Source organism: Eulemur rufifrons, chromosome 20, assembly GCF_041146395.1.
Source record: "Eulemur rufifrons isolate Redbay chromosome 20, OSU_ERuf_1, whole genome shotgun sequence".
In the NCBI taxonomy this organism is placed as follows: Eukaryota; Metazoa; Chordata; class Mammalia; order Primates; family Lemuridae; genus Eulemur; species Eulemur rufifrons.
The window spans coordinates 4781475-4842422 of record NC_091002.1 but is presented as its reverse complement, the minus strand read 5'-3'; the positions used below and the strand labels follow the sequence as shown (position 1 = coordinate 4842422).

At 60.2% G+C, this 60948-nt stretch overlaps 1 protein-coding gene across 4 annotated transcripts; it reads right to left on the bottom strand.

Annotated features, from left to right (window-relative positions):
- Positions 1-688: 688 nt before the first annotated feature.
- SH3TC1 (SH3 domain and tetratricopeptide repeats 1) lies at positions 689-51740 on the bottom strand. 4 transcript variants are annotated; one of them, XM_069496291.1, is made up of 18 exons: positions 51609-51740; positions 30617-30836; positions 27003-27077; positions 25071-25198; positions 23802-23907; positions 22725-22871; positions 21919-22123; positions 20780-20856; positions 19864-20059; positions 16725-16858; positions 14756-14797; positions 11357-13042; positions 8243-8423; positions 7002-7152; positions 5714-5836; positions 4874-5024; positions 3100-3296; positions 689-1074 (listed from the first exon to the last, which is right to left on the bottom strand). In XM_069496291.1, exons 2-18 carry the CDS (start codon positions 30786-30788, stop codon positions 817-819), a joined length of 4029 nt encoding a protein of 1342 aa, XP_069352392.1. In that variant the 5' UTR covers positions 30789-30836; positions 51609-51740; the 3' UTR covers positions 689-816. The 4 variants fall into 4 exon arrangements, with proteins under 4 accessions (XP_069352392.1, XP_069352393.1, XP_069352394.1 ...); XM_069496292.1 differs by lacking the exon at positions 51609-51740 and adding an exon at positions 35143-35210; XM_069496293.1 differs by lacking the exon at positions 27003-27077.
- Between the last annotated feature and the right edge of the window lie 9208 nt (positions 51741-60948).

Below are 60948 nucleotides of genomic sequence, written 5' to 3'. Positions count from 1 at the left end.
CATCCACACAGGCGGGGCCTGCACCTCACTTCCTGCAGGGCTGACCAGCAGCTGGAGGTGGGACTGCCAGGCTTGGCCCAGCCATATCTGGGACCAGAGGACATTCCACGGGGGCACCTGGGCCTCCCTCCCTGGCCTGTGGCTCTTCTGGCCCAGACAAGGGGCAGAGAGGTACAGTAGCTGCCTGGTTCCCAATGGGTGGCACATCCCTGGCAGCAGGCCGGCAGAGTGGTGTGGGTTCAGCATGCTGGGCTCTGAGGCTCGGCCTCTACTTGCTGTGTGACAGTGGGCCAGGCGCATAACCCCTCTGTGCCTCCATTTCAACAGCGAACGGGGGCAATAGCAGTCCCAACCTCCTCACAGGAGGTCTGAGGATTAAAGGCACAGGGCAGTGCCAGGCCTACAGTGAGAGCTGGGGGAGGGGTGATGCCATTCCAAGACCTGCCCAGGGAATCCCATCACCTCCCTGTGACAGCTGAGGAAACTTGAGGTTCGAGGTGAAATGACTTGCCCAAGGCCACACCGTGAAGAGCCAGCAAGGGGCACCTGCCCAGGTCTATTGGACTCACCCTCATTCTCATACCCAAGGTCAGGGTGCACAGCAGGGCGGCCCCGGGAAGGGCCTGGGCCCCACACGCTCCCCAGGAAGCAGACCAGGGAAGGCGCCTTGGCGAGTTCAGTACGTTGCTGCAAAACCCATTTATTGCGATTTGACCCCGGCTTTTGTGCCTCCATTTCCCAGAAAATGAGGCACCTGGAGACTCTAGAAGAGTCCAGGGACCCCCTTCCACAAAGCCCCCTCCCTGGAGACTGTCCTCAGGGTGGGTGGCCGGGTGCCAGCCAGGGGGCCCGCCCACAGAGCCGCGGGGGAGCCAGGTTGATCCTGCGGACGTTGAGCTCGGTGGCAAAGGTCCGCGCCTTCTGGTAGAAGAAGAGGGACTTCTCACGGTCCAGGAGGAAGTTGTGGTAGATGGTGGCCAGCCGTGTGTAGATCTTCAGCTGGGCCTTCTTGTTGCCCAGGTCCACGGCCGCCGCCAGCGCCAACTGGTAGTACCCGGCCGCGTCGAATGGGTCCTGAGGGGAGATGTCATGGTCAACCCAGATGCCACGTCTAACTCGACCCGTGGTGGGGCATGAGGGGCACAGAGCCCATGTCCCCAGAGGCCCCTCCTGGCCCTGGTCACTCCATCGTCTCCACCCGACTCTGGTTCGCCCCGTGGGCCCTGCAGCCTGGGACACTGCCGAGAGCTTAGCCGGCAGGACAGCCGTTTGCCCAGGCAGTCCAGCGGCACTTGCTGGGAGCTGTCCCCAGGAGGTGCCACACGGGTCCCGGGCTGGCTCGAAGCAGGTTCCATGAGACCCAGAGGACCACATGGGCCTGGAATCAGGGTGTTTCAGGTAGCCCCCCAGGTCTCCTCGTGTTCTGGACCTTGCTGGAGGCTCCCTTCCCACCCTGACTCCTCCTGGAAGCCTCCTGGGCTGTCCCTCTATCCCGGGCCACCCGGCCTTTGCCCAACCCCTTGCCATGGGCACTGGCTGCTTGCCCTGGGGCTGGGGTTGGTTCTGACACACTGCCCGCTGCAGCAGGGACACGGTACTGTTGGGTGAGCATGTGAGAGACCCAGCCTCCCTCTAGCCTTGTCTACCCTGATGCCACCACTTCTGGGCCCTTCCACCTGCTAGCCCCGGTGCAAAGCACCTCACAGGCATCAAATCTGGGAATCTTCCCTGAAACTTGGACAGTCTGTGACTCCCCGGACATCCACTCCTTCTCAAACGCATTTTGCCTCAAACCCACCAACTTCAGGTCAGGACGCCCCCATCCCCCACTCCTACCTCCCACCCAACCAGGCCCCTCCTCCACACTGAGGTTACCGAGGGACCTCTCTAAGCCCCATACCTGGCCCCTGCCCTCCCTTCCCTCCTTACATCTCGAGATGACTCCCCAGGGTCAAGGACAAAGTCCGAGATTCACCAGCCCTTTTCCACCCAAACGGAGCAAGGGCCCAAGGAGAGAATAAACCAGTCGTGCGGCCGTGCACTGGACACTCCCCCAGCCCCTGCTGAGCATCAGACTCTGTGCCAGGGCGTGTGGCTGATCCTGCCGCACCCCTGCTCCCAGTCCTGGGGATCCAGAGTGGACAGTGACTGTACAGGGTGGCCTATGGGAGCCCCGGGAGGCCCCAGCCTCAGCCTGGGGTGGTATGGAGGGCTTCCTGGAGGAGGGGACATCCCAACTAAACAGGAAGGAGCCAGCCAAAGTGTGCTCTGCTGTGTGTGCGTGTGTGCCCTCGTGTGGGCACGTGTGCAACAGCAAGTGAGTGGCAGGTCCAGCTGGGGCTCACCCCAAACCCGTCCTACTCCAAGCCTCGCTCTTTCCATTGACGCACACGTGTGGACTGAAGGTGGCCTCATTTTATTAACAGTGACAGTTGGCAAAGAAGCCCATGGCACCTGCCTTCTGGGTGGCACTCTAGGTCCAGTCTGGGGTGGGAAGGAGAGAGGCCACATGAGAGGCCACAGGAGGGTCTGCTCACTCAGGACACGAGGGGGGTGTGAAGTTGGAAAGACGGCGGGCCCTGAGACAGGCTGAGATGACAGCTCAGTGCAGTGAGGCCGGGGTGGGACGTGGCCTGGCGAGGAAGGAGGGAGCTTTCTACCCCTTGAGCCCAGCCTCACTTGGCCCCTGGACCTCGGCCTCTCAGCAGCGCCTCAGCCCTTTCCTTCCTCCCGTGTGGATGGATGGTGGGTGTGGCCACGGAGACATAAAGGCCCCTTCTCCGAAGCCCTGTCCCCAGCAGGTGAGAGGGTTCCTCTGGGTGGCCTGATGCCTGGCACCGGGGGATGCTGCCTGGCTTGGATTTAGTAGCTGGCCGCAGGGACCACTTCTGACCACCAGGTGTCGCCAGTGCTCGGCCAGGGCCTCAGGGCAGCACAGGCAGGAGTTGGGGTGCAGCAGGGTTGGGTATTCCAGGGCTGCCCCAGCTTCTCCTGCGTTCAAAGGCCCCTGTGAGCTCAGCCCCTGGACTGCTCAACCCGGGCCTTTGGGGTCTGGGTGCAGATCCCACTCCAAGTGTCCCCTGCCCCCTCCCCACCCACCTTGAGGTCGTAGAAGATGATGTCTCCGAGCACCAGGTACACCTTCACGTAGTACAAGGTCTCCTCGTCAAACTCCAGCGGTGAGCTGCAGAGTGACAGCGCCTTGAGGTAGAAGTGCTCAGCCAGCTCGCCGTGGCCCAGGCGGTGGTGCAGGGTGGCCAGCCGGTGGTAGGCCACGCGCTCGTTCAACCGGTCTCCTGGGGACACAGGCGGGGTGGGGGGGGCAGGTGTGAGGGCACAGGCCCATCAGGAGCATGCATGAGGACACTGGTGGTGCCCTGCCCTATCTCCGGGCACACTCAGGCCGTCACCTAGGCAGCCCCAGCCAGCCCCTGCCCACCTCTGAGACTCACTTTTCCCACCTGTAAAGGGAGCTAACAATGCCACCTGCCTCACGGTTTGTCAAAGTCATGAATTTGGACACCCCAGCTCTGTGCCTGCATGCAGCCACCTGCACATGGTGCCTTTGATCACTATTTTTAGCGAGGAGACCCCAAAAGGCATTCGGTCTGTGCACTCCCAGCGCTGGGGCTCCGGTCAACTTGCAGAGGTGGCATTTGACCATCCCGGGAGCATCAGCAGCAGAGCACCCTCCCAACCTCGAGTCGCTGTGTGTCTGAGCCCCAGGTCCTCCCCTGCACATGGGCAAGGTGGCCCAGGTCGTCCCCAGTGTCCTCCCATTCCAGGGCGGGCGCTGTGGAGCCTGCATTCAACGTATTCGAGCACTGCTGCACACCTTTGTGGCAGGACCTGGGGCACGAGGTGCTGCCCGGCCCATTCAGGGCTCCCTCTCTCTGGAGGAAGACAGACCACCCCAGTAGAACACAGTGAGGTGCCGGGACAGACAGATGCCCAGGACTGAGGGACAGGCTTCCAGAAAGGGGACTGGGATTTCATCAGCCAGAGAACAGCCGTGGTTGGCGAGGGCAGGGAAGGGACCAGCTCTCACAAAGGCACAGGTGGCCCAGCCTTGCACACTGGGACCTGTGGGACACCCAGGTATATGGAATGAAGGGCATGTTGGGTGGCCCTCATGCTCAGCAAGGGGAAGAGGCTGAGGAAGCCAAAGAGCTGGGCATGGCCTCTCCATGCAGGGAGCTCTGCACTTCACAAGAGCCGTGGACCATGCCCCCAGGGCTGAGCAGGGGAGCCTGGACGGGAGACCGGAATAGCCTGGCAACCATTTCTGCTCCCATGCTCCAGACCTGCAGGCGAGGGCCCTGGAGGGGCTGGGCCCTGGTGGAGGGGGGCCCTGGTTGGGGGGGGCCCTGGTGGGGGAGGCCCCTGGAGGGGCTGGGCCCTGGAGGGAAGCCCTGGAAAGACTGGGCCCTGGTGGGCAGAGGCCCTGGGGGGGGGGGCCCTGGAGGGGCTGGGCCCTTGTGGGGGGGGCCCTGGTGGGCAGGGGCCCTGGTTGTGGGGGGGCCCTGGAGGGGTGGGGCGCTGGTGGGGGGGCCTGGTGGGCAGGGGCCCTGGTTGTGGGGGGGCCCTGGTAGGCAGGGCCCTGGTGGGGGCGGGGCCTGGAGGCCGGGGTGCTGGTGGGGGGGGCCTGGTGGGCAGGGGCCCTGGTTGTGGGGGGGGCCCTGGTAGGCAGGGCCCTGGTGGGGGCGGGGCCTGGAGGCCGGGGCGCTGGTGGGGGGGCCTGGTGGGCAGGGGCCCTGGTTGTGGGGGGGGCCCTGGTAGGCAGGGCCCTGGAGGGGCGGGGCCTGGGGGCCGGGGCGCTGGTGGGGGGGGCCTGGTGGGCAGGGCCCTGAAGGGGGCGGGCCAGGGAGCATACCCAGGGTGATGCTGAGAGCCAGGGCCGTGTGTGCAAACTCCAGGCCCTCCTGAGGCGCCTCCAGTGCAGCCAGCAGTGCCACCAGCTTGTTGCATAGTCGCAGCTCTGCCTCCTGGTTGCCCATGGTCTCTGCCAGGGGCAGTGCCCGGTCCTGCCACAAAGGTGGGTGGGGTCAGGCTTCCTGCAGCAGCCCCATGCCCAGTGCCTTCCTCAGAGCCCCAAACACGTGCTAGAGCTTCCCACCCCACAACTACCCACTAGGCCTAGACCTTCCCCTGGAGAGAAAGGTCAGCTTAGACACCCCAAGCTGGAGCTGGAGAGTGACCCCTGGCCTGTCCAGCTATACCGTGCAGCCCCAGACCAGCCCCTCCTGTCCTGGGCCTGCCTGGGAGGATCCAGTGCTCAGCTCTGCTCTAGAAACACCGAGTTATCTGTGCCTGGGGCTGAGCCGCCCTGGCGCTGTGGGGGCAGAGGAAGGGAGAAGCCACCCTCCCTGGGGGCACATGCAGACCCGGCCTCATCCTGAGTCTCCCACTGACGTGCTGTGTGTCCTTTGACACATCCCTGTGCCTCTCTGAGCTCCGTTTTCCTCATCTGTAAGATGGGGACAGGATTTCCCGGCCAGGGTTGCTTGAGATCACGGGGTACATGTGTGAGACCAAGGCTGTGTCTGGGCCTCAAGCACCACCCACACTGCCCTGGTCAGGATGGGGTCAAGATCATGCCAGGTGAAACCACCAGGAAACTGAGCATGTGCACGGGTGGTCCTGCCTCCAGCTGTGCCTCTGCCCTCAGCACCCACCTGAGGCCCACCCGTATAGACCCATGGCAGTGGCTCACCCGGTAGAAGGACACAGCTTTCTCCCGCTCCCAGGTCCCGTTGAAGAAGATGTCTCCAGCTGCCTCGAACAGTTCCAGCCCCAGGTTGGGATCACCTGTGTACAGGGCCGCATTCTGTGCCACCTGCAAGGAGACGGAAGCTCTCCAGACCTATACCTAGCAGGCGGCCATGCCCACCAGGGTGGGAAGCCCCAGCCAGCCTCCTCTGTCCTCTCACACGCCGCAGGAGTCCCTGTGCATTGGGGCCCTTCATCATCTGCTGGCACAAGGACAATAACTGTACACACCTGGGTGCCATGTGTGGCTGAAACCCAGGGGCCCAGCAGGTGAGGCTGGTGAGAAGCTGGGACAGCTCAGCGCCACCCCAATCTGCCCACCACTGGAGGACCTCTGCATTCAGCTTGGGCGTCACTGGGGCTCCCACCACCCCCTCCCCGCCCCAGCCCCACTGCTTCCCTGCTGGGCCCTAGTGACATGTGACCTAGCCATGTCTGCCCACAAGGATGGAGCCCAAGGCTTCGGGCTTCTCTGCCATATGCAGGGGCTCCCACAGCGCCTGGCATGTAGGAGGCGCTCAACAAATACCCGCTGAGTGAATGACTGGGCGGTCTGGCCCTGACCACGACCAAGCCAGGCCCAACTGCTTGCCGATGCCTGGGGGTCTACTGCCAGCACCGCCCTCCTCCAGCAGAGGTGCTTGCCGCGCTGCGCTGCTGCTCGCCCTGCCTCCCTGTCCCCAGGCTGCCAGGAGCCCACCCTACGGGCTCCTGTATCCCCACGTCCCTGCCACAGCCCCTGCCCACGTCAGCATTGCTTACTGATGGGCTCGGTGCCCTCCTCGCCGTGAGCCCCTGACCCTAGGTACTCGGCCCCTGGCTCAGGCAGGTGCACAGCAGGTGCTCGAAAACAAAAAGCTCATAAGGCGCGTGGGCCTCTCAGTTTTTTCCAAGTCACGCTTGTTTGGGAGATCATCTAAAACAGAGCTTCTATGTAAGTGAATTTTTTAAGGAGACATGCCACATGCTGCTGAAGCAAGTCCTTCTGTGTGTCACCAGAGTGGGCGCATCATTGGCACACTTACTGAGCACGTGCTGTGTACCAGCAGGTGCCGGGCACTCCCACGCCTCTGCCCCAGGGAGCTCAGGTGGCTGTGGATGTGCCAGCCCTGGAGGGGGCTGTGAGGGAGCTGGGGGGCAGGGAGGGGGAACGGCATGCAGCAGGTGCTCAGCAGTGGCTTTGTCACGAGTGAACACACACACTGGCCCTCCCTCCCGCCTCACCCCTGCACCTGGATGTACAAGTCCACCAGCTCGTTCTGCCGCAGGATGTAGTAGATCTTCCCTGCCTGCAGCCAGGCGTGTGCCTCCTTCTCCTTCTCCTGGAGGTCGATGAATATCCCCAGACTCCGCTTGGTGTAGTCCAGGGCGGATTTGTAGGCCCTGGAACCAGATGAGGGTGTCAGGACAAGAGCTCCGAGGCAGGCCAGCCCTAGGGGACCAGCCCAAGCTCTTCCCGCTGCAGGCCTGGTGATGGGTGGACCTGGAGTACCGGCCCCCTGGTATGCGCAAATCCTGCCCTTCCCGGGCTTCTGGGAGAGCTGGGATGAACACACCTTGCACGGAAAAGATAAAGTATCTTCATCTGAGGGAAATGGTGTCATGCCAGCCACGTGGCCAGGAGGAGCATGCTACCATCTCTTTCCAACCTCCCCAGACTAGCCTGTGTCTTCTCCGGATGCACCAGGAGCCATTAGCATGGAGCAGAGGTTCAGAGAGAATCCAGGCCGCTGGTTCTCAGATGTGCAAGTGGATCAGAGGACATTCACATATAGCTCGCTGGGCTCTGTGGGGCCCGAGAACGTGCACTTCCAACAGGCTCCCCAGTGACAGGGCCGGGGACCGCACTCTGAGAAGCATGGCTCTAGCACGTGGGCCTCAAAAGCAAGGCCAAGCCTGGAGCTATCTCCCAAGTCCTTGTGGAGATGTGGCTCCCTCCCTGCTCTCTCGAGGGCATGTCACTGTAGCATGGCTGGGGCCATCGTCACCCTGCCAGGTCAGGACATTCTGTGGGCCACACGTGGGACATGGGACTCTGCAACTCTGCCTGGGGAAGCAGGTGAGACAACCACCTGGGGGGTTGTCTCCACCTTCTCTGGGCAAGGAGCCTCCAGGCACACGTGGCTATTGTGGTCACGTCAGAGGGCACAGACAAGAGCCAGACCAGCCTAGCCCAGAGCTAGGCCAGCGGGTGCAGATTCAGGGCAGGAAAGGACAGCTTACAAAAGCCACTGTGGCAGGACAAATGGCCTAGAAATGCATGCACCACCTCTGTTGGGGATGAGATGCCTGTCTGGGAGGTGTTACAAGCAGAGACGGGAGGACAGGTCAACCATCAAGGGAGGCCAAGCTGGGACTCGGGTCTTGAGCAATGCCGGGATGACCCCAGGCCTGCCCGAGGAGATGGTCTGCTGGGGCCCTGGGCCCAGCTTCCCTGTGCACCCCCAGCCCCCGCCGCAGTGCCGGCTCTCACCGCTCGGTGCCCAGGGACAGGTAGAGCTGGCTGATGGTCTCCAGGAGCTGCCCCTCCAGCACCTTATCGGCCACCCTGCGGGCCAGCGCGAGCTGGAACTCGTGGTAGATGACGCACTGGGCCTCACTGGGCATGATGGTGCTGTAGAAGTGGCACAGCCTCTGGACGGCTTGCAGCTGGCCTGCATGGGGGACACAGAACGAGGAGGTCGGCTTCGTGGCCTCATGGCAGACGCTTTCAGGGTTCGAGGCCCCTGCTGCATCCCGCCTCTCCCACTCCTCTGTGAGCCAGGGTCACTGCAGATGAGAAACTGAGCCTGGACAGCGAGGTGGCCTGCTCAAGGGCACACAGACCACGAGCACGCCAAGATGAGCCCCGTGCATGTCATGTGGCAGGTGCCCAAGAGATGACACCCACCTTCTTCACAACCCCCAGGGCTGGGGGTTCTGGCCTGGCTCAGCCCTCACACCAGGAAACCTGTTTCTGCTTCATGAAGCCCCTCTGGCCAGGACAGGGGCCACCTTCACACCGAGCTGATGAGGTCAGGTCACCAGCACCCGTGTCGCAGATGGACACCCTGAGAGTCCAAGGCCGAGTGTCGATCCTGACACCCAGCCTGTGCTGGGAATGCCCTTCAGAGCCGGCTTCTGGCATTCCAAAGCCGACACTGCCTCCACGAGACCAGGCTCCAAACTCACAGGCTTCCTGGCCTCTCCTAAAAGCAGGGCTGCAGGCAGTGCAGAGCTGCTACTGCCAAAATTATTCCTGGGGTCAGGAAGAAAATAGGAGCCTTAACAATACCACAAACCAACAAGACCCGGCAGGCATCTATAAAACGCTCCGACCAACAACAGCAGAATACACGGTCTTCCCAAGCACCCATAGAAGGTTCCCCAAGACAGACCACCTATCAGGCCACAAAACAAGTCCCAGTAAATGTAAAATGATTGAAATCATACAAAATATGTTCTTCAGCTAAACTGGAATGAAACTAGAAGTCGACAACAAAAGGCAATTTGGGAAATTCACAAATACATGCAAATTATACTACACACTTCTAAACAACTAATGAGTCAAAGAAGAGATGATAAAGGAAACTAGAAAATACTTTGAGATGAATGAAAACCAAAGTTATGGGAGGCAGCTATAGCCATGCTTAGAGGGAAATTTGTCACTGCAAATACCTGCATTAAAAGAAGGAAGAAAAATTTCAAATAAAAAATTTAAACTTCCACCTTAAGAGATTAGAAAAAGAAGAGTCAACAAACACAAAGCAAGCAAAAGGAATAAATAATCAACACTGGAATGGAAATATTAAACAATAATATAGAAAATAGAAAAACAATAAAGTCAATGAAACCAGAAGTTGGTTCTTTGAAAAGATTAACAAAATTGACAAATCTTTCACCAGACCGACCAAGGAAAAGAGGATATCAACTACTGAAATTAGCAATGAAAGAGGGAACATTATTGCCTCTTTATAGGACTAAAGGAGTTATATGAGGACACCATGGGCAATTGTACACCAACAGATCAGATAACCGAGATGAAATGGCCAAATTCCTAGAAAAACACAAACTCCCCGAGTGACTTGACAATGGCTTGGAGTAAGCACCTGGTGGCTCTGGGGTACCTCCCCAGCCCTTGGTCTCCTTGACTGCTCAACATGGGAGAGAGAAAACATAGTCTCCAGGGTCCCCTGCCTCGGTTTTCCAAGTCTGAACCCCCAGCACCCTGGGGGCACCCCCTAGGAGAAGGTGCCACTGGCTAAAGCCATGACTTGCCTGAGACCACAGGGGGTCTGTGGCACTTGGTTCCTTCTGAAAGTTCGGAGGGGACCTTTGCAGCCAGAGACCGCCCCTTTGTCACTGCCCCACCTGTTGGGGAAGGTCTGGATTGAGGCCCTCCCTTCCCGCCATGGGTAGACACATATGTCCAGGGTTCCTTCACGTGCTCATTTCCTAAAGCTCTGTTCCTTCAAGGGCCCAGAGTGTGTGCCAGGCCTGGCTTGAAAATGGGAAGATTTGGCACATTCCCTGGGGCTCTGGGCCAGGTGACAGAGGTGTCTCTGAGCAGTCTCATTGTGCCTCGATGAAGGCCTGGTGCCATTGGGCAAGGGGTGGAACTCCTGTCCCCATTCCCTCAACCCCTTCCTCTGTCCATCCCCTGCCGCCTGGATTGCTATCCATTCACTGCATGCAGCCAGAGTGAGTGTGCTGTAGCACTCAATGGCTCCCCAGTGCTCTCATGGACCCCTGGGCCAATGGAGGTTCTCCCCATCCAGCCCCCGACCCTCTCTCCCAACTCTGCCTCTCCCTGCATGGGCCTGCTCACTGCCCCGGGCCTCTGCAGGGGCTGCACTGCCAGCCCCTCACCCCCCACCTCCTTGCTGGGCTGCACCCTCAACCCTCCGGTCCCAGACTAAAGAAATGCCCTTAACCCACAAGTTGGGGCCAGGAGCTGCGCTGCTGTCACACTAATCACCCACTTTTGTGGCTTTTCTGGCTTGGATGTCAGTTTCCCACACTTGCGCTGCCCCCCCTCCCGTGAGAACCACACAAATCTCATTTGTGGGTGGAACGTGTGGTGCTCCCTGAGCAGCAAGAAGCTTTTGCATAAACTTGAACTGCTCTGTGGCCCGGGGTAACCGCCCGCCTCAGCGTGCTCTGTGAAGTGGGGATGTGTCGGGGAGGGGCGGTGCAGCCCCGTGTGCAGGGCTGTCGGGAGATCCCGAGGAGATAACAGAGTGCAAGCACTTGGCGTTCAAGGCCGGGCTCACGGAGGGCCTGGGGCTGCTCTCAGGTTGGGGGAGCCTGCAGCACTAGGGACCAGGGGGACCCACCATCCCATTAGCCAGACTTTGAGGATTCCCAGGATGGGGGACTTTCAGAGCTCAAACAACAGTCCCCAGGCAAACCACGATGCTGGCCCTGTGTGGGAACAGTCTTCCTCAAGGGCGCGCGCGAACATCTGCTGGTTTCACCTACTCAGCATTCTCTATGTTGGAGAAGCCACCATTCGCCTCTGAATCACACACCCAGGTGTGCTCTGAGCCCTGATGCAGACTCTGCAGACCCCAGGGAGGTGCGGAAGCGGTAACTGGGCAGCACCTACTCTCTAGGTGGTCCGTCTCCACGGCGACCAGAAAGGCCCACTGGTAGTAGCACTTGCCCTGCTGGGTGAGGGCCCGGCAGGTGCAGAGGTGGCCCAGCTGCAGGAGCACCTGGGTGAAGTCCCGGCCACACTCCCTGCTGGGCAGCCTGGAGAAGAGCCGGACGGCCTCCAGGAAGTAGTGCTGGGCCAGCCTGCTGGCACCCGTGTGCAGACACAGTGCCCCGAAGTTGGCCAGCACCACCGCCTGGTTCCGCAGCTGGCCCAGGCCCCTGGCCACACGCAGGGCGCGGTAGTAGCCCTCGGCCGCCTGGCGGGTCCTGCCGGTCCTCTTCAGGGCCACAGCTGCCATGTTGGCGATCACGCCCTCCTGGTCCACGCTGGCCACTGCCGCATCCAGGACGGACTCCAGGATGTCCAGAGCCACCTGGCTCTGCCCATGAAGCACGTGCAGCCAGGCAAGGGCCACCAGGTGGTCCACAACAGGGTGGACTCCGGCCACGGCATCTGCTTCCACCGCCCGCATCATGAAGACGATGGCTGGCCCGTGCTGCCCGTGGTGGCTGTGTAGCTGGGCCAGGCTGGCGTAGAGGGGGCCGCACAGTGCACACCCCGCACCCGAGTCCGGGGAGGCCAGCGCCTGTCTGAGGTAGTGGGCTGTCTGGGAGGGGAGCCTGTGGGCCGCCTGCCTCTGGCCGTGGAGCCAGGGGGCATTCCGGAGCACCAGGTCCACGCTCCTCAGCGAGCTGGCCAGTGAGCACGGTGTCTGCAGCGAGGCCACCTTGATGCAGCTGAGGGCCAGGTGGGGCAGGCACTTCCGGCTATAGACGTCCGCCAGGAGCAGGTAGCAGTCCGAGGGCCACGAGGCCTCCCGGGCCCCCAAGTCCCTGTGCAGAAGCAGCAGTCTCTCCAGGAAGGGCAGGGCCTCCTCGGGCTGCTTGAGGTGGACATGGTGCCTGGCCAGCAGGAAGCAGGCCCGGGCCTCGGCCTGCAGGCTCCGGCCACCCACGGCCCGCCGCAGCGCGTACTTGAGGAGCTCTGCCTCTGCCTCGGCGCTGCCCACGTGGCCGGGCGTCCCCAGGAGCAGGGCCGCGGCTTTGGGCACCGCCTGTGCGCTCTTCTCCTTGTTCTTCTGCTTCAGGTAAACGGTGGCCAGGTTGGTATACACGGCCACCACCAGGAAGAGGTCCCCGAAGCTGCCCCCCAGGACCCCCAGGGCTTCCTCAAAGTACACCCGGGCCTGGGACAGCTTGAGCCTCCTGGCGCACAGCCGGCCCAGGAGGAAGCAGAGCCTGGCCAGGGCCATGGGCAGGCCGGCTTTCTTGGCTGCTCCCCGGGCCTGTGCCAGGCACGCAGCCAGCTCCTCCTCGTCAGTGAAGCTGCAGAACACGCTGCTCAGCCATGGCAGAGAGGCGTCGTACAGGCCGCGGAAGCAGGCCTGGTACCCAGGGGCGTTCAGGACCAGCAGCAGTGGGCCCAGGGCCTCTGGGTCGGTCCAGTCGTCCTCGGGGTCCAGGTGGAAGGAGGGCTCCTTCATGTCTGGCGAGCTCACACCACTGGACATTGCAGGGAGACCCCAGGACGCTGGCTCCTCAGGGCAGTCCGGGCAGGTCTTGCATTGTTCTAGAATATTCTTCACCTTCTGCAGGGTCTCATGAGGCTCTGGGTTCAGGCAAGGTGGAGGCATTTCTGCAAGTCACAAAAAACACCCAGATGGGTGAGCGTCTGGACATGAGTCCTGGCTCCCCTTCCCCAGCCTCTGTCCCTGGTGCAGCACATTCCAGACGACAGCTCCCCGCTGGCTCCCAGTGAGCGCTGGCGAGTTGTGTGAACTGCCAAGCCAGGGCCTAGGACAGAGTGGGAACTCAGTAATTACGATTGCAGGGAGAGTGCAGACATGTTGGGCCCACTCTCTTACCGAATAACCTGCCTTTCCTATCCTTTGCCTTTTTGACAGCGCAGTTTTAGGAGCCCTCCTGTGCCATAGCTCAGTGATCACTCGGAGATCCCTTTCCCTCTTACAGAGAATCAAACCACCTAACCGGCCCCATCCACAGTCAGTGCTACGACTGCAAATGGATGATTTTGTCAGCATATGGGCCTCCGATCAGGTAGAGGAATCCAAGAAATCAGCCAATCAGCGATTGATCAGCATGAGCTCCAAGGCTGCCCGGCGAGACTGACGGAGCCAGCCGCAGCGAGGGCAGGGTGTTGTGTCCTTCTGCCCAGCTCCGTCGTGGGGAAATGGACCATTTCCAACAGGAAAGGCTGGGGCGGCTCCCAGAACCTGGGGCTCCACCTTCACAGGTGATTGAGAATCTGAGGCCTACGGCTCCTAAAGAGTTAACACAGGACAGGCTGCCCACACCGCCTGGCGCCACTGCTGGCTTCACTGGCTTGCTGGCTTCGGTGGGTGCAGTAGCCAGAGCCGGGTCTTAGGAGGTGAGCAAACAAGCTACGCTTCCTGTTGGAAAAACATGGCATTAAAGGGGAATTTACTGGAAAGGAAAGAATCAGAACTTAGACTTTTCTGTTTCGAGTTCACATATAAAAAATATCTTTAAACAAACTGTCTCCTTGTTAGTCTTACAGACTCAGGTCTTTACAAGCCTTGGAATAAGAAAAAAATTAAATATGGTTTAGCAGCACATGTCTGACCTGACCATCTCCTGTGCCCCACGGAGGCACCGTCCCAGCCTCCCAACAGCGGGAGACCCCTCGGCCTTTGCTGCAGGAACATTAGCAGAGTTGGAACTGTCCCTGTCCCTGGGAGGCAAATGGGGCCTGGCCTCCCAACCTCCCCTCCCGCCACACCCCAGCACGACCCAGCAGATCTGAAAGGCCCTTGGGCGTCCACACCCCAGGCTCACCCCCATGTGGACCCTGTGTGAGGGCAGAGTGGGACTGTGGAGGGGTGACGGGAAGGTCTCCCCGAACCAGCCCCTCGGGGAGGAGCAGACCCTTGAGGGACCTCAGTTGAGGGAGAGGCATCCTCTCCAACCCGAGGCTCCGCATTCAGCCACCCTCTGAGGGCAGTGTGTGGCCTTGTCTCTCTGAGGCAGAGCCGGGACAAGTGTCAGCTTCTCGAGGTCACCAGAAAGAAAGTCACAGGCATGTGTGGGCTCGGCAGAGCTAGAAACACCCCACCTTGGTTGCGGAACCAGTGGGGTCGAGCACATTCGTTGGAGGAGGCGTGGCCCCAAGGCCTCCACAGCCTCACTGGGGGGTGGCGGAAGCATTGGGCCCACCGCAGGCAACCTTCCCCAGGCCCCCAGCCCACACCCACGGGGAGTGACAGCCACACCCAACACCAAGTGGGCCCAGCTCTGCTGCCTCCGCCTGGTGTTACCCTCAAGGCCCAGACCGTGACCGAGGAAGCCCAGCTGCGTGGGCAGGACCTACCTTGTCCTTCCAGCTGCTCAAGCTCAGTTTCTTCTAATCTGTCTGCAAAGGGAGAGCAGAGAGGCAGTCACCACCTCCGGCCAGCACACTCTGGGCCCTGAGTCACATCCGGCTGGGATGGTGGCACCAGGATAGGGACATTCCTGACACCAACACTCCCGAGGGAGAGGCGTGGCTCAGGGTGCCCTTGATCAGGGGGCTGGAGAATCCCTGTCTTCCAGGGTCTCCAGGCCAGGACACAGCTGTCTGCCCCCACCCCTGCCTAGCCCCACGGGGACTCCATCGCCCTGTCCTCTGGGACAGAGCATGCACCCCTCACAGAGGGGCACCCCTGGACTTCCATTGGCTCCATCAGGGAGTGGGGCACAGGGGACGGCTCAGCTCCGAGTCTGACAGAGCTGGGATGGACGCCGCTCCACCACGGATCCCCACCCTCCTCACCCCAGGGCAGGCTCCTCCCCAGCCTCAAAGCAGGCGGACACTAACTGCTGCGTTTCCATAGAAATCAAAGGAGAAAAGGAGCCGTAACAAGATGTGTAAAGCATAAAGTGCCCTGAACTATGGTAACAGCATGGGGCCCCGGGACACCACGCAGAGTCAGGCACGCAAAGGCCCTGAGACGCCCCGCCGTGCCACGTCCCCTAATGAAGGGCCCCAACCCTGCCTCCTAAAAAAGTCAGATGGTAATCACCTTGGTTCGAGCCTTGATATCTTTTTTTTTTTTTTTTTTTTTGAGACAGAGTCTCACTCTGTTGCCCAGGCTAGAGTGAGTGCCGTGGCGTCAGCCTAGCTCACAGCAACCTCAAACTCCTGGGCTCAAGCAATCCTCTTGCCTCAGCCTCCCGAGTAGCTGGGACTACAGGCATGTGCCACCATGCCCGGCTAATTTTTTCTATATATATATTTAGCTGTCTATATAATTTCTTTCTATTTTTAGTAGAGATGGGGTCTCGCTCTTGCTCAGGCTGGTCTCGAACTCCTGAGCTCAAACGATCCGCCCACCTCAGCCTCCCAGAGTGCTAGGATTACAGGCGTGAGCCACCGCGCCCGGCCGAGCCTTGATATGTTAAGGTCAAGTTCAAGTTTGTCCATTTAGGAAGAGAAATTGGTTTGTGAGTTCTAAAAAGTTTAAATCTATCATCGGTGGAAAAAAAGATCTTGCAGTGCATGTCACGGAGCAGGTAGGGGAAAAGTGTGTGTAGAAATGTGTTTATACGTGTGTATGTATACATATATGTGTGGCTGTGCATGCATATGGATGTGTGTGTGCATGTATGTAGGCACGTGGGGGGGTGTGTATGCACACTTGTGTTTTTCTCCACCCTGCAGGATAAAGCAACGACCCCACAGTTGCGTGCCCACCGCCTACAGCGGCTGACAGGCAGGTTTGTCCAAGTGCCACAACCCCAGCCACGTTTCTCCTGCTTGTTGCTGATGACACACGGCCTCTGTCCAGGCTTTGCTCTGCAGCCCGCAGAGCCTCCTTGCACACACAGAGGGGCTGGAGGTCAGACAGGAATAGCCCTGCCTTTTGAGGCTGCAGCACTGGGCTCCCACCTGACACCCAGGCACGAGGTGACCCAGGCAAACCACACCGGAGAAAAGTCGCTCCCACAGAGGCCGCTGGAGCAAAGCACCGGGGTGCGGGCTGGCCCTGGGCAGGAGCTGGCCAAATTAGAGTCAGGCCCTGTGCTTTCCCTGCGCCTACGGAGGCCTGAGGCTGTCCGTGTGTCTCGGGCTGGCGCCTGGGGCCCGTCCTTGGGCAGCAGGAGCCTCAGGGCCACATCCCCAGGCCCCGACTCCTCACCGGCTCCGCTCCCTGTGGCCTGTCTGCAGCCCCGCGTGCCCCGAAGGCAGTGACAGCACCTGCCCGTTCACCTGCAGTGCCCAGGGTGGCAGTTGCCGTTTGCTGGTGGAGGAAGGCAGCAAAGCCGCCTGGAAGGGAAGGGAGGGGCACGGCCATACGTACCCAGGCTGTACACAGTGCAGACGTCCGTGGCCGACATTCTCCTCAGTAACTGCCTGGCGTCCTCTTCAGAAAAGCGGCCCTCGTTGCTGAAGAATGACCTTTCTTCCTCATTGAGAAAGATCACACTTTCCAATCTGGAAAAAATAAAGTGCTCTATTTAAAATAACATGTTTCCAAAGTAACATTTCATCAAGAGGACCCATTTTTACTCCCTAATTTGACAGACAGTCCCAGAACCCTGTTCTCTGCCCAGCAGTGAGGACAAGATAAAAAACAAAACAGATCCTGCCCTCGAGGAAATTGTCTTGCCAGGGGCGGACGCCCAGGAACAGGAAAGGCTGCGATGGGTCATGGTGTCCGGGGAAGGTTAGCTCCTAGGCAGCCTTCAAAGCCCCATCTCAGATGTTGCCTCCCCCAAGAAGCTGGCTGTGACAGCTGCAGGCAGAACCAACTGCTCTACACTGTAAGCTCCCGCTGCTCCTCAGACCACCTCTGCAGGTGCGTCCCACAGGGCTCAGCACAACCACGGCACACTGTGTCCCCCAGAGTCAGGGAGAGGACAACAGGAAGGGACAGAGAGAGAGAGGGAGGGGGAAGAGGCAATTTTTCCTTATAGGACTAAATTACCAGAATAATATGAAACTTCAAAATGCACCTATTAAGAAATAATATTTTTAAGTCTTAGAGTAGCTTGCAGGACATTTTACGAAATAACAGGCCTATGTTTTTTAAAAATGTCAGACAAAGAAATATTGAAAAGCTGTTTCAAATTAAGGAGACAGGACAATTGAATGTAACTCAGGGTCTGGAATTATCTTTGGCTACAAAGGGAATTATTGTGACAACTGGCAACATCTGGATAAGGTCTGTGGATAACTTGCATGGTATCGATGTTAATTTCCTGATTTTGACAATTATACTGTGGTTATGTAAGCAGATGTCCTGGTTTTAGAACCACATGCTGCATTATTTAGGGGTAAAGGAACATCATGTTTGCAACTTACTCTCAAAGGAAAAAAAATAGAAGTAAAAGAGGAAAGAATAAAGCAAATGTCACATGTTAACATTTATGCAATCTGGATAACAGCACGTGGGAATTTTGTACTCTTCTTGCAATTTCTTTATAAGTCTACACGCATGTCAAAATAAAGTAAAAGAGAAAAAGAAGAGCCACCAGCTTGTTCATTAAACAAATGGATGAAAATCCAGGGTCTGCAACAGGAAAGATACCCAGTAAACATCTGTTGACTGAATGAGGGGAGCGGTTAGGATTTCTCCAGCTGCAGACAGGACCAATGGCACCTGGCCCTGTCATCCTTCTGGGTTAAGGGAAGGCAATGGACTAATTCATTCCCATAGCTCTTCTCTGACCCACGGCAAGTTCAGTACACGTCCAGTGCACACAGCCCCCAGCAGTCTGTTGAGAAATTGTAGCCTCCCTTGGAGATGGTGGGAATAAGCTAGACCAAGGGTCCCCAAAGAGTGTTCCATGGAACACTCACCAACTTGGCGAGAAGCAAATAGGGTTGTGTGAGAAGAGGATTCTGGAGGTCAGATAACTGTGGGAAACGCATTGCAACAGGAAAAGACACCTTGCTTGTGCTGGAATCCCCGGAGAGCGCCAAGAAGGGGACGTGGACAGAGCATGAAGTGTGTGACAGAGCTCTGGGAGGAACACACTTTGGGAGGCGCTGGTCCAGCGCTGCTGTCAGCATGCTGGCTTGGCCAGCTGCTACCTGCTTCTGAGGCACAGGCGCGAGAGCTACCAAGGCGGACAGACACGCTAAACTTGGGGGACAAAAGGAGACGTTTGGCTGGACAAGGCACGACGCCAAACAGTCTCCGAGACTCGGGCTGAGAGGTGCTGGGTTGCCGCAGCACCAGACACAGAACAGGGCCACTGACGACAAGCGTCTCGTGGGTGGGAAGTGAGGCACACAGAGGGGGACAGGACCAGAGTCACACGACCCAGTAAAGGGCCTTTTCCATATACCCGTGTTCTCTGGGCTTCTTGACTGAGGTCTTGACAAGGTCAAGTCCAGGGGAACAGAACTCTGTCAAAGGATGGGCACAGCTATGCTTGCCGACCACTCTCCAAAGACTCCCCTACTGCTGCCCAGGGCTGGGGAGCAGGGACAAGGAGGTGGTCAGAGAGCCCTCCCCTTGGCATTCCTCAGTGGTGGTGGCTGGCAAGTTTTGGGTGGAGAGGGGGACAGCTCACACACGGACAGGTGTGTGGCCAGTGGAGTGTCCCTGGTGATTCTCCACTATAGGTGTGACTGGTGGCTGGTGAGAGCCCCCAGGAACACCAGAAAGTCGGGATGGAAGGGGCACCTGGGCAGGGTGCAATGTCAACCCAGACCTGTCTCAGAAGGGACAAGCCAACCTGCGCAGCACACTCAGGGCAAGCTGGTGGTGAGTGGCAGCCTTTGAAATCAGGGTCACCAGGGCCTGGGCCATGGGGGGCCTTGAAGGCTGAGTCCAGCAACTTTGAAGGGCTTTGTGGAGGAGAGTAGCTGGTGTATGGGTCCACCCGTCCACCCGGAACCTTGGAAAGTAGCCTTTTGGAAATAGGATCTTTGCAGAGGTAATTAGTTCGGTTAAGATGAGGTTGGACTGGTGCCCTTGTAAGAAGAGAAAAATGAGTCACAGACACACAGACACACAAAGGAAGACAGCCACGTGGAGGTGGAGGCAGAGATGGACATGGCCACAAGCCAAGGGATGCCCGGAGCTGCCAGGAGCTGGAATAGACAGGAGGGTCCACCTGGACCCTGCAGAGGCAGGGTGGCCCTGCTGGCACTGATTTCAGAATTCTGGCCTCCAGGACTGCGAAGCAGTACATCTCTGTCACTGTAAGCCCCAGTGTGTGGTGCTGAGTGACAGCAGCCACGGGAGATGAACACACGTGGGCAAGTGTGTGTGTCAGAGAACACGCTCCTGGAAGCATTTTGGGGGAAGGCACTGGGGACACAGGGGCAGCGGCTGGAGCTCAGCCCAGCCTGGGACTAGGCAAGAGACAAGGAGTCGCCCAGGGCACATCCAGGCTTGTGGCATGGGAAGCTGGGTGGAAGGTGCAGGGTCCCCGCAGGAGTGGTGGGGGTGGGCTCGGGAAGGGGGCGGGGCCCCAGACACTCACTCGGAAGCCGGGCCCTGCGTGCTGATGAGATGGGTCCGCACAAACCCGACCTGGCCTGAGGCCACGTGTCGGCCCACGCACCAGGGCAGGACAGGCACCTGGGCGCCGAGGATCTCAATGAGGTCGCCACCTCGGAAGGTCATCTCTTCAGGCCCCGAGCCCTGGCAGTCAGCCACCGCCAAGGCCAGGCCCACAGCTGCAGAAAGGAGGCCGCAGGGTCAGTGCAGGGGAGACCTGGGCAGGGGCCAGGGTGGGCAGATGGGGCCGCCCCCAGACACCCCAGACACATGCGGGATTCATCTTTGCCTGTTAGGAGGTTTGCGTGAAGCTTGTTCCCCACCCGTGAGCGGCCAGACACCTGCGTGGTCCTCAGAGAGGGTGCTTCTACCCCGACAGGGCGATAGTCACAAGCCTAGTCCCTACCTCCCCGCCCCCGAGCCTTCGGGTCCATTTCCCAGGTGCGCTGGCAGCTCGGCGCAGAGCAAGAAGCTGGACGGGCATCCAAGCCGCAGGGCTCCTGGCAGTGCCAGCTTCTCTTAAAGAGGACCCATGACCGGGCAAGCCCGGGCCTCACGGCCCTGCCTTCGTGCAGGTGGCAAATCCAGCTAGAGCCCAGCCCACTCTGGCCCGGGCCTTCGAGGTGTTTAATGTGGTGCCCAGAAGAGAAAGAGCCCCGACCGTCCTGTCCTGTCGCATTGTCTGCGAAGTTACACTCGGGAGCTCTGGGGGCAGTGACAGGCCGCGTGGTGCCCTGCGCACCGTGTGAGCGTGGGTCAGCCTGCGGACATGGCTGAGCTCAGGCACCACCTCACACACTGGAGAGGACTCAGGACAAGCACAGAAACCTCCAAAACGTTGGTGCCACCCCCTCGTCACCTGCCCCCCCAGGGGAAGAGAGGCCGGTGGAAGCACTCACCCATCAGCGGGGTGTTGGGTGTCGCTGGCTCACCCACGGAGTCATCGACGGGGTCCCAGTGGAGCCTGAGAGCCCACCTGGAGCCGGGAGAGGGAGGTCTTTGCTGTGGGATTTCAGATTTGGGGCAGATAACATTCTGTGCATAGACTGGAAAAGTCAGCTGTCCCCCAGCAGCCTAGGTGCACCCCACTCCTCCTCCAACATACACGCACACCTGTCCAGGTGCATGGCCTCCAGGGAGCCCCACACCCCCTGCCTAGGTGCCTCATCCTGGGGGACACCATCACCCCTGTTAACTGGGAGCCCTGTGTAGCCCCCAAACATCTGCCCTGTTGCTCCCCTCAAGGCAGCTCAGTACAACAAGGGGCGAGGGGGCGCCCCAGCCTGGGGATCTGGAGACCTCGATTCAAATCCTGGCTCTGGTGTGACCTTGCCGTGTGACCTGGACAAATTGCTCCTCTCTCTGGGCCTCGGTTCCTTTGGCTAGAAAAAATGGAAGCTGGACTAGGTGATGACAGTCCCTCCTTTCCAGGTGGCATACAACATGCTTTGTGCCCCCGTGCCTCCCAGGTCTCAGTAACGGATTGCTGAGCCACAGCCTGTTACTTCACAGACCCTACAAATCAGGAGACTGAGTTTCTGTCTTTGCTTTGGCTGCCAGGAAGCTCCAAGCCAAGTTTATGCTCCACATTCGGCAAATGAATAGGAACTTACATGTCACCTGTCCTCACATCCCCTGGCTCTACCTGCCTTTGGTTTGGTTTGTGCAGGTTTCTGTATGCCTCCCCACTGTGGGTACGCATGGATGTAGCCCCCTCAAAAACTTTTCGGAACAAGTCTGGCAAGAGCTCCATGCCACACACTCCTGTGCCGTCTGACCCCAGGATGGCCCTGCCAGGTAGATGTCGTTGCCCCGTCATGCAGGTGGCAGGCCTGAGGCCCAGAGAGCTGGACTGACTCGCCAAGACCACACAGCCGGACATCAGCAGAATGGGCCACAGCCAGGTCTATCTGGGGCTCACACCGTTCTCTGTCGCCCCCCCCCTTGGCCTACGGACAGACCAGGGCCTGGGAGTCTCCCCATGGCCCAACCACACACAGAGCCGGCAGGAAGCAGAGCAGCAATGGGCGGTACCTACTGATGAAACGGGATCAGAGGTTCCGGGGTGGCCGCCGCCACCTCCGCGCAGGACATGCTGGGGCTCGCCGAGAGGCCTGCTTCTGGGGCCACCTCTCCCTGGGGACGCCCCGAAGCCCGCCTGAGGGGCTGGGGGCCCCTCCCTGTACCCCCAGGGCCAGTCGTCACTCTCACGTGGTGGTCAGGACACAGGACAAAGAAGGGCCCTTCAAAGGGACGGAGGAGGTCATTCAGGGTGGCCTGCTCGGGGGCAGGTGTAGCTCTGCCAGGCAGGACCCACCACCCCCCCACCAGGAGACACAAGGGGAGTCCACCTGCACGAGTCCCCCACCCCCAATTTCTACACCCACAGAAACGCAAAGGGACCCAGACTGGGAGGCTGGGACCTGGGCGGGGTCCTGGCTCTGCCCTGACGTGCTCTGTGAGGCTGGCTTAGCCTCAGCTTCTGTCTCTGGGCCTCAGTTTCCCTATCTGTGCTGTGCGGGGCCAGATGTGTGATTTCCAGGGCCCTTCCTCTTGGACTGCCACCAGCGAGTCCAGTTGCAGCTGGGTGGCCCCTTCCTTTCTGTGGCCGGGGTAGGAAAGACGGCTCTGTGTCCCGTGCCCCGCAGACTGGGGTCAGCCACCAGGCCAACGCCGCAGCCAAGTCAGGAACGCGGGCTGGGGGCTGGCGCGAGACAGAACGTCTCTTCCTCCGTTTCCCAGGCGCCTGTATGTCTTTGGGGGCAGACCAGGGTCTCTCAGGGACTGGGGCACCTGATTGTCGGGACCTAGTCAAGGACGCCGTCACCCCGCACAGCAGCTCACCTTCTTGCATGAGGAGGCTCTCGTGGGTCAGCTTCAAGGCATCCTCGTCCACGTGGACTCGGATGGCCGTCTCCTCCTCCTCGCCGGGCGAGAGCAGCCAGAAGTCCTGGTCCACAAGCAGGTTTTCCAGGCAGTGATGCGTGAAGCCTGGAGGGAGGGCCAGGCCCAGTCACCAGTGGGCTCAGGGGGGCAGGGAAGCCTGTGTGGCCCCAGTGTTGGCTGAGCCCTGCACGGACCAGGCCCAGGGAGACCCCTGACCTTGCCCTTGGCGCACCCAGGGAGCTGGCCACGACCCAGCGGGCCACAGTCTGACTGTCTGGGCTCGAGTGGTCAAGCCCAGCCCCACTCCCCACCTGAGGGGGTCATGACCATTATCAAGTTATGTGACCTCTCTGTGCCTCCGTATTCTCATCGGTACTGGCGAGATTGTGAGGTCGCAGGGCCCTGCGGGCTGGCAGTGAGCTGGATGGAAAACATGCCCGGAAGAGCCCGGCTGGTGTTACCAGCTAGCGTGGGCTGTGCCCGCTTCTGTCAAGGGACGCTTGTCTCTGGGACCCGTGAGCCTTTGTCAACCACAGTCTGGCCAGCAGGCCGCGTGGCTCCCTGCCCGGGTGCATGCGGGAAACCGTTGCTCCCTCGTCCTCAAACGGAGGGCCGAGGTTCTCAAGCAGGTGCGGTCAGGCCCCGAGAATGCCTCCGAACACAACGGGATGTTTTAGGAGGAAGACACACGGGTCAAGTGAACAACAGCAGGTTTCCTGGTCGGTACTGAGGCCATCGGAGCCGGCTTTCCTCAAGGTGTGGTGACGTGAAATCACACAGGACAGAGTGACAGAGTGTGCAGGAAACTCAGCCAAGAGCATTCTCGTAACAGAGACCTGCACCCACCCACGGCCCCACCCGCCACAGAGGCCTCCCGGAGCAGGAGAACACACCACTTTTCGTCTTCACTGGAGAGGCCCTTGGGCACTAACCTACTCTAAAGCACCGATTTGAAACATAAAGTGCATTTGTGCACAAGTGTCCTCCCAGGGGAGTCCCTGTAATCGATCATGGGGTGGGGGGTCACCTCTTTACCAAGAGCGTGGTAGGTGGAGAACTTCCAGATTTCTTCGAAAGTCTTAAACATCACCACGACCCGATCCTGGTCACTGTGGATAGACAACAGCCTCGCCGATAATTCCTTAAGAGAAGGAAATAGGGATGGGAGACCTGCCCTGGGGGCTCCGGGGCATCTGGTGGTCGGAGGACAGGAGCTACGCAACAGAAACAGTTTGCAAAAGTGGCCCTGGCAGGGGACGGCACGGACAGAGTGGGTCTCTGGACAGCCCGTCAACTCCTCCCCTGCTCACAAGCCCACCGTTCCCTCCCAGAGCCCCAGTGGGCTCCAAGCCCGGCCCCACTCCCTCCACGCCCCCCTGGCCACACCACCTGCCTTACTCCCTGCACACCAACGGCCCCAGGCTCTCCTGTCACTTCCGTCCCGCTCGGGCTGTGCTCTCAGCCTGGGCGAACTGGGCTCGCCTCCCCGCACCAGGGATGCATCCGCTCAGGCTTCGGTTCTAGCTCTAGTGTCCCCTCTGCTCTGAGCTCCATCAGGTGGTGGTGATGGGGCATTAAAACAGCACCAGCGAACACGGCAGCACGGACACATGGTGACTCAGGTGGCTGGGGCTGCCACGGTCATCTCCACTTGACAGATAGGAAATCAGGCCCTGTCTCTTAGCTAGGCCTGAGCCTCCGTAAGTGGCTTGGCCAGAATTCACTCCCAGAGCCAGACCCCCTAACTGCCACACCCTGCCCGCGTCACCACGGCGGCCCATGTGAGCGGTTGCCCCGTGCCAGACACCGTGCTGGGTGCTTGGTGTGTTGGGCGCATGGTCCTCACGGGCACGAAACTCCAGGCTTCCCTGGTATGCAGCTGAGGAAGCTGGGCTCACAGAGCGGCAGGGCCAGACCAGGCTGACCCCCAGCCAGCGCCTCCCCCCACCAGCCTCCCCAGTAAGATCAGCTCCATGCCAGCCCTCTGACTCCCTGTCAAAGGGGCTTTGAAAACCCTCGCAGGAGGGGGAGCACAGAGAAAGGGACAATGCATTGGCCACCTGTGCTGGGGTCCAGGGCAGCACACAGCGCCCCCCTCGAGGCAAGCTGGTGGGGCGGCCTCCTTCTCCCCAAGCCCCTTGCCCCGAGGGCTGACGTCACAGCCCTCCCCTCCAAAGCCACTGAGCTCCCCAAGTGGCCCTGCTCTCTGCACCTTCCTCCTCTGCCTGTCCTCAGGCACCAGCCCTGCACCTCCCTCACTCTGGCTCCTTGCAGCACCCGCTGCCAGCCCACAGGGCCACTCACCCCCAGCGCACGCGCCACCACCCGGCTGTCGTTCTCCAGCAGGCGGAGCCGGGCCCGTAGGGCCTGCTGCAGGCGGGGGTCCCGCAGCCCACTCTTCCTCCGCACGGCCAGCAGCTGCAACGTCAGGTCTGGAAGGGGCAGACGAGGGCGGGCAGTTAGCCTGGCCTGGCCAGGGCTCTATGGGGCGCTGGCCTGGCTTGTTTAGCCTCCAACTCACAGACCTGCCCCCAGAGGCCTGGGCCGTGGGCTCATAGGCAGCCTGAGAGATGCAGCTTTAAATCTCAGCCATGTCCCACACCACCTGTGATGACCTGGGGCTGTCACTTGGCCCCCAGCCTCAGTGTCCCTAGCTGTGAGTGCCCATCCTACAGAGAGATGGGGAAAAGGGACTCTTGTCCCCCCAGGGCAGACCAGCACAGAGTGGCTGTTCTGTGTGTGGTCCCCAGCTCCAGATGGTCACCGCATCAGATTCTCTGGACGCAGGGCCTGGCACCTGTATTTAACAAGCCCCTTGCCCACCCCACAGTGATTTTAAGGAGGGATGCCTGGGACCATGGGGCATCCCAGAAATCTCCACGCTGCCCACCTAAACTGGCTCCTCCCCCTCTTCCCTATCTCTCAAAGGGCCCCCGCCCATGCTCAGACCACGCACCCATCCCTCCATGACGCAGCACATCGGCCCACCAGCAAATCCCACTGGCTTTGCCCTCAACCCAGTGCCTGCCCGCTTCCTGGCTAGGCCCAGCGCGTCTGGCCTGGGCAGCTGTCTGCGCCTGGCCCTCCCTGTGGTCAGTCCTCTGGTCTACATGGAGCACGAGGGCCCGTCACAACATGCTCTGACTTGTCCCATGCAGTGACCACCAGCCACATGGGGCCACCTCCCCTTGTCACCATCTGAGGATGTGATTTCCTGCCAGAATCTGTCCCGGGCACTACCCTGTCCCAGGCCTGGGCTTGTGGGGAATAAGCCCCCTGCTGCCCGAGGCCAGGACGAGTGCAGACCCGGCAGTGGCGTCCCAGGACTGCCAGCCCTCTACGGAGTGAGGAGAGGGAGGGGAGAAGGGGAAAGATGGGGGTGTGGGGGGAGAGAGAGAGAGAGACTGGCTCCCCACACCCTGGATGAGCCGGGAGCACCTGCCTCAGGCCTTCTGGGGGGGACTCTGGCGCAAACGCCCCCACCCTGTGGGGAAGCGCCGGCGCTGAGCGGCGCGGACACTTCTGGGATCCGGAATCCACGGCCCGCGAGGAAGCAGCGGCCCAGCATTTCGCAGCAGCTCACAGCCCCTGCTCCGACAGGAAGGCGGGTGTGGCACTTTCAGACACAACATAATCTGTCCCACTGCCCAGCGCCAGATCCTGTTCATCCCAAGTGACCACACGAAAGGGAAGTCGGAGGACAGGCAGGGGTCTGAGCAAAGGTTAAAGGCCAACAAGGGACACCGGGGTCTCCATGCCCCCAGAGCTGGGGTTAGAGAGTCCCCAGGGTAAGGGGCACCTGCACCTCCTGGGCCCGGAGCCTCCTGGCCCTGTTGGTGTGTGCTGTTCCCACCACCCTCGCTCCGCGGAAATCCTCCTCCTTGGAGCCCCCCACAGCCCTGGAAACCTGTGCCTGGACACCTCTCCTGAGGGCCCCTGCCCTCCCCCTGTGCCCCATGACACCCTCGTCCACCTCTTTCCACATCCCCCCAGAGCATTGCCCAGGGGCATGTTCCCCACTTGGGCAGATGGAAATGCAGAGTCCTGGGCCCTGCCTCAGCTCCGCGGAATCAGAACCTCTGGGGGCAGGGCCTGGGCATCTGCATTTATCAAGCCCCTCCCCCTACCAGGATTTTAAGGTGGGCAGTCTGGGGCCACTTTGAGAAGCCCTGGGTTAGACATTCCCAGGTGCCCAGGTTTGAACCTGAAGCGCAGTGTGGGGAGGAGGATGTTTACCTGTGGGATATGCTCCCATCTGGCCGGGGGTGCTCCCAGCAGCAGGCCCAGGGGTGCCCGGGGGAGGGGCTGCATCTGCAACACAGCAGGTTCCTACCATTAGGGGAGAGCAAGCAGCGGCTGGGCCCCTCGCAGGGCCGAACACCTGGGTCTTTCTGCAAGAAAAGAGGCGCGTCTGTTCCACACGGGCGGCCTTTGCCCTCCGCCCGGTTCTCCAGCTCACAGGGCCCAGCGCTGCGGGAGCTGTGCTTTCCCCGCAGGCTCAGAACAACGCAAAGGGATGACCTTGCCCTTCTGGAGTCTGAATGGGTCTCATGGGGCAAAATGAAGGAGTCGGGCAGTCCAGCTCCTTGCGGAGGCTCCGGGGAGACTCTGTGTCCTCGCCATTCCCAGCTTCGGGAGGCGCTGTGACCCTTGGATTGTGGCCCCAGCTTCCACCTTCAAAACCGGCTCTGACTCCTGCTTCTGGCTGTCCCTCCCGATCTCCGGCTGCCAAGGCCCGTGATTCAGACCACCCAGGGTCATCTCCCCAGCACGAGATCCTTAACTTGATCCCATCTGCTGGATGAGGAGTGCGTACAGGGCCAGGGATAGGGACCTGGACATCTCTGGGGCCCGGTGTTTTGCTGACCGCAGATGGGCTTGGCCTCGCCGCCCGTGCGAGTGGGAGCCGGGACACCAACCCCCACTGGCTGCTCAGCCTCGGCTGGTCAGCACCGCCTCTGGCCCCAGCTCCCACCCTCGCCGCCCTGCAGGGTCTGCATCTCGACCTGGGCGCCCCGTCTCTGCCCTGCGCGGCTTCCTCACCCGAGCCCCAGGATCAAGGGAGAGGCGACTTGGGAAAGCCTGTGATTGCGGCGGAGGGTGTCGAACTTCAGCACGGCCAGATGTCTTGCTCGGAGCCCTGGGCGCAGCCCGGCCACGTGGCCTTGGACCTTGCATCCTTGGACGTTTGCTACCGTCTGCATACACCCCTGCCCAGGGAGCCAGGCTGCCCTGTGTGGTCAGGGCCCATTCGCGGGCATCGCTTGCTCTGCGTCCCTGGACCAAACCCAGCAGCGGGGCTCAGAAACTCCCGTCAGATCCGAAGAAGCGAATGGCACTCAGATCCTGGCTTCTAAGCACCATCCTCCGACGCAGGAGCCAGGGCTCCTTGGAGAAATGACGGATCCTGGGGCTTGGGTAGGGAACATGCAAGATGACATCTTGTGTCCCAGAAAGTAAGGACGTGCTCACAGAGTGAGGGAGACACCTCAAAAGCCCAAATTGGAGCGATCTGAGCAACAAAACAAAGAATGGCCTTTACAGTTAAGAGACTAAATTAAAGATGTATGAGCCGACCCTAAAATAAATACATGGATAACGGGAGAGGGACCCACTCTTCCTTACCCTAGAACCAGCTAATGGACACAGAAGGTGACGGGTTGGACAGTCACCATCTGGTGGCCATCCTAATAATTAATATTTCAGCCACAACCGGCCATGGATGACAACACGAGGCTTTATGAGTTTGATGAACAGGGTATTCACACGGTCTCAGAGCATCTTCCCACAAGCTCCTTTCTAGGGAAGAATAGTAACTGTGGGTGGCAAGAACTGGCAGGCGCCCCTTCACCAAGGGACGAAAGTCAGCATCTCCTGTCACCAGATGGAGGGACACCATAGGCCTCCTGACTAGCACACTGGGAGGACACATCACTTCTTGGGATTCCTGCCCCCAATCCTTGATGTCGTCATGAAGAAACAGTGCAACTACCTGTATCCTGAAGAACTGTGCCCTTTAAAATAGCAACTTCCAGATTTAAAGGCAGCACAGAGAGGTGGCAACAGAACACAAGGCGTGACCAGGATTTTTTTTTGCTATAAAGGACAATATTGGGACAAACGGTAAGATGCGAATGAGGTCTGTAGATGAGGTAACAGTATTATTAAAACTAGGAAATTAACATTGAAATAATTGCACTGCGGTTATGATGGGAATGTCCTGGTTTTAGGAAATACGGATGCCTGTGGAGATGAAAGGCATCATGCCTGCAATCTACTCCCAAACTGTCAGAAAAAATAAATGGGGGGAGGGCAGCAAGAGGAGTAAAATATGAATATTCGAGGAACCCCGGGTCGGGGTGAGGCGGAACGGGAGTTATTTTTAGTATTTCTTGCAACTTTCATTGTCAGTCCGAAATTGCCCAGAGAAGGCCAGGGCTGCAGGGGCACAGGCAGAGCCTGCCCGCCGAGCTGGCGCCCCTGCTGGCACCATCGAGCCTCCTACGAAAGCAGAAGTCCGTGGGCCGCGAGGCTGGGCCACAGAGTCATTCCGGTGCCGATGCCAGCACGCCCTGCTGAGCCTCCAGGGAGGAAACACCCAGCCAATGCTTCCTGTTCCTGCCACCGCAGCGGCATCCCCAGTCCCTCTGCCCGAGGCTCACCACTCCTCCTGGGCTGGCCCTGCTCCGTCTGCACTTTCCGCCCAGGTGTGCTCTGGAGGGAGCAGCTTCTGTGGCCTCAGCAGGCTCCCCAAACCAGGCCGCACCCCCAGCCCTCCAAGTCCTCGCTTCCTAGCCGGGCGGGCGGTGCCTGCAAGACCACTTCCCCTGTGAGTCAGCACCCAGGGGGCCACCATGGCCTCCTCGCAGTCTGCACACACACACAGAAGGACAAGACACCAGGTACAAAATACTCCAAGCGCTAGGCATCTGCCATGTCAGACTCTGGGCCAGGCAACTGCACATGAGATTTTGACTCCATTCTCCCAGCACGTCACTCATTCATGGATCACTCAAACAGCAATGGGGCGTCTGCTATGTGCCAAGCCCCGGAGACCCAAGACAAGGGGCAGCTAAGCGGGTGATGGGCTGAGGTTAGACACTGTGGGGAGGAAGCCAGGACGGGACCCGCCACGGCTATCTCTGGTGGGGCAGGAGCCAGGCAGACCTTGGCCTTCCCCTCTCCTTCCCTCCTCTCTCCCAGGGTCCCAGGCGGTGGGGAGAGAGGTCCTGGAGATCACCTAGGCTACCCTCCAGCTTTCCAAGTGGGGAGACTGAGGCCCAAGTTAAGCAGTGGCCCAGCAACCATCAGGATTAGAACCAGGTCACCTAGAGGCCAGCTCGTCCTCACTCAGTGGGCTTGGTCAGGTAGAAGGTGTCCCCACCCAGGCCTCAGGAGACTGGACGCTTGTCCCTGCTCAGCCACTGGCCACGGGGTTGCACAGGTCCAGCCCTTCCCCTCTCTGGGACTTGGTTTGCCTCCTGGCAGACCGACGGATACCCCATCCTGAGTAATCCCCGGGTTCTCTGAGGACAAAGCAGGACTGGAAGGCAAACGCCAAACCCTTTGGGAGGTGTTTCTAGAACAGTCTCCGAATGCACGGGTGGCCTCTGGGCCCTTTCCCTGTTCTCTTGCCAGTTTTGTTATCGCCGACGCACCCCTGGAAAAACATGAGCTGGGCCCTCGTCTGGCAGATGACTCACTGGGCTCAGTTGTTCTCTCCAAACACAGGCCGGGGGAGGAAACGAGAGTGCCGGAGAGCAGCCCCGGCTCCCAGAGCCCAGGGAGGCTGGGCGGGGACAGGGCGGGTGGAGGGGACAGGGCGGACGGGGCGGGTGGGATGGACTCACCGCCTCTGACAGCAGCCTTGGCCTCCTCAGGCCCCGCTCGCTCCTGGCCGGCAGGTGAGCTCATGGCCACAGTCTGGACCTCTTCCCTGCTGCTGCAGCCTCCGGGGGGCCCTGCCAGCCCCCTCCCCATCCAGGTCAGCTGCCCAGTGGTCACCTTGGCGGGGCTCTCCATGACCCGCTGTGGCCTCAGCGCTGAGGGCGCGGCATGCCTGGCTGGCCTCTGTGGAGAGAGGAGAGGGTAGGGGTCAGCAGGGATGGCCTCTCCAGGGAGACAGGCTGCCAGGACCAGCATGGACGTTGTGGCCAGAGTTGGGGGCCAGGAGGAGAAAACGCCACCGTTGTGGAGTGCCTGACGCCTTTGAGACCCAGCAGTGGCCCTACTGTGACCATGGCATGATGGCGTGGTGTGCGTGATCTGGCCCACCCGCCTCTGCCTCCTCTCACGCTCGCGTTTGCTGCACCCCCTTCTGCCACAGGGCCTTTGCACAGCTGCGCCTGCTGCCTGGAGAGCCCCTCCTCCCCTTCAAGGTGGAGCTACTGGAACGCCCAGCCAGCTGTAGCTGGCTACTGCAGCACCCTCTCCTGGGCCGTCACACCCTGGCGGACTGTGCTCCCAGGGTTGGGTTAGTGCTTTGCTGCCCAGTGGATGACACAGAAGGACACAGAGGTCCCCTTTCAGGCATCAAATGTGGATGCAAGTGAAGGCCAATGGGGTTGGCGGCCTGGGCCAGCGCTGAGGCACACAGGGGACAGGACCCCAGCAGGGGTCCTCGGGGTTGGGATCCGCCATGTCCCTCTCAGTTGTGCCTCGGGGGCAGAGGGGATAACAGGAGGCCTTGCTTGCAGGGGGGGGCGTGTGGTCAGGACGCCCCAGCAGGGAGGCCGGGTTCAAGGCTGATCGTGTGCTGGGAAGGCTCAACCCTGCCTATCTGGGACAGCTGGCAGGAGTCCCCTCTGCACGGTGCCTGGAGAAATGGGGCACCACCTCTGACTCCCCATCTGGGGATAAAAATGTAAGTCCAGCCTCCTGAGGACCCGCCTGCCCTTTCTTGGTGGACTCTGGGGAGTGGGCCAGCCAGCAGCAGGCCCAGAGCTGGCTGGGCCAGCAGTGTGGGCCTTGCAGCCCGGACGTGCCTGCCAGGCCAGGGCCAGGCAGCCGCAGGCTCCCCTGGCAACCCGAGGGCCTCCCAGCCCTGTCCTGTCTCCCACCTGCACGCTGGTCCCTGGGCGGGGAACACATAGGGGGTGGGCCAGACTGGGCAGCCGTGGGGTCAGAGTTGGGGTCACAGGACGTGGGCTGCGCCACGGGCAGCGGGAGGCCCTGAAGCTGTGAAGGGGCCTCAGCGAGCCCCTCCCACCGGCCCACCGGCCCGCCTGCTCCACCTGTAACCTGATTGGTCAGTTTGAGGCCGAGCCCTTCCTGTCCCCCAACCACCTGTGAGGGGCAGGGCCAGGGCCTGTGGGACGACAAACTAGAGGGGGGCCTCAGACGCCACAGGGCACCAGGGGACCCTGGCCCCCTGCAGGCAGCCCCGGGGAGGAGAGCCCAGGCCCGACCACAGTCCAGGACAGTGTTGCTGCGGGGCTCCCGCCAGGACGTTTGCTGGATGGTTACACACCCGGTGCCTTCGGCCTCACTGTCCCTCGTCCCAGCGCCCTGGTCATGCTCGCAGAGCTCCTCGGCCCCCTCAGGGTGCAGCTTGGGACGCCCTGGCCGCCTTCCCCTCGGACTTTGTTTTCTTTTCCCCTCACTGCCGAACCGTGGTCCTGGCACCTGGTGTCGTGGATGCCGCTGCCTGGGCCCCGGTCTGGCCTGGACCGGGAAGCCCACGGCCTGCAGCCCGGACTGTCTTCCCGCCCTCCCTTCGGGAGCACCCTCGAGTGGCTCAATAGCGCCGGAACCCACCCCGCAACGTGCAAGTCTCCTGGTTTATGGGGTCTTCACTCCCTACCCCAACCCCGGGTCCCCTCTCTGTCACTTTGTCCTTCAAGACCGGGTCTGATGTTCCTACGTAGTGGAGCGGGTGCCCCAGCAGCGGGGCATCTCTCCACCCCCTGGCTGGTGCCTGCCTCCCCCGCCCCCTTGCACCTCCTGCGGGTCAGGAACAGCCCCATGTGAGGCAGCCTCTGGGGGGGCGGGCACAGAGCTGGGGCTCAGGGACTGTTTTCTGAGAAAAGGGAAGGCTCCCAGGTTCAGGGAGTTTCCCGCCTGCTGGGTGAGAGTCCCATGAGGAAGTGGGCTCAGTCCCTGCCAGTCGGGGGGGTACTCAGAGCTCCCCCACTGCCGCCTGGCAAACCGCCGCCCTGGGCCCTGCAGCGCCCGGCTCATGCTGCAGAAGTGGAGGCCTGGCCGGGCGGATGCCTGGGGCTCCCCAGGGCCAGCTCACCAAGTTAGGGGGACCACCAAGCAGCCTGCGGGGCCTTTCTCCAGCTGGCCTCATCTTGCTCAGTTTCTTGGCGGGTGGGCCTGGGGTGGGCCAGGCATGGGGTCCAGCCCACTCTGGCCTCCAGTCACCGGAGAGGGGAGCCTGGCACCGGAACATGCAGACCCGGGGTCAGACATGGTGGCTGGGGGAACCCGTCCATGCCTCAGTTTACTCACCCAGAAAATGGGAATGAACACACCCACCTCACAAGGAGGCCGGCTGGGTGGAGCAGATGGGGCTCCTGCTTTACAAGTTTAACTAATGTGGCTGGAAGAAGGGACATGGATCGGACCCACCCTGAATGGGTCTGGAGACGTCTGGCTGGAGCTTTCTCGGGGCTTGGACTGAACAGACACTTTGAGGGACCATGGAGACCTCACCGCGCCACCAAAAGCACCTCTGGAGAGGTGTCTTGTCACCCCATGTCCTGGAGTGAACACCGTCCATGCCCAAAAGTCATGCCCACCTGGAACCTCGGGTGGGACCATTTTTGGAAATAGGGTCTCTGCAGATGAAGTTAACTTTAGTTAAGATGAGGTCGTACTGGACTAGGGCAGGCCCTGAGTCCAGTGACTGGTGTCCTTGTAAGAAAGAGAGGACACAGGCATGCAGAGGGGACGGCGAGTGGAGGCCGGGTGCCACAGCCACGGGACGCCTGGGGGCACCAGGGCTGGGGGGCAGGGAGGAGCCTCTCTGAGAGACCAGAGAGGGTGTCCGTGAGGCCACAGCGTGCCACCATCTCCAACTGCTGGCCTCCGGGACTGTGAGAGAACAAATGCTGCCGTTAAGCCCCCGCTTGGGGACACTCCGTTATTGCGGCCATGGGAAAATACGGCACCTTGTAACCTCCTGTGCCTTGATTTCCTCTTCTGTGAAGTGGGGTCAGCGTTACCTATGCCACTGCATTTTTGTGAGGAGGATTTAATGACGTCACACGCATAGAACACTGCCCAGTGCATGACACAGGAAGCCTCATGGCCGTCAACAGTGGTGTTGATGGCCACGTTGACAACAGGCCCCTCTGAGGTGCTCACCAAGCAACCTCGGTTAACCTGGAGGAGGCAGGTGCCACTGCGCCCATTGCATAGATGTGCCACCAGCCACAGTGACTCTGCATGCTCAAGGTCACCCAGTCAGGGACATGGGTGGGATGTGAACCCAGATGTCCGAGCCTAGCCCTCCCACACCCACCCTCGGCCCAGCCCCTCCTGCGGCCGCTAGTTGGGCTGCAGCTCCTCGCCCCCGGGGCTGGGAGGCTGCACCCCGAGCGGCAGCCCCTGTGCGCGCTGCTCCTGGCTCCAGCACCGCCCGCACCGATAACTCCCCCACCTCACTTTGCCATCCCTCGCATCTGAGCCTCGTTGGCTGCAAAAGATCGGAAACCCCCACCTCACAGATGGCGCAGGGCTCCTGGGAGTCACCCCCAGGCCCAGAGCGGGTCTCGGTGGTGTGCACAGGACCACATGCCCCGGCCACACCTGGCGTTGAAAGGCTGAACCCAGGACCTCCCCGGAACTTTCCGGCGGGTGTTCACGGTCAAGTTGCTCGTCCCTTTGGTGGATGGAAAGGAAACCCGCGATGGTGATGTCCAAGTGGCCGGGTCACAGCCACAGCGGCCCCGGTGACGGCTCAGAGGCTCTGTGCTAGCACTCGTGGGCCTGCTGATGTGGCCTCGAGCTAACCCAGGGCAGGGGGCACACCCGAGACCCACTGGACCTGGATGCCTTATTGCTGGGATCCGTGTCCCGTCCACATCCCGGGCTGCTCTCGCTGAGGGTCAGCGTGGGGTGGAGCGAGGTCCCAGAGCAATGGTGCTTTGTCAAATCTGAAATCACTGTCTGTGATCACTGCACATGTGCCCCAGTGCGCTGAGCGCGCGAGCAGCCGCTCACGGCCCCAGAGTGCAGCTGTGCTCTGCCCCGATCCCAAGCAGGTCAGAAACGTCCTCAAGAAAGTAGAAGGTAGGACACGGTTCTTATGTCCTGCGGCAAGACCCAGCTCTGCAGACGGCAGCCTGCTTGGCGGGCCCGCACCCTGCCTGCCCCGGAGCCCCCGTACCTGCCCTGGAGTCCCCCATACCTGTCTCACACACCCCCGTACCTGCTCCGCTCCTCAGAGGCAGCTCCCAGGCCCACACAGCTGTAGGACGCAGGCACCAGGTGGCTGATCCCAGCTCAGCGCTGACTGGCCCCGCCTGGCTGTCTCCAGCTGGCCAGGGCAGGCAGGGGCCGCCCACAGCCAGGCTGACTGTATGGCCGCCACCGCCCCCTGCTTCCTGCTGCACTTCCTCCCTGCGCCTGGCGGCGGATGAGGCAGGCCCAGCACTGCACAGCGCCCAGCGCCGGTTGATCATTAGCTCCTTCCTGGACTGACCCCGGGCCCTGTCCTGCCTGCCCACTGTCCAGCCCCCAGGCTCCACGGTACAGGCCAGGGGGCACTCACCAGTGCCAGCCCTGCGCCCTGCCAGCCTCAGCTCTGCTCTCTGCTCCTCTTCCACTTATTGCACACATGTGTATACACACACGTGCACACACACTAGTGTACACACACAGACATACACTCATACACACTCATACACACACAGACATGCACACACATACACTCACATCCACACACACAAACACACATAGTCATGTGCATACACAGGTATACACTCACACACACACAAATGTGCAGACACACACACTTGTGTATACACACAGACATGCACTCATATGCACACACAGACACACACTTGTGTGTGCACAGAGACATGCACTCACATGCACACACAGACACACAAACATACACGTGCATGTGCACAGACACACATGCACACACAAACACATAGGCATACACATGCTTGTGCACTCAAAGACGCATAAACCCACATGTGCATGGGCACACGCAGACACATTGGTACCCGTGTGCACACAGGACAAACACACATATGCACAAACACATGCATGCAGCCCCTTCAGTCTGGCCCATTGGCCCATCAGTGGAAACATTTTAGAGAAGCCGGGCCCTCCACCCCTCTGCCTGAAGCTCTCCTTCCCAGGATTCCAGCGCCTCCCCAGGGGCCTACCTTGTTACCTTCCCATTGGCTCCAGGGCAGGCCCGGATTTGGGAAAAAGAACCTTCCTAGCTGGGCTGAAGCCAAGCCAAGGTGGGATTCTCACCCCAGCTCACTGGGGAGCCTAGACCGGGTCTCCTGTAGGCTGGAGCAAGAAGCAGGAACTGAACTTGAGCCCTGTCGGCCCCCACCTGTTGGCCTGCTCCCATGCCCTTGCCGACACCCCGGTGTGGGCACCCAGGGCCATGGGCTGCTGGCTCCAGCCCAGCCCCAGGACGCAGGAGAAGGAGGGCTCCCTCCATAGTACCCTTGTGGCAGGCTTTACACACAGGTGTGGTTTAGTAACACCAGGAATAATCCCTAAGTTAAATAGTAATGTGCCCATTTCGTAGACAGGTAAACTAAGGCTTAGAGGTAATGTGACATGCCCAGGGCCAGTGACCAGCTAGAGGATGAGACTAGAACCAGGTCTGCCTGGAGTTTTAGGCCTAGGTTTTCCATCACAGCACTGCTGACATTTGGGGCCAAATCACGCTGTGTCATTGGCGGGCGGGGGCCTGTGCTGTGCACCGAGGGTGTTCAGCGGCATCCTTGCCTCCACCCACCAGATGCCAGCAGCCCCCTTCCCCAGTCATGACAACCAAACAAGGCTCAGGTATTTATACCCTGGGGGCTCTGGACAGCACCATCCTAACCCATGCTGGGGGCTCCCACCCCTTCCCCACCCTCTGTTCTCTAACCACAGGCTCCGCCTCGGCCTCCACTTCCCCAGCTCCCCAAGGGTCCGCACAGCAGCCCCTAAAGTCACAACAACCCCCACGAGGGCAGGGCCCAGCTGGAGACACTTGGGCAGGTCCCACCTCACCCCAAAGGGCCTGCAGGGGCAGAGCCAGGCGCCACACACATGCTCGGTGACCACATGGGGGGAGGCAGCGGCACCTGGTGGCCAGGTTCGGAGTCCCCAGTGGCAGCAATCTGAGTGGCTGCCCCTCTGTGTGGTGGAAACAGTGGTCTCTCCGGTCTCCCCGCGGGTAGCTGTGACGGTCACTGCATCAGTGTCCTGGGGCTGCCTCAACAAAGGGCCACAGACTGGGGACTTCAGACAGCAGAAACTCCTGGTCTCAGTCTGGAGGCCAAAAGTCCAAAACCAGGGTGTCGCAGGGCCACGCGCCCTCCGGGGGCTCTGGGGGACATTGCTTTCTGCCCTTCCAGCATCTGGTGGCTCCCAGCATCACCCCAGTCTCTGCTTCGTCTCCACGCAGCCTCCTCTGTGTGTGTCTCCCCTTCTGTCTCTTCTAAGGACACTGTCACCGGACTTGGGGCCCACCTGGGTCACCCAGGAGGATCATCTCGAGACTCTTGACTTAGTCATATCTACAAAGACCCTTATTCCAGATAAGGCCCCGTCCACAGGTTCTGGGTGGACCTGACTTATGGGGTCAGTTCAGTACTTGCGCTTGGGAAGCAGGCTGGGGACAGGGTCACAGCCCCCTCAGCCTGAGTGGCCTGTGGTCCCTCATGCTTCATGCCCTCCTGGTCCCCCCTCGGGCCCCAGGGATGGACGAGACAAGGTCAGGGCCCCACGCTGAAGCCCCTCCCGACTCTGGCCCTGGGCACCTGCCCTCACACTTTGCCTTGCGAACACCTGCCTGCTCTGTCTGCCCACTTCCTCCTGCCTCCGTTCGAGAGAGCTCAGCTGCATCCTGCCCAGCCCAGCGCCGGGGGCCTCTGTCCAGCTCCCTCTGCCTCCCCGCTATCAGCCCTTGGAGCCAGGGACGCCCACCCTTCATGATGTCCCATTGCCACAGCCCGCAGAGCCTTGGGAGCTGGAGTCCCCTGGCACCTTCTCTGTAGGATGGGTGTGACCCAGGGCACCAACCTCTCCTCTGCTCAGGCCGCTTTCTGGGCAAGCTGCCACCCCCACGTAGAGGCAGATGCCCCAAGCCCCTTTTCACGGACACCTGGGACTCTTGGGTGCCCAAGATGCCCCAAATTACCCCCCACCCCCTCCAGGTCTTTCTCTCCCCACCTGCCTCTGGCCCCTGGGACTCCCCTCGTGGGCGAGTCTCCTCCACCAAGGGTCCAACTCCTCCCCGGCCCAGGCCGCCACACACAGGACCCAGGCAAGCCAGGGCCACCGCCCCGTCAACGCACCTCACGGAGTGCTTATGTCCTCTGAGAGGCCCTGGGGGAGGTGAGGGCATTCTGTGGTCTGCTCTGGGTCATCACAAAGATGAAAATAGATTCGAGAACTTTTCTAACAGTCCAACACACAGCACAGTCGTGCTGACATGTCTGTGCAATTAACAAATGCCAACGTGCCTCTCTGTGGCCTCAGCCCTGCCAGGAGCACTGGGGACGGTGCTGGATGGGCCAGTGGGAAGCACCACCGTCCCCAGGGGGTCAGCGCCTCCTGACAGTCCCCTGGCCCCCATGGGTCGGGGCTGGCCTGTCCCACTGCTCAGGTGACAGCCCCAAGGGGCTGTGGAGAAAAGTGGGGAGTGGGCACCCGAGACATCCCCCACCAACTCGCAGCCTGCCCATGGCACATCCTCCTCCTGGCCTCAGTTTCCCACCTGTGACGTGGGGCCCAAGGGGGGGGTGCCCCAGCGCTCCATCGTGCTCACACCTCCACCCGCTCGCCAGAGAGCGCAGAGCACACTTCCTCCCCTGGCCAGCGGTGCTCGCCTCGCCTCCCTTTGTTTTTCTAAAAGCTGTGTTGAAAGAGGCCACAGACAGGCTCCGAGTCCATACAAGGGTCCGGAGACATTTCCTCTCCTGGCCATTGTCCCCCACAGCGGCTGGAGACCCGTATCCTGTTTGTCTCTGCAGCTGTGCTTTTGGCCCAAGGCCAGGGGGATTTTCCACGAGCCTCCCCACTTGTGCTCAGAGCGCCCCGACCCACACGACACACCCAGGGCTCCTGGAGGGACACCCCTGAGCCTTGCAGGGCCAGGGCTATAAGCAGGTGTCCCTCCTGGAGGCTGCAGACACGGGGGCAGTCACACAGCTCTGCCTGCCCGAGGGCCTGTTTGAGCCCCAGCTCAGGCTTGGACTCCCCCGGCACAATCTGTCACTTTCCTCGGCCTCGGTTTCCACCTCCTGCAAGAGGTAGAGCTGGGCTTGGGACCTCTAAGTGCTGGCCAACAGCTCTGATCCCTGACATGGTTGTAACAAATTCAAGTCCTCACTTGCAGAGAAAATGCTAAGTCCCTCCCATGGATCATCACCCTGTGGGTCTCCACAGTGGCCCTACCAGCGTGAGCACCCTCAGGATCCCTGGATGAGGCACAGCCGAACCGGGCAGAGCTGGCCTGGGGCCCAATCCCCCCGGCACAAGCCTGTGCTCCCCTCGCCCTCGGCTGCCCTCTGGGGCTCTCTAAGCCGGAGAGATTCCCAGGAAGCCCGGGAAGGGAGTCCTGCCCAAGGAGTCTGGGGTTTTCAGATAAGCAAACTCTCATGCCCTCCAGCACCAGCCCCCGGTGTTGACCTTTTGGATGGCGATCTGTCCCTTTGCCCGGTGTCTTGTTGAATTACCAGGTATGGTGACCCGTTGGCAGGACGAGGGGATGTTTTGAGAGCTTCCTCATGTCCCGACCCACTGCCAGCCTGCTCAGGACGGGAGCGTGGACAGGTGCGTTAGGGCTGGAGGGAGGCAAAACAGACCCCAAGAGGGGCTTTTCCCGAGGGAGGGACGGCACATTTTTGGCAAGTTCTTCCTGTCCCACGTTTTGGCCGCTCAGGATTCTAGGCAGACCAGTGCCAGGGACACATGTTCAAGCACGTGTGCCTCGGACTTTTCTTGTGCCCGTCAGGTGCGAGGGCAGGACACTGTCAGCGTAGGACACGGAGCTCACCCGGGGGGAGGCCCAGGCTCAGAGTGGAGACGGAGGATTCGCCGCGGCCCCTCGCGGTGCTGGGCTGAGGCTGTGCCAAGGGGCCGAGAGAGGAGGCAGCCGGGTGAGTGAGGTGGGGCTGGACCCACGGGCCACAGGTGCCCGCGACTGCCATCGTCAGCGTGTCTGACACACCCTGCCACTCCGATCCCAGTCCCGCTGTCCCCCACCTGGATCTGGCTCAAAGGCGACCTTCAAGAGGAACACATCATCCCTGGTGGCTCCGAGAAGTGGCCAAACCTGTTGCTCCTCAGGACCCAGCTGTGGCTGAAGCCCCCAGCCCTCCCGTGCTGGCTTCCCAGGGAAACCCAGGACAGCCCCTGCCGCCTCCTCAGACACAGGCCCCAGCGCTGAGCCGGACTGCCTTCCTCCTCCTGCCTGGCTGAAGGCTCTTACTTTTGTTATTTTTAGATCCTTGGGGAAAACAGTAACAGCCACAGTCATACAGAGATGGTTTCTGATTTCCTCATGTCATCTCAGAGCACATTCCGCCTTCTGAGACAGACGTGAGCTGTATCAGCACAGAATCTCGGAGCTGGAGAGGGGACCCAGCCCACGCCCCTGGGATCCCGGGGCCGCATGCCTCACTGGGGAATCTCACTCTCCACCTGGAGAGAACTCTACCCTTTGTGGTTTGTGGCCACGCCTGTCCCCCACGATGGCAGCCCCCCATCCCAGCTCAGCCTTCTGGGACCCCACCCCACAGGAACTCACAGACAAGGAGGGGAAACCAACTAGGAGACAGACCAGGATGATGCAGGGTTATCAGTGCAACAGCCGAGGGAAGCCTGGGAAGGAAGAGTAAGGAGGGCAAAATCCAGGCAGACTTCCTGACAGCGGAGGTGCCTGGGCAGAGACTCAGAGGGAGAGGAGCCAGGCAAAGAGGGGGTGTAAAGAACTTCTCAGCGGACAGGGCCAGCTCAGACAGCTGTGCTCTAGGCACACAGTACTAAAGTCTCCCACAGACAGTGCAGGGGACAGGGGACCTCAGATACTGGCAGCCAGTGAGGAGCCCCACCCAGGAACACTCTCACCCTGGAGGGTTAATCTGCAACAGGCCATACCAGGGGCCATAAAACACTCTCAGGAATGCAGAGGCCCTGGGGGGTACTGGCTACCCACACCCGCCCCGCTCCAGCCGCTACTGTTCCAGAAGGAACAGGCCTAGGGAGCCTCCGCGAGGTCATCCTTGAACAGGGTAGGCACACGCTGTCTGTGAAGGGCGAGTGGGGTGGAAGTGTGTTTGGCTTTGCCCACCATCTGGTCACACAACCCTCCCATTATGGCAGGAGAGCAGACAGACACTAGCAAGCGAATGGGTGTGGCTGCGTGCCAATAAAACTTTATTTACAAAACACGGGGCTGGATTTGGCCCACAGGTGTGGTTTGCAGACCAGAGAGCTGAGATCATCCTGTGCTCAGGCCCAGCTTCCTGCTCCCCCAGTTAGGACTGCAACTGCGAACACACCTGCACGGATGATTAAATTATCGAGTATCGTTCAAGAGCCTGAACTTAGACGGTGAGAGACGGCCCCAAATAAAGACTCGTAGTTGGGTAAAAAGATTGTAATTTTACATGTTCAGCTTGCAAATGCAAAGACTGGTGCCGGGGGAGAAAGTCCTTCATCCAAGGTCACAGGAAGAAGAGTTCCTGGTGTTTACATGACCCTTTCATTTTAAAGGGGACTCTAAGAGATCAGCCCCACCCCTGGAGAATGTGTCCTGGCCCAAGCCCAGCTGTGACACCGCCCAGTCATCTTTTCTGACCTCTGATTCCTCATCTGTAAAATGCAAAGTGTCTGGGCTGAATCGCCTTTCCCAGAAAGACAAAGACAGCATCCCACACCCTCTGGGGCACGCATTCCCGAGCCCCACCTAGACCCAGGATCTAGGGGGAAGGCCAGCAGAAATCTGCCCTGAGGTTCCTTTCTGGGTGGATTCCTTTGCGCACCCAAGTTTGGGAACAAACGCGTCTGGGCTGTATGATAAGCCGCTAGCCTGGAGCCTGGCCCTGGCTGCGCTGGAATTGCAGCCTCATGAGCTGACCCTGGAGGGCTAGGATGGTGCCCCACTCAGCAAATGCTCGGAATGTTTGTTATTTCTGGACTTCACTGCTGAAACCGGCCCTTGATCAAAGATGAGCAGAGCTCTTGGCCCCTGGATTTCAGGAACTGCTCTTTGCAAAACAAGGACCAAATAGGCTTGCAAGATGACTGATGGCTACGAGGCCGGAAGGGTGGCCGGGCCACCAGGTCAGAGGCCTGCAGGAAACAGTCAGCAGTTCCCGGGCCTCTGCTGGGACCCAAGACGCCCCGCTGCCGCTGCCGCCTGCCTGGAACGTCCTTCTCTGCGGGGTGGGCGCCGCCCTCTAGCCTGGGAATCGCTGACTGTGCAGTCCGGCAGGTCCCTCCTCCTCCCCTGGGCCAGCCCAGCCCACGACCCTGGGACACCTCATTACAGTGCTCCTCACCCGGGGCGGTGAGGGAGGTGAGCTGTTTGCACGGGCGAAGTTTCAGAAGAGGGGTGCCCCAAATAATGCTACTGTGGCCCTTCAGAGGAAGTTGGCCAGGAAGGTCACATTCACTGCCCACACGAGAGCCACCCAGGGGCCTGGCACACCCCAGGGCAGCCCTGCAATTCCCGCCAGCCCCAAGCAGCCCCTCCTTTGAAACAGTGAGGTACGGAGGACCGTCCAGCTGGGGGGTTGCAGGGTGACCAGGAGGGGTGTGCGGAGGAGGGTAGAATGTCCCAGGCTAGGGTGCAGGGCAGGGGCTGCGTGGTCGCTGCTCTTCCCGAGAGCCTGGGGAAGTCAAACTCAGCTTTCGGTGAGACCCAGGACCCCAGACACCACAGGCCCTCATGCCCCCAGCCCCAACATTCCTGAATCAGTGAATGGAGCCTTGGCTGGAATTCCAGGGGGCTGATCTTGACCTTGGCTCAGGCAAACATTAACCCAGCCCAAGCTCACATCCCCCCACCCCTACACCTCCTTGGGGTGCGAAGTCCTCCCAGCCTGGAACCTGAGGCTCTGAGGTCCAGGCTGCTTCAGCCTCCCGCTGCACCTCAGCTATGCCAGACCTCACTAAGGAGCTGGCAATGGCCATCGTGGGCACCTGTGGCTGCACGGGTCCTGCCCACCTCACTCACCCACTGCCTCCTGTCTCTCGGCCCTTGGCAAAGCCTTAGGCACTGTCCGCGCGCCCTCCCCTCCCCACACTCCCCAAAACTACCCTGGCCAAAGTCACCAGCACCTTGCATGTCGCCAAGCCCAGCAGCCCCTTCCCAGCCTCACCTTACTCCCCTCTCACCGTCACCATCCACTGCCCATGCCCTCCTCTGAGCACCTTGTCCTGCCCCCAGGCCTCCTGCCATCTCACGGTCTCGCCCTCTCTAGGGTCCGCCTCCGCGGGGTGAGTTCATGCAGGCAGGGACTTCCAGAGCCCACGCTGGCATCTCCAGGGCTCCGGTTCAGGCTGAGGGCCTGAGCCAGTGCTGCAGGGTCCCTCTCGAGTGGCTGACAGCTGGAACAGACATCACACAGCCAGATGGGGCAGCTGCGGCCCCGGTGGCCTGCCCACCCCTCCCCACCTCTCCCTGGCTGTTAGTCAACCGCCCTGCAGGGCACTCGGCACGCGGCCCTTCCCTTCCCCACCTGGTTACATCCAAGCCACCCTTGCCAGCCTCGCCCCTCCATCCCCCACCCTCAGGTGGGGCACTGTCACTCTGGGCTCGCCCACGTGCACCCCCCGACTTTACGTATCACTCTTCCAGGCCTCACCTTCTCCTCCAGGCTGGGACACATTACCTCCCGGGGAGGCTTCCCTAACCATGGCCAGGTGGCCCTTCCCCGGCACCCTGGAGCCCTGAGCACACGGTGCTGTAACTGGGACTTTTGTCCGTCACTGCACTTGCTTAACAGGCAGGTCCCCTCAGCTGCGGCCCCCATACCCAGCACAGCACTGGCACTCTGCAAGTGTTTGCTGAATGACTAACAAATCAAGTGCCTGCGACAGGGGACTGGGCCACCCGAGCCAGGTGGAAGCCTATGGCCCCATGCGTGCTGAACAGGATTGGCTCTCCCAGACATGCAGAAGCAGCCAGACCCCGATTAAACAGCACGTCTGTCAGCAAAGCTGTGCGGGATGCTGACCCCTCTTGCAGTCACACATGTCCCTCCTCCCTCCCCAGGTGGCAGCTGGGTGGGAGGCGTTACCCAGGCTTAGAGCCAGGCGGGGCATGCTGACCTGTCCCTGCCTCACCTGGGGACTCACAATGTGAGCAGGGCTGGCCACCGCACTCACCACACCTCCCCAGGATGCCAGAGAGACAGGGCAGGGTGGCAGCCTCGTGACGGGTCCCTGCTGCAGGCTCTGAGCAGCAGCCCTTGGGCAGGCCAGTGCCACACCTGCAGGCTTCACACGCCCGGTGCCCAGCTGGGGTGATTCCCAGGTGACATTTCAGGGGGGCGTGGCCAAGCGCACACCACTTTGGTGCCTGGCCAGGTGTGGGCCCCGAGGTCTACCCTCAGCTGCTGGAAGACAGGCATATCCCACACCCCTTTACTCTGGCATAGACCCCCATCCACAAAGGGGAGTGCGGTGGTCCAGGCACCTCAGACCCCTGACCGGGGACTCGCACACTGACTCGTACAGCACACGCTAAGGTGCCACATGGTGATTCATGGAGAGCAGATTCTGGAGCCGACCGCCTGGGTCCAAGCGCCTGGGCGAGCTGCTTCACCACCCACCTTGGCCCTGCCCAGGCCCAGTGCCCACCGTGGAGAAGGGGGCCCTACAAAGAACATTATTGTCATTGTCATTCAACAAGGGCACAAGGGGACAGTTGGCAGGTGGCATTGCCCAGCCCCAAACCTGCAGCCCTACTCTGGCCTGGCCCAGGGCTGAGCACCTGGAACGTGGGTGAGACAGACACCCTGCCCTGCAGAGTGCCCAGCCTCGAGGTACGGCAGCCCAGGACATAGACGGGACAAGACAGCTCAGTGGCAGCCCCACGGGCATAGCGGCCAGGGCATGACACAGCCCTGCAAGCGGCCAGGAGGCTGCCTGGAGTAGGGGCTCGGAGCCAGCCTCGGCACGTGAAACATTCAGGAAATGCACTCCCCGGGAGCAAACATACACCGTGGGCCTGGAGCGTCCCGTAGAGCCAGGAAGTCAGGAAGTGCGATTGATCTATCGATAGGCAGACAGATGGACGGACCAACAGATCCCCGAACAAGGGAATATGTCAAGGGGACACAGGAGCTCCCAGTGGCCAAAGCTGGAAGAATCTGAGCAACAAAATACAGGTAAAGTGGTATTAATTTATAACCCAAAATATAAAATAAATGCCCATGAGTCTACACTGATACAAATAAATGATTGTATAACTAAGTGATGGGGAGAAGAGGCAACCCCCCATGCAGAGTAATTCCAAATATTTATGAAGGAGTTCTGCCCTCACCAAAGGTCATGCCCCCTCCCCCCCTTAGCGTGGTTTCCAAAGAGGACAGTACAGAGAAGGGAAGGAGGAACTCCACAGTGGACAATCCTGGCCGACACCACTGCAGCCAGGCGGCCGCGGCCAGCAGCAGCAGTGATGAGCCCTGGCGACAGTGTGCGCCCTTGCTTGATAGGCTTGATGAGAATGGCGTTTGACCTTTGTGGTCTTCCTCCTCTGAAGCCGTAACCCAAGCCTAGTCATGAGAAAAACATCAGATAAACCCAACTGAGCATGTAGAACAGGGGTGGGGTAGGATGGTGGGGGCACAGATGAGGACATTAACTCAAGTTGGGAGTCAGGGAAGGCTTCCTGGTGGTGGTGACATCTGAGCAGGGCCTTGAAGGATGGGCAAAGGCACAGCAAGTGGGGCAGACGGGGAGTGGGAGGAGGGCAGAGGTGGGCAGGAGCCACAGCGAGGAAGGTCTGTACCTCCAGCCTGCGGCCCTCTCTTGCTGAGAAGAGGGAGGAATGTGGCTCCCAGGAGGGGCCAAGCCACGGGACAGGGTAGCATCCCTCTCCAGGCCCCACCTGTGGCCCACGGTGGCCAAAAGAGGACAAAGCCTCAGGCCCAGGCCTGGGTGAGCGGAGCTCCGGGACGGCACCCAGACCATCTGGCGGGTTCTGTGGGAGGCTCACTGGGCTCCCGCCAAAGCGGACCCTCCACCCCAGCCCGTCTCGGGTTTTAGATTCTAATCGTGAACCTGAAGGAGGAGGGGGAGTTTCCTTCGATAGAAACACATGTTCCTCTCGGGGCCGGGCAGGAACATGGCGGACAGGATAGGCCCGGGTGTGCCTCGGAGGCTCCTCAGCCGGCCTGGGCCTCTGCGCTGCCCTCATGGCCACCCCCCTCTCCAGTCGGGCAGCCGGGGGACAGGAGCTGTCTGCACATCCCGCACTCGGCCCTTCCAAGCAAGAAGGGCTACTCAGGCTGCCCCCACCCTGGGCTGCCTGACAAGTTCTTATGCATCCATCCAAACCCTACTTGGCCATCACCTCCTCTGGGAGCCCTCCTAGACTGCACCTGCTTCTGGGAGGGAGCTGGGGGAGGAGGGGAGGAAATAGCGTCTTCCTTTGCCCCTCCGCACCCCCGCCTCACCAGGGTGCCTGGTCCTTCCTGTGTGGCACTGCGGCAAAGTGCCTTCCAGCCTGGCCCTGGGGCTCAGTGCCCCTCTGCGAGGACAGGGCTCAGCCCCCAACCCTGGTCTGGCCCCGGGGCTCAGCGCCCCTCTGCGAGGACAGGGCTCAGTCCCCAACCCTGGTGCCTGGCACGCAGTGGGCACCCTGCAGACATCCCACCCCAATTCCAGATTGGCCTTGTGCTGGTGCGGCGCTTGGGGAAGGTGTCTTGCCACTCTCGCGGCAGTCACCCTGTCTGTGCAATGGGACAGCAGTCCTCGCCCCGTGGGACTGTGCTGGGGTTTAAAACAGGCTGTGGCGGCACCACAGTCATCAGAGTCGCTCACAGGGCACGGGAGCTGGGCGAGGTGGCCTCGGGCGCAGCACCCCGCGCAATCTTGTGTCCTTGCACTTTCTCAAGTGGCTCTTCCCATTTATGTCTTTTTAAAACTATGCTTTTTAGTTTAAAACAATTCCGGATAGACAGAGAAGTCGGGATGACAGTCCGGGGCATTCCCACGGACCTCCACTGGCTTCCCCAAAGTCACCATTCGCCAGGGCACGTGGTCACAGCAGATGACCAGCCAGGGATCTGCTACTCGACTTCCTCAGCTCCCCAGCGTCCCTCCTCCGTCCTGAGATCCCCCCGGGACACCACGTCGCAGGCTGTCATGGTGCCAGCACGGAAGACAGGTGCTGCGGTGCCGCGGGAAGGGCCAGGCACCCACCCGAGGCGGCCTATGGGCTCCTCTTGGCTGCGGCCATCTCCCGCCCTCCTTCATCGCAGCCTCCGCGGTTTTGGGAGGCCCGGCCATGAATTGTTTATGGATATACTTCAGCCGGGATCTATCTGGTGTTTTTCTTGGTCCCTTTACTTTTAATTTTCAACAAATGAAATTTGTTGCTGGTTTTATTTCAGAGACCCCGGCCCCTCCGCCAGCAGCTGCAGTGAACGAAACCACACCTGGGAAGCCGCCTCCGTTCAGACGCCGGAGGAAATGCGAGGGACTGGAGTGACGGTTCCTGTCTATTGCCCGAAAATATATTTTTGCTCAATCTCTCCCTTCTCAAGACACGCAAAATGACCCCAAGGAACCCTTAGTCACCTCGGGGACCGGCAACACCCAGCACCTGTCAGCACACCCTCAGCAGGCTGCCGAGGGCACGGTGCCAACAGGGCCAATCTGAGGGCAGGTGACCAATACCCATAAAACCACAATAGCGCTTAACCTTTGACCCCCCCTCCCGCTGGGAGTTCACACTGCGGAGCACCCCCCCTCTGCAGTGGCAGGTTCCACATTGCCCGTTTGTAACAGCAGCGCCTGGCAAACACCCTAGGTGTCTGGCAAATCACGTCCCATCCACACACCAAAGAGCAAACGGCTGTGACCCAGAATGAGGACTTTCTCTGTGTGCCAGGAAGGACAGATCCCTGAGACACATTAAGCAGAACAAAGCAAGAGGCGGAGCGATACGCATGTCTTGCTGCGTTGTGTTATAAAAGGGGTTAGAACTCGTGCTGACCTGATCGCTTCGGGAGAAGAAACCGCAGGGGGGTAAATGCCCTGAGAGCAGGGGAGGCACAGAGGGACTTTCTCATGCTGTGTGACGAGTGCGGGACACATGACACCAGGCATTTCTCAAACGACTTCAACTTAACAGCACAAACAGTGAGCCTTAATGTACGCAAATTTTTAAAAAATTTAGGTGCCAGTCACGGTGACTCTCGCCTGTAACCCTAGCACTCTGGGAGGCCAAGGCGGGAGGATGGCTTGAGGTCTGGAGTTTGAGACCAGCCTCAGCAAGAGCAAGACCCCATCTGTACCCAAAACCAGAAAAAATTAGCTGGGTGTGGTGGCAGGAGCCTGGCTACTTGGGAGGCTGAAGCAGGAGGATCGCTTGGGCCCAGGAGCTTGAGCCTGCAGTGAGCTGTGATGATGCCTCTGCACTCCAGCCTGGGCAGCAGAGCAAGACCCTGCCTCAAAAAAATAAATGTAAGAGGACAGGAGGATCCTCCTACATGGATGTAGAATGTGACAAAACAATTAATTGTGTTACAAATGTAAAAAACAATCTCACTGAGAGGAGGGGAAAGGTACCTGCCTTTGTGGCTTTGGAAATGAGTGGCGTCTGCAAGGCTGGGGGTGAAGGACCCGCACGAATGTGCCGTGGCCGGGCCGATGAAGCCGCTTCCCACGGGGCTCCGTTCAGCCACTCTGATGCTTCTGACACGCAGACTGGACTAAGCCCTTAAGGAGTGGACGGCTGCCGTGAGAGCCGGGGCCTCACAGCTCCATGGGAGGTCACAGACAACCAGGGCAGTGGCCGGAATGCCACGTAGGGACGGGTTGGAGACATCGGTATGAATGCACATTTAACTCCATGGAGATACAGATGTGACACGTAGGAATACCTACAGATGTGACACCTAGGAATACCTACGGATGTGCATATATGTGTGGGTTAGCACACACACATATGTCTCCAGGCCCAGTCGACCGAGAGGACCTAAAAGACAAGACGCCCATGTAGCAACAAGCAGACCTGGTGCCCAGGTAGATCATGACCCGTAATACCATCCCCGATGGAAAAGTCCAGGACCCGCGATCAATGGCTGCTCCTAGGACTCGGCCGGGACACATCTAAGAAGAGCTTGGCTTCCTGTGCCAGGGAAGCAAGGATGCGCACAATGAATGAGTGAAATTTCACATTGGTGGGGGCACGTCACAGGGACACAGGAATCAACTGAAAGAGCTGAAATAATTTGAGCAAAAAATAAGGTTGTATTAGATTATAATCCGAAGTGTAAAATAACGTCCGAGAGTCTGTCCCCATATCAGCGAGCAGCAGAATAGCTGAGTGAACGGGGAAGGACTCCAAACAACTCACGCAGCTGCTCCACTCTGGCGGGGGACACGACTTCTACGCTAAGTGTGGGCTGAGCGCAGTGACTCCCTTCCAAAGAGAATAGTATGCAATTGGAGTAAACTGAAAACCAGAGCATGTTCTCGGCGGAGAAACCCGCAGACACCACCGCAGCCAGGTGGCCACGGCCGGCCCCTGCAGTGACAGGTCCTGGTGGCAGTGTGCGCCCTTGGCAGGACGCGATGAGGACGGCACTGGCCTCTGCGCTCTTCCTCCCAGACACCCACAGGACCCCCCGCCTGGCCGGGAGACACATCCCAGTTGGGGGACAGTCTACGACATCCCTGACCAGTCCTCCCCAAAGCCGTCAAGGTGGCGAAAACCACCGGAAGTCTGGGAAACTGTCACGACCCAGAGAAGCCCGGGGAGACGTGGTGTCGTGGGTGGGATCCCGGGACAGAAAAGGGTGTCGGTGAGAAGGAAGGAAATCTGGATGAAGTGTAGGCTTGGGTAGCAATAACACGTCCAAACCGCGACAAATGCCCCACACTAATGTAATATGCGCATCATGGGGAAACCGGGTGAGGTTTTACAAGAACTCTCTGTACTGTCTTCCTAATCGTTTTGTAAATCTAAAACTGTTCCCCAAAAAATCAAGGCTATTAAAATAAGTCCCAGCAAGGTGGAGCAAGCTTGATGTGTTTGGAGAATGAACTATTAAGGCCTCAAAACAACAGAGTGGATCCTCACGCTGTGGATCCAAGCCAGGTCTAGAGCCTGGGTGACGTCCCAGGGCCACCTGCCTTTTGGCCAGCCTAGGAGCCTCTTGACCCTCACCTGGAGGAACAGTGTTCTCCTCCTCCGTGGAACGTTAGTAACAGCGACGTCTGGGCAGAGCTGACTCTGGTTACTGTCCCGCACACCAGGGAGGCTGTGGCAGGCCTTTGGAACGGCGTCCGTGCTCTGGCCACCACCTCCCAGGGACCTCGGCCAAAGTGCACCACCTTGTGCCCTGGCGCCTCCTCTGTAATGAGGATGAGTGAGGACAGGCCCCTCCACAGGGCTGGGGCCACATCGCTGCCACCACAGTGCGCGGTGGCCCCAGTCAGTTCGCACAGCCCCCATGGGGAAGGGAGGCTGGGGGGCTGGCTCGTGGCACATTGAGAAACTGAGGCTGGCCTGGTCCCACAGAGTGGCCTCCGCTCCCCCAGGGCAGCCTGTGCAAAGTGCACACACGGTCCCCCGCGGGGCGGCCTTCGACTCCTGGCCGTGGGACAGGTCCCCCCCTCCTGGCCTGACGGCCTCTGACCCCTTCAAATCCGGGTGCAGTATAGACGAAGTGTGGGCCCTGACAGGGTTTGGGCCGCCTTCAAAACCACCCTGAGGCCTGCCCCTGCGGGAAGGAGGGGTCACCCCCAGGGGCTGGCGGGGACTTTGTCCCCAAGTGGGGGGTGGATGAGGCTTTGGAGACGCGGGTAAAGGCTGTGATGGGTGGGGGAGGAGCAGCTGGAATCCCCAGGCCGCAGTGTGGGGTCCTGGGGGGCAGGGGCAGCACTAGAGGCGCGCACGGGAGGGGCCACAGCTCTGGCCCCCAGCCCAGCGCCCCTACACCTCCCCAGGGTCGCAGGCACTAGACTTTCCATCAGCTGTGGCTGCTGACCGCACGTGGACACTGCACAGGACAGCCACCAAGAACGCTCTCATCTTACAAACTGGGAAACTGAGGCTCGGGTGGGTGGAACGATTGCCCGAGGGCACTCGGCCAGCAGTGGGAGCTGGACCGGAACCTCTGGCCGACGCGGCTCAGGCCCTCACCTTCCTGTGAGGCACCTGCAGGGCTGTGGGGGTGCGTCAGCCCCACCTGACACCTGACACCCTGACAGCACCCCGCTCCACCCACTGGGCTCCCAGCCTGTTTCTCAGACGTGGGGACACCGGGCTGGCCCCTCCTTGGAGACCTGAAGCCCCTCCCACAGCAGCTCTGCCTTGCTGTTGCTGGCCAGGCTGGTTTCGGGTGCACCCTGCCCCAACCGCACCCTTCCCTGGCCTCACCTGTCTGGACAGGTGACCCTGAGCACGGGGCTCGGGGGCTGTAGCCTTGGGGGACAGACCCGGCTGAATGGTCTAAGACTTACCCTGCCAGGAGGTCAGACACTGCCAAGGAAGAGGGAGGGAGGAGGCAGTCGAGGCTCCTCACCTGCTGCGGTGCCTCTGCAGCTGTCACGGCCCATGCAGACAGTCCCCAGGTGCCGTGCCCTGTCCGGGCAGGAAGGTGCACATTTTTAGCGGGCCTGGCCCTCCAGGCTCCAATCAGGTGGCCTGAGCTGTCAGCCCAGATCATTGGCTGTGCTGCCTGCGGCGTCCCGCCCGCCACCGGGAAGGGGCTGGGTCTCCTGCTGACCTTCCTCTTACTGGGAGGGCAGAGTCAGCTCTCCAGGGCCGGCATTCCTGGGCAGGGCGGGGAGGAGGCAGGGGGAGCCTGGAACTGGGGCTCTCAGGGGATTTGGGAGTGTGGGGTGGGGGAGGCAGGCCCTACCCCCCTGGCCCCCCGGCCTCAGAGAGGAGAGGAGCTAGGCCCTGGGGACAGGAGCTGGCCCTGCTCCACTGGGATGAGGACGGCCACTCCCGCCCGTGCCTGGTTCCTGCAGCTGGGCCTTCATGGCAGCTGGTGGAGAGCCCGCAAACGTGCATTGCGCACCTGCTGGGTAGCGCTGGGCCAGAGTAAGGCCCGCAGGAGGTCGGCAAGGGTGGACAGTGTTTCTCTGGTGGTGTCCAGAGACACTAGGCCCCAAACTTGCTCAAGACAGAGTCACCTGGGACGCCCTAAAGTCTAAAGTTACAGATTCTTGACTTTGGGCCCCTGTGTCAGTATCTCCCAGGGCAGGGCCCAGAAATCTGAACTGCCAGGGGCAGGGCCGCCACCCTGTGCCTGGCTGTGTGGCACAGGCAGGTGTCCTAACCTCTCTGTGCCTCCCTTTTCTAGCCTCTGAAATGGAAGCACAGCAGGTAGCTAGCCTGCCTCATCTGGTGTTTATGAGGAATAAACTAGTTAGTAAATGTTCAGGGCTTAAAACACTGCCCCACATGTCTGCATCTTCTCATGAGAGCTCCGAATGCACCAAAATTAGATTAAACCAGGCGGCTGGGCTGGGAGGCTGCTGCGTGGACGCTCCTGTCGGGGTGTTCTCGAATAGCGGAGAAGGGAGAGGTGGCGTCTCACCCTGGCTCACAGACACCTCCCGGCCCCCGCCTGGCCGGTGCCATGGGGATGTCAGGTAGAGAAGGAACACGCGTCCTCCAGCCTGGCGGCGGGGGAGGTGCACGCACATGCACCCAGGTGTGCATTTTTGTCCGGTGTTCTGGCGATTGCGACTCAGCCATACAAGGTGATCCTCGCTGTCCTGGGCGGGCTGTGGGCCTGAGCTGCCCACTCAGTTCTCCTTACCTGCGTGAATGAATGAATGAATGAATGGGGTGTGAAATGCTTGATGTTTTTCTTTGCTTGCAACTAGGAGAGCACTGAATTTGCTTCTACAGTGCCCTGCTTGTTGGCGTTGGATAACGATAGTCACAGGGACCCCAACGCTGCCCCTGCAGTCCAGAGGCCTGTGCTTCCTCTCCACAATGGTCGCTGGGCATGTGTCCGTGTATCCGGTGCTGTACCAGGACCAGGAGTTCCAGACAAGCCTCAGCCTTCAGAGCTCCACTCCCATGAACATCACCACCGTCAGTAACCCTCAGCCCACTGGTGTCATGGTTAAAGACTTGTGAATTAGTTCTCAACAATTAAGAGGGTGGAGATGTCACAGTAAAACCAGACATCTAGCTATTCTTGAAAATCCAGGAAGCCTAGGCCCACGGGCAGCGTTCCCACCCTGCCTACCCAGTGGGAGCTGAGGTCCACTGCCACGTTGTGGGGTGAGATCTCCAATATCCACGGCCATGCTGGAGTCTCCACTGGTTGACACTCTGCAGGGGTTGAGTTGTAAATGACCCCTGTGGCTCCGTCCCTGGAATTGCTACAGGCCCCCAGGCACCTGCAGAACCCCACCTGGTAGCCATGGGATGCTCTGGTCACTAGACCAAGGTAGGCTGGGCCCTGGGGCTTAGAGGTAGTTAGTCCTGGGCCACCCTCTGCAATGGGCCCTCCCCCTGGTCCAGAGCCTGCAGGTGGCTGGGCACCTCCTGGCTGTTTCCCCGAATGCCATTGGCTCCGGTGCCATCTAACCTGCAGGTCTGTGGAGCTGTCCCCATTTCCAGGTGCATAGACCAGGGCCGAGCAGCCCAGCAACTTGGACAGAATCTCACCCTGAAAGTCCCAAGCCGGGGTTTGTGCCAGGTGGGCTCCCGCCTCATGACTTCCCTCCACCGAAGTCGCAGGGACCGGCAGCTGTTTTGTGCTAGAGATTCATCCTCTGCCCTCCTCGAGCCAGGCGGTCCTCCCACGGGCCAAGCTGTCCTCCCACCGGCCAAGCAGCCCTGCATTCCAGATCCCAGCCTCGGCCTCCCCGTCCGCCTCTGGAAAGGGCTGGGCTGGGAGATCCCTGAGAGACCCTCCAGCAGGGCGCAGGGTGGGCGCCCTCCACCTGCCAGACGGGAGGAAGCCTGTTCCTTCTCCACCAGACAACCTGTGAGGACACAGCTGGGCTGGGGGGCTGGGAGGTGTCATGAGCTGGGGTGAGAGGCGCCTCCCACTTCTCACTATTTGAAAACACCCCAACAATGGGAGCGTCCACACAGCAGCCTCCCAGCCCCCTGCTTTTAATCTAATTTTGGTGCATTCAGAATTCACACGGAAGAGGGGCTGTGTTGATGTGTGCCAGGTGTATTTGACTCTTCGTGCCTTGGAAACTGACACCATGGAGCCAGAAATCATTGAAAAACACACAAATCACCTCAGTCCTAAATTTATTATCATATTCTTTTAAAGACCATTCTAGAAATCTTGCCAAAAATGTACAGCCAAGTGCACCTTCCTTTGGCTGGCCTTGATCCTGAAAGTGCTGGCCAGGCCGCCCACCCGTTAGCCCAGAGGTGGATCAAGGCTTGAGTGGGCCCGGTGTGGCAGGTCTCCCACCTCTGGGGGTGCTCATGGGGCGAGTGATGCAGTGAAAGGCCAGAGGCGGCCTGAGGGACAGGCATGACCCCAGAGTGAAGGCCACCCTGAGATGCTGAGATGCAAGACCCAGAGCAGCAGAGGCAGACGCTGCACCTCCAGTGGACTGTGCCTGGTCGTTTCTCTGTGGGGCGAGTGATGCTCCCTGGGGCCAGAGCGCCACACTGACAGGGGCCGAGGAGAGGCGGGAGCTGTGGCGGGGGTACGGAGTCGGGACCCAGCTGCACACACAGAAGGCTGAGGCCAGCTGGGGGCCGACGCCAAGGCCACACAGGGCCTAACTCCATCTTTCTGATGGGGCCGCAGGTGCTTGCCCTCAGCACACCCTGGGGTCCACACCCGGGAAGGCAGCTGGGACCCGTCCTCCCCAAAGTCAGCACGGCCCAGGCCAGGAGTCTGCCCTGCCCAGACAGGCATCAGAAGCCGCTGCAGAACTACTGCCCATGTTCTGGCAGACGGTCTGGGACTGCATGGGAGATGCTCTAGACGAATTTTCCGAGGTGCTGGGGAGGGAGGATTTCAAAACAGCATGGATTCTTCACCCCATTTTTGCTTTTTTCGCTAGAGACACGGTCTCGCTCAGTCATGCAAGCTGGTGCAATCACAGCTCACTGCAGACTTGAACCCCTGGGCTCAAGCGATCCTCCCACCTCAGCCTCCCCAGTAGCTGGGACTAGGGGTGGGTGCCACAACGGCTGGCTCAATTTTTGCTTTTAAAAATGTTCCTTAGGCCGGGCGCGGTGGCTCACGCCTGTAATCCTAGCACTCTAGGAGGCCGAGGTGGGCGGATCGTTTGAGCTCAGGAGTTCGAGACCAGCCTGAGCAATGAGCGAGACCCCACCTCTACTAAAAATAGAAAGAAATTATATGGACAGCTAAAAATATATATAGAAAAAATTAGCCGGGCATGGTGGCGCATGCCTGTAGTCCCAGCTACTCGGGAGGCTGAGACAGGAGGATCGCTTGAGCTCAGGAGTTTGAGGTTGCTGTGAGCTAGGCTGATGCCACGGCACTCACTCTAGCCTAGGCAACAGAGTGAGACTCTGTCTCAAAAAAAAAAAAAAAAAAAGTTCCTTAGAGGGAAAAAAACTGGACAAAATAATATGAAAACGCTCACTGTGGTCATCAGAGTGGTGAGGTTGGGTGACTAAATGTTCATGGTCCTCTTTCTGTATTTCTTGTGTATGTTACTTTTATAATCAGAGGATGATGATTTCTGCAATCAGAAAAAAAATGTGATTAGTGTGCTATTTGTTGGTGCAAGTTTATAAAAGAAGGTGTTTTTGAGCAAGTTTATAGACAAAAGAGGCACCCCCTCTGCAGGGGGCCAGAGCCCCAGGACCAGCCCAAGGGCTTCGCACCTCGCGCTGCGCTCGGGGCTCCTGGCGGGGACCTCGACTCCCCAGGACAAGTCTGCAGTTCCTCTCTCCCTGAGGGCTTTGAGCAAGTCCCTCCTGGTCTGACAGACCACCCCCTGCAGCGGCTCAAGTTCCCCCGCCCAGCCGGAGGGATGGCCTCGGCCCACCACTGCCCTCTAGCGGGAAACCGAAGGCCAACAGCGAGCTCATCTGGGATGGGCTCCGGAGCCCCCAGGGCACGTTCCTACCGCCGCCCTCCAAAGAGGTGAGCTGGGATTCTCCTGGCTCTCTCCAGCCGGGAGGTCCCCAGTTCTTAAGCATACAGCGGTACTGACAGTTGACCTGCAGATGTGCGTTGCAGTGGCACGGTGTTGCGGCGGCATGTGCGTTGCAGTGGCACGCTGTTGCAGTGACATGTGTGTTGCAGTGGCACGCTGTTGCAGTGACATGTGTGTTGCAGTGGCGCGGTGTTGCAGTGGCATGTGTGTTGCAGTGGCGCGGTGTTGCAGCGGCATGTGCGTTGCAGTGGCATGTGTGTTGCAGTGGCACGCTGTTGCGGTGGCATGTGCGTTGCAGTGGCACGGTGTTGCGGTGGCATGTGTGTTGCAGTGGCATGTGCGTTGCAGTGGCACGCTGTTGCGGTGGCATGTGCGTTGCAGTGGCACGGTGTTGCGGTGGCATGTGCGTTGCAGTGGCACGCTGTTGCGGTGGCATGTGCGTTGCAGTGGCACGGTGTTGCGGTGACATGTGTGTTGCAGTGGCATGTGCGTTGCAGTGGCACGCTGTTGCGGTGGCATGTGCGTTGCAGTGGCACGGTGTTGCGGTGGCATGTGCGTTGCAGTGGCACGCTGTTGCGGTGGCATGTGCGTTGCAGTGGCACGGTGTTGCGGCGACATGTGCCTTGCAGTGGCGCGGTGTTGCAGTGGCATGTGCGTTGCAGTGACATGTGTGCTGCAGTGGCATGTGCGTTGCAGTGGCACGCTGTTGCAGTGACATGTGTGTTGCAGTGGCGCGGTGTTGCAGTGGCATGTGTGTTGCAGTGGCATGTGCGTTGCAGTGGCACGGTGTTGCAGTGACATGTGTGTTGCAGTGGCATGTGCGTTGCAGTGGCACGCTGTTGCAGTGACATGTGTGCTGCAGTGGCATGTGCGTTGCAGTGGCACGCTGTTGCAGTGACATGTGCGTTGCAGTGGCACGCTGTTGCGGTGACATGTGTGTTGCAGTGGCATGTGCGTTGCAGTGGCACGGTGTTGCGGCGACATGTGCCTTGCAGTGGCGCGGTGTTGCAGTGGCATGTGCGTTGCAGTGGCATGTGCGTTGCAGTGGCACGCTGTTGCAGTGACATGTGTGCTGCAGTGGCATGTGCGTTGCAGTGGCACGCTGTTGCAGTGACATGTGTGTTGCAGTGGCATGTGCGTTGCAGTGGCACGGTGTTGCGGCGACATGTGCTTTGCAGTGGCGCGGTGTTGCAGTGGTATGTGCGTTGCAGTGGCACGGTGTTGCGGTGACATGTGCGTTGCAGTGGCACGCTGTTGCGGCGGCACGTGCGTTGCAGTGGCATGGCTGGCACATGCGGACCGCGGCTGCTGCCCCCATGGGCCGCCTCGTCTGATCGCAGCACAGCCCTGTGAGGGTGTCTCTGTCCTCGCCCTTTAGAGTAAAGAGGGACGATTTGGGGCAGGAGGTGGGCGCCCAACGTCCCGGGCTGGTCACTGGGACGAGTGTGGGTACAGCCTGGGCGCTCTGGTCCCACGGCCTGGACTTGTGACCAGCTGCCGTCATACTTCCCTCCCTGGGGCTGTTGTGCCTGTGCCTGTGGCGCCGCGTCCACGATGCCCAGGGTCATCACTCGGGCTCGTCCAGGCGAGCGCCCTGCGCTAGTGCCCAGGTGTCTCTGCCGCTGGGCACAAGGGAGCTGCTTGACAAGACTGGAACAGAGGCTTTCAGCCGCAGGTCCCAAACCAGGTCCCAGTGAGTGGCCCTGGGCAGGCCCCCACCTGAGCCGAAGTAACATCTGTGAAGCCAGGACAGGAGTACGGAAGACCTGGCCCCGGCTGGGACTCAGGGAACTGGCGTCTACGGAGCACGCTGTGGGCTCCCTGCAGTGGCAGCTGCCATGGAAGACAGAACTGAGTCCATTCCCGGGGGAGCCCCGAGAGCTGTTTCCACCTGGCCCCACATCTCTCTGCACAGGTGATGAACTCACCTGGCTCTGATGCTTTCGGCTGTATTTTCTGGAGTCAGACACTTAACCTCCCCAAGCCTCAGTCTGCTCATCTCACAACTGAACCTCACACAGGAGCAAGTTCAAGTAGATCCTCCCCTAGTGAACCTTCAGGTGAGCCCACAGCCCCGGCCAACACCCGAGCCACCTCGTGAGAGACCTGAGCCACGGCACACGATTCCTGACCCACAGAAACTGCAAAGATGAACATTGTCCACCAGCCTCTGCCCCCCACAGAAGGGCTGCTGTGGTTAAATGAGGGCAGAGTGAGGGGCCACGGCCGTGACTGGGCATCAAGCACACGCGGGGTCTGGGCTCCTGCTCTGCCATATACCGGCTGTGTGTTGACCTGGGGAGGGCACGCCCTCTTGTGCCTCAGCGTTCTCATCTGCAAAATGGGGTGAGCAGCCTGGGGCTGTGCTGGGAGGATGAATGAGGTCGCACAGGCGAACCCCTGTTGTTCTGGAGTCAGGTCCTTGTCACTTGCTCCCTGAGTGTCCACTCCCTTTCCCTAAGGCCTTGGAAAGTCAGCTCCTCCTTTGAATAAGGAAACACACGAAGGTCCAAGGTATGTTTGCATCTTGGGAGAGCAAATAACAAACAGAACCTGGTTTTCTGGAAGGACGAGGATGAAAGTGCGCTGATCAAATGCTCTGGCAGGCCCCCTCAGTCCCTCCAATTCACTAAAAAGCACCTGGACTAGAAAGCACTTCACCTGGGTGGTGTTCCTGGTGTGACCTCGGGCAGAGCACTCACCTTCTCTGAGCCTGGGTGTCCTCAGCAGGGAGGTGGGCCGGATGACATGCAGATGCGGGGTAGCCCTGCCCCATTCTCCCCTCCCTGACCACCTCTGCCTGCCTGGAGCCCTGGGCCTCCCTGCTCTGCCTTTTCACCCGAATCCCAGACGAGACTGAACCAACCAGCCGATCCCAAACCTCTAGCTGCTGCCCACGCGGCGCTTCCTGCACAGTCCCTCAGATCCCCCTTCGTTCTCATGCACCCCTCGACTGTCTGCAAGGCCAACGCCACCCCCATTTTGGGAGGAGGAGCCTGAGGCTGTGAGGGCTCAGGAGACCTGCCTGGGTCTCTCTCACTTCCAAGTGCCCCTTTGCTGGGGACCCAGGCCCAGCCCAGCAAGGCCACAGGCCAGGCGAGGCCTGAAGACCCCGGCAGGGAGGAGATGGGAGGCAGACGCAGCTGGGCCTTGGGGTGTGACGGCCGCTCTCCCAGGCCTCTGCCCTGGCCCCTGGCCCTCATCTGCCCAGCCGGCTGGCGCCTGCACTCCTGGCTCCAGCTGAGGGGCAGGTGTGGTCACCGCGGCCCTGGGCAGCAGTGGGTGGCTCGAGTTACCCCGGGTATGCTCCTGGTTAGGGAGCCACAGGGAGGGGTTTCTCGGAAGGAGGGGCACGAGCATGCGGGCACGCTGACCCTGGCGTAGTGGACAGGCAGGACTTGGCTTCGGCCAAAGCTACTTTTGTCATGTTAGAACATTCCAGAATGCATTCCAGAATGCAGACTAGTCTAGCAAAACAACTTCTACACCTACTGTGCACCTACAGAACACAGTGTAGGCCTGAATCTCCAGTCCTGGCACCACCGCCTCCAGCTATGAGAGTCCCTCCCCTGATTCAGCCTCAGTTTCCCCAGCTGTGCAAGGGAGATCACAACGCAGGGTCAGGAAAGGAGGATCCGTAACATTGGGAATGCCTTGAGCCTGTGTGCAGAGGGCGCGTATGTGTTGTTTTTTGTACATTATTTCATTTTACACACAGTACAATCTACATTGTTCTGACTTACAGGCCTGAGTTTCAGTGTCTGTGTCAATTTGTGCCATCACCCCTGCAGAAGCGAAAAGCAAATCCACCACCTCCCACGAAAGGTCCTGTGGACTCAACTCTTCCCTGGCAGGCGGTGGGGCTGGTTAGGTGGCAGGTCCCGCCCTGGTCAGGGCTGGTCTGGTGTGTGCGGATGGGGCTCCTGTGTCGGCTGCACGAGGACTGTGCCCTGCCCTGCCGACCTGCCCGAGGGCGCGCCGCACAGCCCTCTCTTTAGGGCCAGACCCCGAGGCACGAGGCACGCACAGGTGGGGGGAGCCTGGGAGCTCTCCAGTGGCCTCCCTGACCCCTGGCACGGGGCCGGGGGGCCATACTTACCACGTGACGGGGCTGGAGGTGCAGGACGCCCAAGAACCTGACCTCTCAGAGTCCAGGCGACCGGGGAACCTCTCATCCCGCCATCCACACGGGATGTCCCATGAGCACCTGCCTGCACGTGTCACCTTGGGAAATGGTCACAACCAGTCTGCGAGACACGTGTGAACATGCCCGTCTGCGGATAAGAAGAGTGAGGCCCAGCGAGGCAAAGGCGGCGCGACAAGGGCCCAGCTGCGTGTCAGGTCACGGGCACATCTGCCGAGAAAACCCGGAGGTGGGATTTTCCCTGATCAAACGCTGAAGACCGCGGAACCTGGTAGTGTCTGGGTGCTCCAGCTCCCTCTCTCTCTCCCCGCCGCGTCTGCAAGAAAGCAGAGAGTTTGCTATTTGGAGAGCAGGTCAGATTACCCGTCATCAGCAGGAGCCCTCCACACCCTCTGGCTTCTCCTTCTCCGCAGCCTGGGGTGGCTCAGAAAAAGGAAAAGGCAATATCTGAGCAGCAGGATTCTAATGTCACTGAAACAGCTCTTAATTTTCCTTCCCTTCTGCCTTCCTTGCAAGGATTCTGTGGAGAAACCAAGCCCTGACTCCCTGGGGCATCCTTCCTTGTGCGGAATTGACTGC

Excerpts from the sequence above, each read along its gene's own strand:
- SH3TC1 (XM_069496291.1), bottom strand. The coding sequence starts at position 30,788 with ATGGAGAGCCCCGCCAAGGTGACCACTGGGCAGCTGACCTGGATGGGG. Across the intron at positions 5,837-7,001 it reads TGGTGGACTTGTACATCCAG|GTGGCACAGAATGCGGCCCT; the intron begins GTGCAGGGGTGA and ends GTCTCCTTGCAG. Across the intron at positions 1,075-3,099 it reads TCATCTTCTACGACCTCAAG|GACCCATTCGACGCGGCCGG; the intron begins GTGGGTGGGGAG and ends ATCTCCCCTCAG.